At 55.9% G+C, this 68,944-nt stretch overlaps 3 protein-coding genes across 3 annotated transcripts; 1 reads left to right on the forward strand and 2 right to left on the reverse strand.

The window, feature by feature from the left end:
* Positions 1-20,346: 20,346 nt before the first annotated feature.
* Positions 20,347-33,961, reverse strand: TBC1D10C (TBC1 domain family member 10C). The gene is made up of 10 exons (XM_065403658.1): positions 33,764-33,961; positions 32,295-32,509; positions 25,975-26,074; positions 25,494-25,601; positions 24,168-24,274; positions 23,247-23,361; positions 22,758-22,823; positions 22,162-22,351; positions 21,369-21,523; positions 20,347-20,841 (listed from the first exon to the last, which is right to left on the reverse strand). The coding sequence occupies exons 1-10, from the start codon at positions 33,959-33,961 to the stop codon at positions 20,347-20,349; spliced, it is 1,749 nt and encodes a 582-aa protein (XP_065259730.1).
* Positions 33,962-34,459: 498 nt separating this feature from the next.
* PPP1CA (protein phosphatase 1 catalytic subunit alpha) lies at positions 34,460-42,258 on the forward strand. Its single transcript, XM_065404527.1, has 7 exons — positions 34,460-34,652; positions 36,386-36,517; positions 36,784-37,014; positions 37,596-37,700; positions 39,444-39,667; positions 40,291-40,425; positions 41,834-42,258. The coding sequence occupies exons 1-7, from the start codon at positions 34,598-34,600 to the stop codon at positions 41,942-41,944; spliced, it is 993 nt and encodes a 330-aa protein (XP_065260599.1). The 5' UTR covers positions 34,460-34,597; the 3' UTR covers positions 41,945-42,258.
* A 1,377-nt stretch (positions 42,259-43,635) lies between these two features.
* Positions 43,636-48,648, reverse strand: RAD9A (RAD9 checkpoint clamp component A). Its single transcript, XM_065403900.1, has 11 exons — positions 48,579-48,648; positions 48,249-48,319; positions 47,803-47,937; positions 47,173-47,287; positions 46,581-46,680; positions 45,515-45,624; positions 45,127-45,233; positions 44,964-45,028; positions 44,575-44,697; positions 44,088-44,307; positions 43,636-43,902 (listed from the first exon to the last, which is right to left on the reverse strand). Exons 1-11 carry the CDS (start codon positions 48,610-48,612, stop codon positions 43,798-43,800), a joined length of 1,185 nt encoding a protein of 394 aa, XP_065259972.1. The 5' UTR covers positions 48,613-48,648; the 3' UTR covers positions 43,636-43,797.
* Between the last annotated feature and the right edge of the window lie 20,296 nt (positions 48,649-68,944).

Here is a 68,944-nt window from a genome sequence, read left to right on the forward strand (position 1 = left end):
TTACATATCTTCCTAACAAGTCTTTAAAGTTCAGCCATGGGTCAGGTCAGTCTGTGAGTTAATTAACTCTTTCTGGACCTATGTCACCTTTCAATGAGATATTATATTATACTCATAAGGTCACAGGGGGATATGAAGTTGGTCTTTTGGTGACTTTAAGGTGCTATTTGTCTACCCCAAAACACTATCCTGGGGTCACTGGATAGACGGGTCGGATTGGCCCATGTCTCACTGAAGCCAAAGAGGCTGGGCTGAAAGGCCAGCCCCCGGCCAGGCATCTGATGGGGGCAGGAAGAGCTAAGAGGCTCTGGAGCCTTTGTCACCTCACTGCTCTGTGAACCCACCCAGGAGCAGCTGAGAGCCCCTGAGGGGAAGCAGCTGTCCCTGGCCCTTGCTGAGGCCTGGACAAGGGCTTCTGTTCGAAGAGAGGGAAGAGCATCTTCGCCAGCAGGCTGGCTAACCTTGTGAGGAGGGCTTTAAACTAGGTTCACAGGGGGGAAGGAGACCAAAGCCCTGAGGTAAGTGTGGAAATGGGATACCAGGAGGAAGCACAAGCAGGAGAGCGCAAGAGGGGAGTACTCCTGCCTCAGACTGAGAAAGCAGGATGATCAGCAAGTTATCTTAAGTGCCTATACGCAAATGCAAGAAGCCTGGGAAACAAGCAGGGAGAACTGGAAGTCCTGGCACAGTCAAGGAATTATGATGTGATTGGAATAACAGAGACTTGGTGGGATAACTCACATGACTGGAGTACTGACATGGATGTATATAAACTGTTCAGGAAGGACAGGCAGGGCAGAAAAGGTGGGGGAGTTGCACTGTATGTAAGAGAGCAGTATGACGGCTCAGAGCTCCAGTATGAAACTGCAGAAAAACCTGAGAGTTTTTGGATTAAGTTTAGAAGTGTGAGCAACAACGGTGATGTTGTAGTGGGAGTCTGTTATAGACCACCAGATCAGGGGGATGAGGTGGAAGAAGCTTTCTTTGGGCAACTAACAGAAGTTACTAGATCACAGGCCCTGGTTCTCATGGGAGACTTTAATCACCCTGATATCTGCTGGGAGAGCAATACAGCGGTGCACAGACAATCCAGGAAGTTTTTGGAAAACTCTTGTAGGGGACAATTTCCTGGTGCAAGTGCTGGAGGAACCAACTAGGGGCAGAGCTCTTCTTGACTTGCTGCTCACAAACCGTGAAGAATTAGTAGGGGAAGCAAAAGTGGATGGGAACCTGGGAGGTAGTGACCATGAGATGGTCAAGTTCAGGATCCTGACACAAGGAAGAAAGGAGAGCAGCAGAATACGGACCCTGGACTTCAGAAAAGCAGACTTTGACTCCCTCAGGGAACTGATGGGCAGGATCCCCTGGGAGAATAACATGAGGGGGAAAGGAGTCCAGGAGAGCTGGCTGTATTTTAAAGAATCCCTATTGAGGTTTCAGGATCAAACCATCCTGATGTGTAGAAAGAATAGTAAATATGGCAGGCGACCAGCTTGGCTTAGCAGTGAAATCCTTGCTGATCTTAAACACAAAAAAGAAGCTTACAAGAAGTGAAAGATTGGACAAATGACCAGGGAGGAGTATAAAAATATTGCTCAGGCATGCAAGAGTGAAATCAAGAAGGACAAATCACACTTGGAGTTGCAGCTAGCAAGGGATGTTAAGAGTAACAAGAAGGGTTTCTACAGGTATGTTAGCAACAAGAAGGTCAGGGAAAGTGTGGGCCCCTTACTGAATGGAGGAGGCAACCTAGTGACAGAGGATGTGGAAAAAGCTAATGTACTCAATCCTTTTTTTGCCTCTTTCTTCACAAACAAGGTCAGCTCCCAGACTACTGCACTGGGCAGCACAATATGGGGAGGAGGTGACCAGCCCTCTGTGAGAAAGAAGTGGTTCAGGACTAGTTAGAAAAACTCAATGAGTACAAGTCCATGGGACCGGATGCACTGCATCCGAGGGTGCTAAAGGAGTTGGCGGATGTGGGCAATCGGGGGAGGTCCCGGATGACTGGAAAAAGGCTAATGTAGTGCCCATCTTTAAAAAAGGGAAGAAGGAGGATCCAGGGAACTACAGGCCAGTCAGCCTCACCTCAGTCTGGAAAAATCATGGAGCAGGTCCTCAAGGAATCAATTTTGAAGCACTTAGAGGAGAGGAAAGTGATCAGGAACAGTCAGCATGGATTCACCAAGGGCAAGTCATGCCTGACTAACCTAATTGCCTTCTATGATGAGATAACTGGCTCTGTGGATGAGGGGAAAGCAGTGGGCGCGTTATTCTTTGACTTTAGAAAAGCTTTTGATATGGTCTGCCACAGTATTCTTGCCAGCAGGTTAAAGAAGTATAGGCTGGATGAATGGACTATAAGGTGGCTAGAAAGCTGGCTAGATCATTGGGCTCAACAGATAGTGATCAATGGCTCCATGTCTAGTTGGCAGCCAGTATCAAGCAGAGTGCCCCAAGGGTCGGTCCTGGGGCTGGTTTTGTTCAATATCTTCATTAATGATCTGGAGGATGGCGTGGACTGCACCCTCAGCAAGTTTGTAGATGACACTAAACTGGGAGGAGTGTTAGATACATGGAGGGTAGAAATAGGATACAGAGGGACCTAGACAAATTAGAGGATTGGGCCAAAAGAAACCTGATGAGGTTCAACAAGGACAAGTGCAGAGTCCTGCACTTAGGACGGAAGAATCCCATGCACTGCTACAGACTAGGGACCGAGTGATTAGGCAGCAGTTCTTCAGAAAAGGACCTAGGGGTTACAGTGGACGAGAAGCTGGATATGAGTCAACAGTGTGCCCTTGTTGCCAAGAAGGGTAATGGCATTTTGGGCTGTATAAGTAGGGGCATTGCCAGCAGATTGAAGGACATGATCATTCCCCTCTATTAGACATTGGTGAGGCCTCATCTGGAGCACTGTGTCCAGTTTTGGGCCCCACACTACAAGAAGGATGTGGAAAAATTGGAAAGAGTCCAGCGGAGGGCAACAATAATTATTAGGGGGCTGGAACACATGACTTATGAGGAGAGGCTGAGGGAATTGGGATTATTTAGTCTGCAGAAGAGAAGAATGAGGGGGGATTTGATAGCTGCTTTCAACTACCTGAAAGGGGGGTTCCAAAGAGGATGGATCTAGACTGTTCTCAGTGGTACCAGATGACAGAACAGGGAGTAATGGTCTCAAGTTGCAGTGGGGGAGGTTTAGGTTGGATATTAGGAAAAACTTTTTCACTAGGAGGGTGGTGAAGCACTGGAATGGGTTACCTAGGGAGGTGGTGGAATCTCCTTCCTTAGAAATTTTAAGGTCAGGCTTGAGAAAGTCCTGGCTGGGATGATTGAGTTGGGGATTGGTCCTGCTTTGATCAGGGGGTTGGACTAGATGACCTCCTGAGGTCCCTTCCAACCCTGATATTCTGTGATTCTATGATTCTCCCAGCATCTCCCATGTGATCCTCACCAAGGGAGTCAGAGTCACCCTGCACCACAGGTGGAGAAACTGAGGCAGAGAGCAGGGAAATGGGAGGGCCCAAGGCGATTCATAAGCAGTGGGCAGAATTGAACCCAGCTCACTAGCATCCTACACTAGGGCTGTAGCCCAAAGGCCCCCTTTGCCCCAGAGGCAGCTGCAGTGCCCCCTGGTGGTAGAGGAGGGCCAGGGTACAGGCTCGGGCTGCCATATATACTTAGGCGCTGAGGCCCCTAAGAGTCTCTCAAGCTGCCAGGCTCCAGCTCCCGTCTGGATCAGAGGCTGCTGGCTGCCCAGCAGGGGTCCCCACCAGGTCAGGGCTCAGGCAAGTGGGTGGAGAAGCCACTCAGGCCTGCTCTACAAATAGAGGCCCTAGAGCTCATCAATCTGCCCAGGCAAGGGTGCCCAGGCGAGTAGCTCCATACACAGCAGGTGGGGCTGGGGCAGCAGGACCCCATTGGCACTGCAAAGCTCACTAATCCTGCTACATGATGCGGCCAAGATGCCCGGGATGCCAGCAGCTAGCCAAGGGGGCGGGGGCACTCACTCCCTGTCACCAGCCAAAGGGGACTTGCTCAGCTGCTCAGTAACTGGCTCCTCCACAGCCCCCAAAAGCCAGATGGGAGCTATTCACCCAGCCCTGCAAAGAGGCCAGCAGTCAGGCCACAAGCGAAGGCCCCCCTTTCATTGGCTCTGTTCCCCCTCCACTACCAGCCTCCTGCTCTATCCACTAGACACCATGCCCCTCCCAAAACCCGGAGCAGAACCCAGGAGTTCTGGCTCCCAGCTCCAACCAATAGACCCCACTCTCCTCCCAGAGCTGCAGTAGAACCCAGGAGTCCTGACTCCTGGCTCCCCCTGCTCTAACCAGTACACCCCCCTCCCCTCTCCAGGAACAGAACCCAGGAGCCCTGGCTCCCAGCCTATCTGGTCTAACCACTAGATCGCTCTCTAGTAGTCCAGTGCCCAGAAGGTGCAGGGGCCACTGCAGGGAAAACAGGCAGGCAGTGAAAATGCTGGGACAATGCTGCCTCTCAGCAGCAGGGCAGGGGGTGGCTCTTTGGCATTGGAACGAGCTGCCCCCTACGTCCCATTTCTCCCACCCCACCCCATTGTGGGATGCAGATCTGGAGAGACGCGTGGGGATCTGGGGAGCCCGGCTGCCACAGGGCTGAGCATGGTCCACCCAGCTAGCGAGAGGGGCAGAGATGGGGGTGGGGGACCGGACTAGAGGTGCCCAGGGGTGGGGCCCCAGGCCTGCAGAATGGGCTGGGCTGGCAGCAGAGCAGGAGCCACCCCAGGGGATGGAAATTCCTTTGGAATCCTGCAGGCTTGGAAACAGCGTCATGGCAACCACCATTGCCAGGAGCAACAGCATCAGAAGCTGCCAGTGTAATGAGCTCCCCTGGCACTTCAGGGGGTGGGGGCAGCCACCCACTGGGCTGCTGCTGCTCCTAGGTGAAGGAGCCCTTGGGAGGCCCCCGGAGGCCCCCCATGTCCAAGCCCCCAGGGGGCCCTGTCCAGATCCCCCCAGCCACAGGCCAAAAGAGGCATCGCCGGACTGAATGCATTGGGGAGGGCAGCCTGGGCAATAACAGGGGAGCAGTGCCCTCTGCCCCACACAGACTGCCCTGCAGGACCCCTTGGGGTGGTGGCGAGTCGGCCAGTCTGACCCAGGCGGCACTGGGACTCTACTGAGGCTGCCCAACAACCCCCAGCCCCTTCTGTCCCATGCCAGGAGGGACCGTCTCTGCCTGATCTCCCTCTGTCCCACCCCACCCCGCGAGGGGCCATCTCTGCTCCTCTCGCACCTCTCCACCCCCTAGATCCACCTCCGCCCTGGCCTGCCCCACCCCATCCTTCAGCCCCTTGGCACCCCCCAAGACCCCTTCTGCCCCTCCCTCTCTCCGCCAGTCCCTCTCGGGCCTGCCCTGCCCCCCAGGACCGCTCAGCTCTGTCCTGGGGAAGGGCTGTCTCTGCCCCTCCTTTAATTTCACATAATCCATCTTCCATCCCTTTCCCTGGTGATTGTTTTCTCTGCTCAGGAACAAGACAGATGGGAGGGATGGAGCCCGGGAATGAGATTCCCACCCTCCCCGGGACTGAGCTGTGTGTCCCCATTTGTCCCATCAGGGCAGCCGGGGTCACCTCAGTCCCACACAGGGAACGTCCCCATAGCCTGTCTCAGTGCCATGGCCCCAGAGCCCTCACATCCTGAATGAGACCCTGTTCTAGTCCCACCATGGCCAGGCCTGGGGGTGACAGCCGGCCTGGGGGGTTAGGGCCTGGTGGGCCCCAGGAGTCTCACTCCCCCCTGGGGGGCCACATGGGACCCACTGCCTGGAACCACACCCAAGTCGCAGACTCCAAAGGCTGCCCACACCAGGCAGGACCATAAGGCTGCTGAGTACGTCCATGGGCGGGGGATGTCCCAGCAGCACACTCTCCACTCTCCCTGGTGCCTCCCTCCTCCCTGCAGGTCTGCGGCTCTGAGATAAATGAAGGGAGGGAGGTAACTCCCTTTTATGGACACCAGCCAGCCAGTAGCTATAAAATATCTCTTTGTAGCTGTTCTCTAATTGCTCTACCTGTAAAGGGTTAAAAAGTCTCACTACTATGCATAGGTAAAAGGAAGTGAGTGGGCACCTGGCCAAAAGAGCTAATGGGAAGACTAGAACTTTTTAAAATTGAAACAAAGACTCCGCTTTTGTCTGTCTGTTGTTGTTCTCCCGGGGAGAGGTGGACAGGGCAGAGCTATGCTGTAAGAAGCTTGGGGCCAGGTATGAAAAATCCTCAGTATCATACCTAAAAACTACTCATTTGAAACCCCAGATATGTAAGTAGATCAGGAAATGTCTAGGAAGATGCGATTAGGGTTATCTCTTTTTATTTCTTTATGGCTGAGGAGGTTGTGAAGGCTAGGACTATAACAGGGTTTAAAAGAGAACTGGATAAATTCATGGAGGTTAAGTCCATTCATGGCTATTAGCCAGGATGGGTAAGGAATGGTGTCCCTAGCCTTTGTTTGTCAGAGGGTGGAGATGGACGGTAGGAAAGAGATCACTTGATCATTACCTGTTAGGGTCACTCTCTCTGGGGCACTTGGCATTGGCCACTGTCGATAGACAGTATACTGGGCTGGATGAAACTTTGGTCTGACCCAGTACGGCCGTTCTTATGTTCTTACGTTCTTGTGGACTCCTTTGTGCTAATCCCAGGTGCTTTTGTTTTGCTTGTAACCTTTAAACTGGATCTCGAAAAAGCTATTCTTGGTGCTTAATCCTTGTAGTTGCTCTTTTAAAATCTTGCAATAGCCTGAGTTCCCAGATGTATTTTCTTTCTTTTTTTTATTAATAAAATTTACCTTTTTAAAGAAAATAATTAGATTTTTGTGTCTTAAGAGGTTTGTGCACATTGTTTAATTAGCTGGTGGCAACAGCTGCTTTCCTTTGTTTTTTCTTTCTCAGCTCTTCCCCGGAGGGGGCGGTGAAAGGGCTTGAGGGTACCCACAGGAAGGAATTCTTAAGGGCACCTTCCTGGGCTCTCAAAGGGGTTCTGCACTTGGGTGGTGGCAGCATCTACCCATCCAAGGTCAGAGAAAAGCTGTAACCTTGGGAGTTTAATACCAGCCTGGAGTGGCCAGTATTAAGTTTTAGAATCCTTGTGGGCCCCCACCTTCTGCACTTGAAGTGCCAAAGTGGGGAATTAGCCTTGACAGCCTCCCTGGCCCCGCTCCCAGCAGGCAGTGCAGCACAGGGGCACCTGAGGGCTGGCACACAAAGGCCCCTCTGTTGCCCCACTGCCCCGCGCTCCCTTTATCCTTTGTTCCCGGGAAACACTTGCAGTTTGTTCTGGCAGGTCCCTCCCACCACCGGCCTGAGCCCCTGGGTGCCAGCGCCTCGCCTGCTCCGAGTGTTTGTAAACAACAGGGTGGAGAGAAGCCAACCCTGCATGACACAAAATCCCCCCAGGCCCCAGTGAGCCCTCCTCCAGTATGAAAATCCCCCCAAGTATCAGTGAGCCCCCCATTATACAGATCTCCTCCGGGCCTCAGTGAGACCCTGCCCCGCATTATACAGATCCCCCAGGCTCCTGGGAGATCTCCCTTTCTACAGATTCCCCCAGGCCCCAGTCAGCCCCCCATTATACAGATCCCCCCAAGTACCAGTGAGCCCTCCATTACACAGATCTCCTCCAGGCAGCCCCCCAGTGGTAGAGACCATCCCCAGGCAGCAGAGGGTGTCTCTTTGAAGACGTTACCTCTTCCCCCAACCAGCCTGACAGTTCCCCATTGCTCAGCCCAGCAGCAACCAAATGGGCCCACTCCATTTTGCCTCCAGAGTCCCTTCCCTCAAATACCACCCCCACGCTTTGCAAGTGGGGCCTCCTAACCCTGAGGCCCTGGGCTCACCCCACTCCTCACATGGCCCTAAGCGGGTGGGGTCTTTGCTGGGACCCCATCTCCTCTGACTCCTGCCCCTGGGGCCAACACCCAAACCTTAGGCCAGATCCCCAGCTAGTGTGAACCAATATAGCTCCATGGGAATCAATGGGCCGGATCCCAGCTGGTGTGAATTGGCCAGTGCTCCACTGGAGTCTCAGAACCCACTCTGGGGGAATTGTATCAAAGCAGCTGATTCCAAATTAAGCTGAGATTTGGCATGCCTGAAAGGCAGAGTCTGTCCTGAGACTTTTACTCCCCCTCTCCCTGCAGTCTGGCAGCACAAAGGGGACCCTGTGCTAAGCTGTATGTTGGGGTGTGCTTACTACAATCATTGCACAAAGCTAATGGGTTTATCCAGCAGCTAAACCCCTTCCGGCTGTAACCCTGCCAAGAGCTTTGGGCATTGGGTTGCCTGACCTCCAGGATTGTCCTGAAGTCTCTAGGAATTAAAGATGAATCTTTAATTAAAGATTATATTATGTGATGAACCCTCCAGGGATACGTCCAACTAAAATTGGCAACCCTATTTGTGCAAGGGGAGTTATCCAAAGGAACCCAGTTTGTAACTGGCCATTTTCCCTTTGGCCATCTCCCTAACCCCGCTGCCAAGGGGAAAGCCAGGGGCTGTGGGAATTTTGAAGCCCTGTCCTAAGACGATGTAGATACTGAGGTTTCTAGCACTGCGTTAGAGGTCTCTGATTAACTGGGAACAGGGGCATTCCAGGCCTCTCCAGTAGATCCCAAGGACTCCAGAATAGTGTTTCCATTTGAAATAAAGCAGCCCAACATGCCTGAGTGACCCTACAATAACATACTAGCATGCACAGCCTCAGTGATTTCAACCGGCCCTACAATAACAAACCAGCTTGAGTGACCCTACAATAACAAACCAGCACACACAGCCCCAGTGACCATACATCAACAAACCAGAGCAGCCAACCCCAGAACCCCACTGATCCTCCAATAACAAATCAATGCCTCAAGTCCAGCCCCTCATTGTACCACTGTCACTATTGTTCCACTGTCACTGCATCCACACTGGGCAGGGGGGATTGTTCCACTGGACCTGCATCCACACTGGAAAGGGGGACCGTACCACTGTCACTGCATCCACACAGGGCTGGTGCAAGGATATTTTGTGCCCTAGGCGAAACTTCCACCTTGTGCCACTCCCCCTCCCACACACACACATTGGTTCATTGAGGGGCAAATCCCAACGAGCCTTTATAGACCTCAGGAGCCAGGCATGCCCAGGGGCTGCTCCCCAGACCAGGTTCCCCCCTCCCCACCCCCTGAACTCCCCTGGAGGGTGCACAGTCCCCCCTCCCCCCGTGAGCCCTCCCCACCCCACCCCGGCGGCCCCCGCCCCAAGTCCACTCACTGGCTTTGCCAGGCTTGGGCCACTGCAGCAGCTTAGCAGGGAGGAGCCGCCTTCCAGAGGCACCGGAGAGCCAGAGGGTCCCGCTTGCAGCGGCGGAGAGCCCCAGCCATGGAGGAGTCAGCGCGGCGCAGGGGGGCAGCAGCCCTGCAAAGGCGGTGGCAGCAGCGCTAGCGGGGAGAAGCCGCGCCCCCCGCCCCTCCTGTCCAGGCTGCGGCCCGGCGCCCCCCCCCTCCTACGGGCTCCTGCAGCAGATGCATGCGGGCAGAGGCCCCCATGCGCCCCCCGGCTCCCCCCTCACCGCGCTCGGGCTCTGCGGCTCCCGGGAGTGTGAGCTGCCACTGCCCCTCCCAGAGCAGGCTCAGGGCCCTGCACCCCGGCAGCGGCTCACATGCCCAGGAGCCGCAGAGCCCGAGCGCGGTGAGGGAGGAGCTGGGGGGTGCACGGGGGCCTCTGCTCGCATGCATCTGCTGCAGCCTGCAAGAGCCCCCGGGGGGGCACCAGGCCACAGCCTGGGCAGGAGGGGCGGGGGGTGAGGCTGCTCCCCACTAGCAGTGCTGCAGCCTTTGCAGGACTCCTGCCCCCCGTGCCGCGCCGGCTCCTCCATGGCTGGGGCTCGCCGCCCCTGCAAGCCGACACTCTGGCTCTCCAGTGCGTCCGGAAGGCAGTTCCTCCCTGCTGAGCCAGGGCACTGCTTTTTGGCGCCCCCAGGGCCATCCTTAGGATTTATGGGGCCCTATGCAGTATTATTAAACTGGTGCCCCTATGCCTGACGGCAGCCTGAGCTTGCAGCCCGGCGGGGGCGGAGGGACAAGGCAAAAAGAATAACAAGACGCCAGGCCTGCCTCACGGTGGCGGAGAGTCACAGTTCCCCGCAGAAACCCCTATACCCTCTCCCTCACACAGAATGGACATGCAGAAGGTACCTAATTAAAAGCACTATACTTGGGAATAAAAAATGTCAGTCACAGGTTTTTTGATATGCCCTGAAGTTTGTCAGACATTTATTTGCAAAAACTTTGTAGTAAGGGTGAGTCAGTTGTCTTGCTGAATACAACATTAAATATTATGAAATACATGATGCAGCTCTTCTCTGTTTTACATTTTCTTAATCAGTATTTCTAAGCTGATTTTATATTTTAAATGTACTCTGAAGCCTTCATAAAGTAATCATTCCAGATTACTACATATTTAACTCACTGAAACAGACATTATTTTAAATTAATCAGTCACAGAAGTTTAGTGTGTTCATAATGATGTTCATTGCTTTTAGAAAAAGGGAACACTAATTTACTGTGTGTGATCTCCATACCAATACACATGTTTATGAAATTTCACCAAATGTTTACAAAATATGTTTCCAAAGATTTTAGGCATAACAAAGGATTTTATATCTTACTAAGGTACTGATTTTGCTGGAGGGTTCTCTTAAAATTAGTTCATCAGATAGTCAAAAGTAAAGAAAGGGAAACTCTTTGTCCAGCTTTCTGGAAGCAAAGGGCTGTTGTCCCTTTAAGGGCTCTCTTCAATGGGGGGTGGGAGGGTAAAGGGAGAAATGGATGGACAGAAAGGACAGGAAGACTTTGGAAGTAAGTTTTTTTACTATAGTAATTAAAATGTGTATTTTAGATAAGGGTGGTCTTTTAAAGAATTTATTTAAAAAACCATATGTCTGAAGAGCCAAGCATTTAAGGCTAAAGATGATTGTGCATCTAAAAATCTATGCAACGATTTTTTAGAGATGTGATTTTATAATCTTCACCAACTCACTAATGAAATATTTTTAAAGCAAATTTTAAACTAAGGTCTTGTAGACTGACATGTCCTGAGTAAAAATTTTATTACAGTTAATGTTTAAAATGAAATATAGATGAGTTAAGAGGCAAGGTACTGTACAGTGATGCACAACTTCTTTTTGTCAGTACATTCAGAAACTGACAGTATATACCTGGGGGTTGGCAAATGCCTGTTTAATTGCTTCATTACCCCTTGAATGGCTCTTTAACAGTTTCAGTGTTGTGCTAATAGGTCTGGCAGGCTGGAGGCTTTTTCTCTTTTAACTACTAGATCTCCTTCCCAGGAAGACTCGGAGCCTGGCTGTAGGAAAGTTCAGAACAGGGATAGGAAAACCAGGCGGGCGGACACTAAGACCCAGTGGTGCCCCAAATTTTCAGGTGCCCTACCCAGCTGCCTATGCCTAAGGATGGCCCTGGGTGCCCCCAACCACTTGGTGCCCTAGGCAACCGCCTAGTTCGCCTAGTGGTTGCAGGGGCCTTGCATCCACAGTGGGCTGGGGGGGGGGGGGGGGGTTTGTACCACTTTAACTGGCCCAGGAGGGTTACAGCAGCTGGGTGCAGACAGGACCAGGGCTGTGATTTGAAAGTGACATGGCCAGATCCCTGCAGAAAGCCATGTGGCTGCTCTGATTTCAGTTGAACTGGGGTTATTACTGGGTCAGTGAGGAGTCAGGCTAAGCCACTCATGCTGCAGAATGGGAGCGCACAGGGTCCATACAGTGGTTTACTAAACCAGCTCAAATGTGTGAGCGGCCAGTGCTGCCCTGAGCCAAAGCAGAGCAGGGGCCTATGGTATGGCGGCAGGGCCTGGGGGAAGGAGAGCCACAGGAGCTCTAGGAATAGCACAGGCTGTAAAAGGCCCTGACTAGCGTGTCACTAGCCCGTAAATCATAGGACAGAGCCCCACCCCTAAAACACACACACAGAGTCAACTCTCACACCCAGGAGACACCACACACACACACACTCAAACAGTTCCCAACAGCCACCCTGACCCTTGCCACTTCTGCAATGGCTTTAACCTTTCCAGCCTCTTTCCCCTTGCCTGCCCCCCAGCCACCCTCCCCCAGGGCCGGCTTTAGGAAGTGCTGGGCCCAATTCGAACATTTTCGGCGGGGCCCCAGCAGGGATGACTAAAAAAAAAAAAAAAATGTAAAAAAAAGCCTTTCATTTCTTAGCAACCGGTTCCCTATAAAAAGTTCTGATTTAAGGGATGTGCCACAGTATGTATATTTTGTACCAATAGGGTTACCATACATCCGTATTTTCCTCCCGGACGGCGATTTAAGAACCAAAAAGCCTGACATGTCCGGAAAAATACGGATGTATGTTAACCCTACCTAAAGTTCTTTTTTAAAAAGATGGGCCTGAACTAGAAATGAGCTCCGTTTCACATGTGTGGGTCCCTGCCACTCCCTGGGAGGTGTGCACATGTGTGGGTCCCAGCTGCTCCCTGCCCCCCTCATTGAAGCAGGTGTGCAGGGTTACTGCCCTGGGAACTGCAGGGCACCAGTGGACATGGGGCTGGCTGGAGGCAGGGCAGGGGCTGACTGGAGGTAGGGTCTGGCTGCAGGCAGGGCAAGGGGTGCAGGGCTGGCTGGAGACAGGGGGGTGTGGGGTGGGCTGGCTGTCTTCAGGTAGGGCCACAGGGGGGTGCGGCATGGGTTGGCAGGGCTGGAGACAGAGGAGTGCGGGACTAGCTGGCTTCAGACAGTGGGGTGCGGTAGGGGTTGGCTGGAGACAGGGCAGGGGGTGTGGGGCTGGTGTGGGCAGGGCAGGTGGTGCGGTAGGGGCTGGCTGGAGACGGGCTGGCCGCGGGCAGGGAGTGCGGGGCTGGCTGGAGACAGGGGCTGGTGCGGGCAGGGCAGGGGTTGCGGGGCTGGAGGCAGGGCAGGGGGTGCGGGGCTGGCTGGAGACAGGGGCTGGCTGCGGGCAGGGCAGGGCAGGGTGTGTGGGGCTGGCTGCAGGCAGGGGCTGGTGCGGGCAGGGCAGGGGGTGCGGGGCTGGAGACAGGGCAGGGGGTGCGCAGCTGGCTGGAGATGGGCTGGCTGCGGGCAGGGGGTGCAGGGCTGGCTGCAGACAGGGGCTGGTGCAGGCAGGCCAGGGGGTGCGGGGCTGGTGTGGACGGGGTGCAGCAGGGGCTGGCTGCAGGCAGGGGGTGCAGGTACAGGGGGTACAGCCCACCCTGTACGGTGAGTGCCCCCTTCTCCTCCCTCCCCCACTGGGGTAGCAGCAGCAGCCCGGGGCTCAGGGGCTATTTAAAGGGCTCGGGGCTCCCCTGCTTCTACTGCCCAGGCCCTTTAAATAGCCGCGGGAGCCCTGGGGAAGCGGCGGGGCTCCGGGGGCTATTTAAAGGACCGGGGCGTCAGAGGCAGCTAGAGCCCCCTCGCTACCTCAGGGCTCCCGCGGCTATTTAAAGGGCCCGAGGCTTCCCTGCTTCTACCGCCCCGGCCCTTTAAATAGCCGTGGGAGCCCTGGGGAAGCGGTGGGGCTCCAGTGGCTATTTAAAGGGCCAGGGTGGTAGAGGCAGCCGGAGCCCCAGACTTTTTAAATAGCCCCGAGAGCCCCACAGCCCTACCCCAGGGCTCCAGCAGTGGGGCTCTGGTGGCAATTTAAAGGGCCTGGGGCTCCAGTCCCTGCTGGGAACCCCAGGACCTTTAAATTGCCCCCTGGGGAAGCTGGGCCACCCCGGTACAGCGCACCTGCCGGTACACCGTACTGGGGCTTGGGCACGGGGCCCTCTTAGGGGCGGGGCCCGATTCAGGGGAATTGGTTGAATTGGCCTAAAGCCGGCCCTGCCCCCCCGCATTCTGGCAATGCCTAGAGCAGCAGAGGGAATGTGTCCCTTTTGGAGGGCTCCCAGTGGCTGATTCCCCCCGCTACAAGTGTTTCTTCCTGCCTTCCAGCAGCTAATGCCTCCATCTCCCACAACGGTGCCCTGGTATGTTATTGTAGGGTCACTCAGGGGCTGCTCCTGCTGATTTGTGATGGCGGGGGTCTCCCATAAGTATCAGGGCTCCACCCTTTGGTGTATTATTGTAGGGTCTTTCAGGAGTGCCAGAGTGGTCTGCTCTGGTTTGTGATGTAGGGTCCAGGACAGCTGCTCTCTGATTGGCTAATGGCTCCTCACCTTTCAGGAGTCTAGAGGTCCCTTTGCTATAACTGACTCAGCCCCTTGATGACATGTGTTCGCCCAAGAGGCTTCTGGGTACTTATCCTGCCCTGCTGCAGAGTGTGGCATCAGCTCCCTTGAGGGACTCTCTCTCCTCCAGGGGGAGAGCTCGGACCTTTAACCAGGCACTCAGCTTCCAGGCCTGGAGCGACCATGGGCTAGGCCCAAGGAATTGTGGGACATTCCCGAAGGGGAATCATGAGAGTTTGGCTTCTCTTCCCACAATCCCCCAGGTGTTCTCCCACAAACACAGCCCCCCTCCCCACCCAAATGCCCTGCTGTTTGGAACTGCAGGATGTGTACCCAGAGGGCATTGCTGGTGGCCTGTGTTAGCCTGGAGAGGGGGCAGGACAGCTAACTCAGTGGCCATGTGTGACTGGCATGTGTAGAGCCAGGCCAGTGCCACGCCCACGAGTACAGAACAATCAGGGCTGTTTGATGAGCCCAAAGCATGTGGGGGTTGTGGGAACATCTCCTGATTCCCACACCCATCTTGCCCTTGTTCTCTGCCCCTGTATCTGATGCTGGCTCATGCCCCCTCGCCCCCACTGCCCACCACTGCTCCCAGACTCTCACTGGCTGGGTAAACATGAGGTAGAACCCATCACGCCCTCTTCCCCTTTCCTCCTTCCTCAATCGATGGGAGCCGTCAACACCCACCTTCCTGCTATGGGGCTGCCATCAGATCATATCTTCATCCATCACTGTCATTCTGCTCCCTCTTCCCCAGTCTATCTGTCCCCGGCACCCAGGCTTATGGGACAGATAAAAATCAGCGCTGATCTCATGCCAAGAGCTCCCAAAGCAGCAAAGCACTTGGGACAAAACGAGCCATTAGCACCTTAACAAGTTCACATGGGCCAAAGAGCCAGGTGTCCATGGAAATCAGACCCCAGAGACAATCAGTGGCAAAACAGGAGCATTAACCACTAGACACCACTCCCCTACCAGAGCTGGGAGTAGTAGCCAGTGGTCCTGGCTCCCAGCCCCCGTTACTCTGCTCACGAGATCCCACTTCCCTCTTAGAGCTGGGGTAGAACCCAGGAGTCCTACGCTGATGTTCCCTTCAGCACAGTGAAGGGTGTGTCTCCGGTTACCTGATCTCAGCGAGGGACCAGCCTGCCTGGTTGCCATGGAGACAAGCTGGAGCAGGTCTGATGGGACAGGCAGTGTCACTTGCAGTTGTGCCAGGCAGGTGTCAGCTGCGTCCCTGACACACTGTGTGTTGCCACCTGTAAGCCACTGGGTAGCTTTCCCCAGCCACCAGGGTACTGCTCAGCCAATGAGAGCTCACGAGATGACATCATGGTTGTCTCTGCTGTTCCACTGGGTCACTGTTATCACCCCATATCCTTGCTAGGGTCTTAAGATGGGAGGCGGGGAAATGTTCTGAGACCCTCTCTGAACGGGTCTCTAATGTGTGTATTTTACGGCTGTACCCAGAGGCCTCAGCCAAGATCAGGGCCTTGTCACGCTGGCTGCTGGTCAGGGTCACCGAGATGGAAGGCCCCATCATGCCAGATGCTGCACAGACACAGAGAAGGGACTGCAGAGGAGCCGCATGACAGAGGGAGGGACAGAAGAGCCTTGAGTGCGAAGAGAAGCAGGGATGGAGAAAGAGGCAGGACAGTCCAGTGGTTAGAGTGCTGGGAGACTGGGTTCAATTCCCAGCTCTTCTCGTGTAACACTGATCAAATCGTTTAGTGCCTCAGTCCCTCTGCCTCCATGGCAGGGCTCCAATTTCCCTCACACTAAGGCTTCTGTATGTCCCCCATTCTCCCCTCATGGCAGGGGCTCTATGTACACCCTTCTCCCCTCCACTCTGTACCAGGTTCTCCTATTATCCTCCAATGCCAGCAGCTCTGTGTGCCACCTCCCCCCATATCAGGGCCCCAAGTTTGCCCCATGCCAGGGGCTCTGTCTGCCCCCCTTCCCCAGCTTCTCCCCATGTAGGGACCCTGTGTATCCCCTTCTCCCCTCCCCCGTACCAGGGTCCCCCATTCCCCCCCATGCCAGGGTGATATGCACACCCCCACGTCCCCCCCATACCCTCCTTTTCTCCCAACTCTTTGGCAGGGGAACATTCACGGTGTCAACATGGGAGAGGGGGTGTCTTATGCTGGCAGGTATTAACTGGCACCATCAACCAGTTGTTTAACCAACAGACAATTGCAAAGATGTCAGAGGCCATGGTTAATCAGGCACCAGGGGCTCTGGGGGTGTCCCCCCCCCGCTCAGTTTTTAGCTCTCCCCCAGCTCACTAGAGCTCCACCCCTAGATGTCGCACATTCCCTGTGATGCTGGCAGGGATCAGATGCCGCCTCCCACGGTTACTGCCTTGCACCCAGAGCAATGCTGTGGTGCTGAGGCCTGGCTCTCCCCCTCAACCGCTGGGTGAACCCTGCACCCGGCAGCACCAGTGCTTTACCTGTTTCACCCCATGTGCCCAGTGCCTTTAACAATCCAATGGGCTCTGAGCTGGGGGTGAGAGCTCCTGGTGCTTGCCGGGGGGCAGAGGTGTAGGAGGGAGGGTGAGGGCTTGTGGGAGGGGGACAGACTATTCCAGGCTGGGAAGGGGCTTCCTGGTAGTTCCTGCTTTGCCCTTCTTATGGAAGTTCCTTGGCGGCTGGTGCCCATGGCCCTCCTCTCCTCAGTGACTGGGTCCTGTGTGCCCCCTACCCAGGTGCCAGTGCTCTGTCCCATCCCCCTACCCAGTGGCTGGCACCTTGTACTCCCCTACCCAAGAGCCAGTGCCCTGTCCCATCCCTCACCCCAGTGGTTGGAACCTGTGCCCCCCTACCCAGATGCCAGTGCCCTGTCCTATTCCCCTCCCCAGTGGCTGGCACCCTGTGCCCCCTACCCAGGTGCCAGTACACTGTCCCATCCCTTACCCCAGTGGCTGGAACCCTGTGCCCCCCCCCCCCAGGTGCCAGTGCCCTGTCCCATCCCTCACCCCAGTGGCTGGCACCCTGTGCCGCCCCTACCCAAGTGACAAAAGAGGGACAGCCCAGAGCCCGACTCAGCACAGCTGAGGTCCGCGCACTCCTCAGGATTTATGGGTTATGGGAACCTGACAGCAGGGCTGGCTCTCCAGCACTCAAGGGCAGTCAAAGCCAGAGAGAGAGGTCAGGACTTGGCTACACTTCCAGCGCTGCAGCAGCGCGGCTGTGCTTACCGAAGATGCTACCTACACTAATGGGAGAGCTTCTCGTCTTGGCATAATTAATCCACCTCCCTGAGAGGCGGTCGCTAAATCGGCCAGAGAAACCCTCTCGTCCACATAGCGCTGCCTGCACCAGGCGTTCGATCCGTACAACTGCATTACGTGGGGTGTCGATTTTCCACACCCTGACTGACGTAGCTATAATGACGTAAGTTTGTAGTGTAGAGCTCCCTGTATGTCTGTAGCGCCCGGCACAACGGGCCTTGATCTCAGCTGGGGCAGGGCCTGTCTCTCCCTGTGTGTCTGTAGCGCCTGGCACAACGGGCCTTGATCTCAGCTGGGGCAGGGCCTGTCTCTCCCTGTTTGTCTGTAGTGCCCGGCACAACGGGGCCCTGATCTCAGCTGGGGTAGGGCCTGTCTCTCGCTGTGTGTCTGTGCACAGGTGTGCTTCGACCCTGGCTCGCGGGGCTACCGTTGTGAGGCTACCTATCAGGGAGTTTGCCTTTAGCAGGACTCTCTACTTTTCCTTAATAAAGCTGGATTTATCGGAGATCTCTGGCCTGGGCTCATTCAGGGGAAGATCTTGCTTATTCCTCCTTGGTCTCTATGGAATTCCATAGGAGATGAAACCAGCCAGACATGGCATAGGGGGCCTATACAAGGACACCAGACTGGAGAATGAATCTCTTTCTGGAGGGTTCTGGATCCAGCCTATGGGATTCTATAGGAGGCAGAGAATTCTATAGGGTTATGCCCTAAGGGAGGGGGAGTGAGCCCTTGGCCTCTGAGCAGCTACCCAAGGGAGATCAGGACTCAGGGGCTTGTTCTATAAGGCATGGCTGATTCCAGGCCTGGGGGCAAACCAGGGATGAGACCAGAGTGGGGCCATGACACCAGGCAGGAGGCTTTCCCCTCTCTGTGCCTCAGTTTCCCAATCTTAGCCACCCGCTCACCTTGCCAGACCCTGCTGTGGGCTCTCCCTCTGCCCCATTGGCAGCCATGGGGCCCTGGGCCTGGCAGTAGCCCTCGTAGGGCTGCTATAACAGCCCCCCTGCCTGGCTCCACCCCAGCCCTGTGGGCAGCGCAGAGATGGAGGCAGCAGCATCCAAAGCTTCCCCTGCCCCATTGCCTGATCTCTCCCCTGGGCTGGCGTGGTGACCATAGGGCCCATTCCCTGCCTCCCATGGGTTCCTGGATGAGAGGTCACGGGCCCACAAGGAGCAATGCGGCCCCACATATCAGTGCCTCCACCATAGATCAACACAGCTGGGATGATAAAGTCTAATCTTATCGCCGGGGAGGGAGGTGGCAGGTTGCACCCTGAGTGTGTGTGTGTTGCGGGGGGAAGTGCCAGGAGTCCAGTGCCAGGTGCCCGAGGAGCAACCAAAATCCCCACAGCCTGGGCAAAGCACATGGGGAACATGGACCCATAGGACAGCCAGCTGCTCCAAGCCAGCAGGGGTGGGGAATGGGACATGGAGCCTTTCCCTTCTCGGGGGCACCGACTCCAATCTGGTCCCAGGCTCCAAAACAATCAGGGATCTCAGCTGGACTTGCCCAGGGTTTCTGTTCCTTTCCCCCTGGAGTGGGGTGCTTTCTCCCCCTTCCCCAGCACACAGCTCAGGCTCTGCAGGAGGCCACTGCTTCCAGTTCCCTGAGCCTCCCGCACCTGGCAGGGCCAGGGTCTAATCCCAGTGGAGAGTTAATGCCGTCTGGGGACGCAGGTGTTGAGGGCCAGCCTGCGGGCCCAGATTAGCATGGGGGAGGGCCGTGCAGGTGTTTGGCTGCCTGTCTATATATGGCAGTGTAATCTGACAAGGGGGCTAAGCTGGTTACTGGCTGCCCTTTGTGGAAAAATTACCGGCCCTGCTGTGACTGGATCATGCAGCCTTGGGCTGTTACCTAGCACTGACCCCACCAGGAGGCCAACCCATCTGGGCGGTGGGGAAGGTCCTTAGTCCCACCCCACATTGACCACCACCGGGGGTGGGGCGCCTTCACTGCTGGCCATCCAGGTTTCTAGCCCAGCTTGCTTCCAGGTAGAAAGCCACTGGGGGATCTTCCCGCCCAACCCACAGCATGACCCAGGCCAGAGCAGCCTCCTGCCATTCCTGCCCTGGGACATATTTCCTTCCCCCAGTGATTCCTGTTGTTTGCCAGGTGAGAGCTGCGTAGGCGGCTGGGGCTATTTCCTTCTCCCAAGGTGATCTCCTGAACAAACAGGCTCCTGATTCAACACTTGTGATCAGCCTTTGCCCCCAGGACAAACTTTTAATACCATCTACACAGACAAGCTGCCAAGCAGTGGCTCATCAGCCCCACGCCCCAGCCTGGCCACAGCTCGGGGAGCGGGGGGAGGGACCCCAGAAGGAAGTTTCATTTCCCTTTATGTTTTCAATCTGCCCCCCCCTTCCCGCTCTGATCATAGGCTGCAGTATTCACAGGGCGGCTGCTGTGGTACCCAGGGGCCTGGCTCTCAGGCAACGAGCTGTGTGCCCATGGCACCTGTGCACTGATTGCTCTGTCAGGTCTCCAAAGGAGGGGCAGGCCCAGAGCCAAAGGACGGGCAGTGCGTGTGAGTGAGCAAGGCCCAGGCAGGGGCCGGACTGTCTGTGTTGCTGACACCAGTGGCCAGATCGCAGTAGGCAGGTTCTCCACTCACTGGGCCCCAGTGTGAATACTGACAGGGGCTGTGGGAGAATCTGGCCTTGCTGATTGGCGCTACAGGATGCAGGGGGGTCTCAGCCCTCTGAGCCCAAGACCCCTTCCCTCTTCAACGCAATGCCCCACACTGTCTCCTCTCCATCCGTTGAGCAGGTAGGGGGTGGAGTCTCTCTTGGTGGGGCAGGCTCCACCCCTGCCATTCAAAACATGTCTCCAGCAAGGGGCGGAGTGTCTCTTGCTAGGGCAGGCCCCGCCCCACCCATTCAGAAATAGGTCTCCAGGTAGGGGGCAGAGTTTCTCTTGGCAGGGCCAGGCTCCTCCCCTTCCCCGCCCTCTTGTGCTAGGTTGAGCATGGGGCGCTGGGCCACGTGGAAAGTCTTGCCACGCGTGTCTGGTTTCTTCCTGCCTGGGGGCTTCTTCTTACGAGCCTGCTTCTCGGCTGCCTCCTCCTGCCGGCGCCGCTCCTGCTCCTGCCGGCGCTGCTCCTTCAGCCGCTCCCTCTCCAGCCGGCGCTGCTCCTTGGGGGGGGGTTGGGGGGGGTCCACCACAATCTCGGGGATGAGGAAGGCAGACGCTGGGTGCCTGCCCTTCCCGGGCTGCTGCGCATCCTCCAGCTGCTGGGCGTCGAAGATGGCTTTGGCGTTGGGCAGGCGCTGCTCCGGGCGGTACCCGAAATCAGGCCGGACCTTGCGCAGCTTGGCTAGCTGGGTCCGGCACTCGCGCTCCACATCGCGGTCCGAGACGGCCACGTTGTGAACCTGCAGGAGATGGGGGTGGAGGGACATCGTGGGGTCTGCGTCTTGTGGGGAGCCCCATGTGCAAAGGGATCCCACGTGCACAGGTGTGAGAGGCCTCAGGTTGGTGTGTGCAGGGAAGAGAAACAGCAGAGGGCACCATGACATCGGGGGGGAGGAGCCTGCAGCTGCCCAGCCCCGCCCTCCCCAGCAGGGAGCACGTTGCTGTAAGCCCCTCAGGGGGCTGAATTGGGGAAGGGGCAGGACAGGGCAAGGGGGGAGGTCAGAGCTGGGGAGGCATGGCCCTCAGGAGCTGAGTTGGGGAGGGGGGGCAGAAGAAGGGGGCAGGACAGAGCTAGGGAGACCTGTCTACGAGGGAATGAGTTGGGGAGGGGGCAGGAGAATGGGGGAGGAAGGAGCTGGGGAGGCCTGGCCCTGTGGGGGCTGAATAGGGGAGGGGGGCCTGGCCCTGCCGGGGGCTGTGCTGGAGGCTGGTGAAGGTTCCTATCTCTGCAGCAGAAGCCCAGCCTGGTCCCCACCCTGCGCCTCACCTCGGCCATGAACGTGTCCTCCTGCAGTAGGCGGGCTGGGATGCTGCGCAGCTTTTCCAGTGTTTCCACCACGCCCGTGCAGTCCCGCAGATTCTCCGAGGAGCCCAGCGCCAGGCGCACCAGCACCAGCCCCACCCGGAACAGCACCTTCACCCCTGCAGGGAGACAGCAGCTGTCAGACCCCAAGCCAGAGGTAGGGGGCACTGGCGCAGCCCTGAAACAGCCAGGAGACCGGGAGGGGGGGCCTGAAACAGCCAGGGGTACCTAGGAGGAAGCCATGAAACAGCCAAAGGCACCTGGGAGGGGGAGCCATTAAACTGTCAGGGGAGCTCTGTGTGAGTGGGAGAGGGACAGAGAGAGACAGAGAGAATGTGAAACAACCAGGGGGACCTACGCAGGGAGGCATGAACCAGTCAGGGGAGCTGTGTGTGGGGGACACCATGAAACAGCCAGGTGAGCTGGGGGGAGGAGCCTTGAAACAGTCAAAGGCCCCTGGGAGGGGGGCCAAAAGATGGCCGGGTGAGCCATGAAACAGCCAGGGGACCTGGGAGGGGAGGAATGAAGCCGCCAGCGGAGCTGGGGAAGGTGGAGCCATGAAACAGGCAGCAGGCTTGTGGGGAGCTGTGAAACCACCAAGACAACATGACCTGGCCCCACCCGTCCTAGTCCAGGGCAGCCAGGATGTCTCAGCCCTGGGGGAGCCATAAATCGTGCAGGACCATGCCCCCAGTATGGCCCTGGCTAGATGGCTGGCAGCTGGTGGAGCTCTGGGCTGAGCCAGTGCATCACGCACCCTCGCTGAGGAAGGCATCCCAGATGCGCAGCACGGTGGGGAAGGGCAGGGTGCGGCTGTAGAGGCACAGGAACCACTCGGTGACGTAGAGCAGCGGCCCCACACTGTGCTTCTGCAGGTGCTTGTAGGCCTTGGGGCAGACGCGCCGCAGCAGTGCCACGAAGACCTCGCCATCCAGCAGCACTGCCTCCTGCGGGGGCAACCGAGAGCCCATCAGATCTGCCCGCTGCACAGCCCCACCCTGCTGCCAAGCACGCAGGCTCCAGCCCCACAGCCCTCTCCTACTCCCCTGCTGGAGAAGGCTGGGCTGGGCAGTCCAGGCTCCTCCCCCTCCTTGGTGTCCCAGCGTCCCCTGATGGGGAGGGCAGGGCTGGGCAGTCCAGGCTCCTCCCCCTCCCTGGTGTCCCAGCGTCCCCTGATGGGGAGGGCACAGCTGGGCAGTCCAGGCTCCTCCCCCTCTCTGGTGTCCCAGTACCCCCTGATGGGGAGGGCATGGCGAGGCAGCTGCAGGCTCTTCCCCCTGCCTTGCTGACTCCACGTTGCATCTCATAAGGGTCCATTCCCATCCTGGGGGAGGGGTGCAGGGGGGTTCTCACCATCTCAGGGCTGTAGTAACCGGGCAGGTAGCGCTCACTGATCTGCACCAGGCACCAGAAGGCTTGCTGTAGAGGAGGGGGAGACATTAGCCAGGGGGGATGTCGGGGTCCCCGGAGCACACGGAGAGGGGGAATGAATAGAGGAGGGGCACAGGGTTTATGCGAGGGGGAAGGTGTGTATCTTGTGTGGGGAGGAGGGGAACTGGCTGCCCTGGCATGCAAAGGGGCCTGAGGGTGGTGGTTAATGAGGGCTGGGAGTAGGGTTGGTGACCCATGGGGGGCGGGAGGGTGGCCCATGCGGGGATGGGAGCTGGCTGCTCCATGGGGGAGGGCAGTGGGGGCCAGTGCCCATGAGTGGACGGGGTTATATCACAGGGCAGCAGAACAGCAGTGGGGGAGGGGCAGGGCGGTGAGGCGGGGTCAGTGCAGTTGGGGGGGGTGCCCCATGGGGGAGGACATGGTTCCCAGTAGCTGCTGGGCATGACTCACCTCAGCAGGCATGTGCATGAGCAGCACTGCAGCCACAGGGCCCTGGGCCTGGCAGTAGCCCTCGCGGGGCCGATACACGGTGTAGGCCTTCAGGAGCTGCATGAGCCCTCGCTGCCTGCACGGATGAGGCTGGGTGTTAGAGTTCGGCTGGGACATGGGGCACACGGTGCAGAGCTCCCTTCCCATACAGGACCAGAACACTGGGCCCAACTAGCCCAGTATCATCCCCTGCCCCCACCCATACCCCACCCCGTGTCGGATCAGACCTTTGGGAAGAGAACCCAGGTGTCCTGAGTCCATGAGGCTACATATATACAGAATTCTCTAAATAGATACCTAGCGGGGAGTCTATTGGGTGGATGGGTGGAGAGAGGGAGGAGGAGTAGGATAGGGATGGAGGGAAGGATAGGTGTGGATGGGGATGGAGGGAGGGAGGGATAGATAGAAGGAAGGAGGAGTGTGGATGGGGATTGATAGATGGGTCACACACTCCCCCCCTCCGAGGGGTTTGGAGGTAACTCTGCTGCCCAGCTGGGCACTCCCCAGGGGGCATCGTTCAGTTGCAGGTTGCCCGGTGTGGGGGGATGACTCTGGCTCACATGCCTGAGTGGTGCCCCGGCTGGCGTGACTCAATGCCATGGACCCCAGCTGCGTTTCCCCTGCCCCTTGGACAATCCCTGCTCTCTAACTGGAACCGCTGGGAGCTGGTGTCAGTGGGAAGACAGCGCCACTCAGTGGCGAGTACCTGGAATGGGAATCACAGGCCCACTACGGCAGCGCTGCCCAGCTGTGAGGAATGTCCTGGGCTGGGGGCAGGACACAGCACCCCACTCCGGCTGCAGGGACAACTCAGGCATCAGCCCCAGCAGGGCTTCCCCTCTGCTCCCCCAGCACTTGGCTGTGCCCCCGCCGCTCCCTTACCCATGTCCCTCAGGCGACAGGAACATCTCGTGGAAGGGGAACTGGCGGTGGATGTCCTTCTCAATGGTCTCCAACCACTGCGGGTCGCCAGGTGACTGTTCCAGTTCCTACGGTGACACGGCAACAGGTGACCATGGTGACAGGAAGTGGGCCACACCACCCCATCCCGGGGCAGAGGCTCAGGGTTAGCGGCAAGAGATCAGGGCCTGGGGTGGGTGTTAGCGGCTCCCTGCACAGTGGTTGTGTTTGCAGGTGTAGTGTGGGCCAGGAGGGGTGCCAGAGCATGCTGGACTCAGTCCAACTGGATGCAGGTCCTTTGGCTCTGGCTGAGACTAACCCAGAGCAATGGAAGCCCAAATGACTATCACCTATCAGCAAGGGCTCCCAGCAGGCTGAGCACGTGAACTCAGTTGCGGTCTCTCACCTGGGACTGAGGGACAAAGGGACAGGGACAGAGAAAGGAAACTGCACGGTTCTCACAGCAGTAGCATGGCTCACGGAGCCCTGGTGCGGGTCAGGACGGATGATGTCTTAATCTTTGTCCCTCTGTTCCTACTCTCAGGACTCCCCGCGCCATGTGCCAGCAGGCTAACGAAACCTGCTCTGGTTGGAAAAGCTGCCTTGTGTAACTGCAAACACTGGCTGGGGTGCCCGGAGTCCTGGAGAGGGTGAATGTCTCTGACCAGGCGTCTGGCTCAGTTGGGACTCGCGGGGCAGAGCTCACGGCACAAAGCAAGAGGGCTGGAGTCCAGCGGCTCCTTCTCAGAGGCATTGAGGCCTTGTGGCTGGCGCTCAGGAGACTGGTACACTGAAGGGTACCAGTCCACCACAGCACTGTTTATAAGCTGGGTCATAGCACAGATCCAGTGGATCCATGCCTCGAGACGTCCTATTCTGCCACTGATGATGACTCACCCTGGGGCCAGATCCTGTTCTCCTGCCAATCACCCCATGGCAGTCAGCAGGGTTAGGGAGAACAAGATTAGGCCCTTTCACCCTGTATATTAACCCCCTGTCCTCTGGCCCTGGGGAGCTGAGAGCTCCCTCCTGCCACTGCAGCAATGCAGGTGCCTGCTGCAAGAGCTAAAGGAGCGCTTCTCTAGCAGCAGTGGTAGCTGGGATGTTATCCTCTCTGCACGCTAGCCAATACAGGGTAGCCTTGTGCATATCCAGCGCCTAGAGCCAGGCGTGCAAAAGTGTGGGAGGCAGCTGGCTCAGAGCTTGGGGGCATCGGCATGGATGCAGGCGGGGCAGAGTGGGTGGGTGGGGGGCAGAGGATGCCGAGGGAGAGTGGGAGCCGCGAGGGAGGCAGGAGGAGCTGGTTACCTTGTACTTGCCATGGTTGCGGTCCATGCTGGCCTGCCCTCCGCACAGCAGGGGCCAGCAGCGGGCGCGCATGGACGAGGGGATCCCTTTACGGCACAGTACCTTCACCTGGAGCCAGAGAACTGCATCAACCACAGCACAACCCCCCACAGGGCAGGGCCAGGGAGAGGGGGCCCAGCATGGTGCCACACTAGACAGAGCCAGGGCCCTGGGACACGGGCTTCAGGGGCAGGGAGACCCTAGCTCCAGGGGGCTCAGCTGTGTGGCATTACACTGTCAGGAGATGTAATGGGGGAAACCCTGGCAACAGCTGATTCCTTGGGGGAGTGGAGCACACTGGGGTGCCCTCTGGGGAGACTGGTTGCTCCCTGGGAGGATTAGCAGGGCCCTTTGGGGTGCCCCATGGGAGGGCTGAGTGCCCCATTGGGCAATCGGCATGGCCCCATAGAGGGGTTGGGACTTCTCTGTGGCTCCTCCTCACCTTCTTGTACCTCCTGGCCATGGCCTTCTCCCAGTGCGATGTCATCTCCAGCCATCTGGCTTCCCGGTGCCGGATGAGCTCTACTGGGGGCTGGCCCAGGCTGGATGAGGGGAAGAGAATGGGTATCAGGCCAAAGGCCATCTCCTCCTCGCTCTGTGCCTCCATTCCTCCCATCTCTTTGTCCCTCTGGTGCACCCCTTCTACCTCTCTTTCATTCCCTCTTTCCTCCTCCTTGGGCCCCCTCTCCTCCCTCATTCAGTAGCCACACGAAGCTCCCCTCCTGGGGCACTACTCTGGGAAGAGAGCACAGCCTCCTCATTGCCCATCCCGTCTGCTCCTTCCCCTCCAGGTACTGCTGACTCAGCTCCCTGTACCCCTGCCCTACCTTGGGGCTGGGCAGGGGGAGGCAGCACCTGGGAATGTGAAAACTAAACACTGGGCAAATCAGGATGTTCCAACATGACCTTAACTCTGACCCCTCTCCTGCCTAACCCCAGCTACAGGCTGGTGGCACCCTCACCCTGCCAACTCTACCCCGAGAAGAGCCATAGACCTCCCCCCGGCATCACCCTCACATTCTGCATGCTGAGGAAGCATTGGCTTAACCGTCTGTTATTGTTTAGAGACCCAGAGCATTGCTTTTCACCCTCCATGTGCTCCAGAGACACCCCACAATTCCCACCCTCCCATCAGAAGCACAGATCTGGATGTATTCCCTCTGCCATGGAGACCATGAGTTTGAGTAACGACCAAGTAAGCAAGGAATAATGTTTAACAACTAACGCGTGAGTAATGTCTGAGTAAATACTTAGTAATCCCCAAGTAACAAGTGAATAAACACTGAGATTAGCAAGTAATCGCTGAGTAGCGTCTGAGTAAATATCAAGTAATGCTTGGGTAATGACTACATAAACCCAAGTAGCGGCAAAGGAGTGATCAAGTAACAAATGAGTAAACCATGAGTAATGGCCAGGTAAACACCAAATAGTGACTCAATGAACACTTAGTAACAATTTAGTAAACCCTGACTACCGAGTAATGACTAAATGACCACCACACAATGCCTTCATAACCACTGAGTAAACCCTGAATAATGACTGAGTAAATACTGACTAAATACTGAGCAATGGCTAAGCAAACACCAGGTGGCATTTGAATAATAAGCAACTAAACATGAAGTCATGGCTGAGTAATTGACCTAGCAAATACCAAGAGCTCAACTCCCTGTTGCCCTAGGGCAGTGGTTCTCAAATTTTGTACTGGTGACCCCTTTCACCTAGCAAGCCTCTGAGTGCGACCCCCTTAAATATATAAAAAAGTGTTTTTAATTTATAACACCATTATAAATGCTGGAGGCAAAGTGGGGTTTGAGGTGGAGGCTGACAGCTCGAGAACCCCCTTTTAATAACCTCACGACCCCCTGAGGGGTCCCAACCCCCAGTTTGAGAACCCCTGCCCTAGGGAGTCTTTATGCAGAGGCCCCTAGGTCCAGGTGCAAAGTTGGCTCTGCCAGTTCATGTGCCACCTTGCAGCAGCCCCAGGTCGACGGGGTGTCCTAGGGGCAGAGCGGGGACACACTGGGGGGAGGTGCTGCACTGTCTCTGACTGTTCTGTGCAAAGCTCCATCGGTCCACCGCAGCAGAGGCACTAGTTGAGGCAGCCCCAAGGGTTGTTGTAGCCTGTGAGGAGGGCAGAACTGGCGCCTGCCACAAACTGCCTGCCCTCCATCTGGGCCTATGTAACAACTGAGTAATGAGTGGGTAAACATGGAGGCCTGGTCTACATATAAAACTTAGGTCAACCTAGCTACCTCACTCAGGACTGTGAAAAACATCATGCCCTGTGCAACATAACCCCGACTGCAGACACAGCTAGGTTGATGGAAGAATTCTTATATTGGCCTAGCTACTGCCTCTCAAGGGGGGTGGATTTACTACAGCAACGGAAAAATGCCTTCCCTCACCATAGCAAGTGTCTACACTATAGTGGTGCTGCTGTAGCGGTGCTGCTGTAGTGCTTCTTGTGTAGACATATGCTGAGTAATGAGTGAGTAAACATTGAGTAACGAGCGAGTAAACACTGAGGAAAAAGTAAATATTGAGTAATGAACATGCAAAAGCAAAGTAACGAGTGAGTAAACAACATGGAGTAACGAGTGAGTAAACACTAAGAACATAAGAGCGGCCATACTGGCTCAGACCAATGATCCCTCTAGTCCAGTATTCTGTCTTCTGGCCAATGCCAGGTATTTCAGAGGGAATGAACAGAACAGGGCAATTATTGAGTGATCCATCCCATGTCGTCCACTCCCAGCATCTGGCAGTCAGAGATTTAGGGACACCCAGAGCATGGGGTTGTGTCCCTGACCATCTTGGCTAATAGTCATTGATGGACCTATTCTCCATGAACGTATCTAATTCTTTCTTGAAACCAACTATACTTTTCGCCATCACAACATCCCTTGGCAACGAGTTCCACAGGCTGACTGTGTGTTGTGTGAAGAAATACTTCCTTTTGTTTGTTTTAAACCTGCTGCCTGTTAATTTCATCGGGTGACCCCAGGTTCTTGTGTTATGTGAAGGGGTAAATAACACTTCCTTATTCGCTTTCTCCACACCACTACCATAGCCCCCCTTAGTCATCTCTTTTTCAAGCTGAACGGTCCCAGTCTTTTTAATCTCTCCACATGTAAAAGCTGTTCCATACCCCTAATCATTTTTGTTGTAATGAGTAATGAGCACCTAAACACTGGGTAATGAGTGTGTAAACACTGACTATTAAGTGTGTAAACACTGAGTAAAGAGCGAGTCAACACTGAGTAACGAGTAAGTAAACACTGAGTAATATGTGAGTAAACATTGAGTAATGAAAGAGTAAACATTGAGTAATGTCCACATAAACACGGCATAATGAGCGAGTAAACATTGAGTAATGTCCACATATAAAGTAATGAGCATGTAAACACTGAGTAATGAGCGAGCAAATACTGAATAAAGAGGGAGTAATACTAGCAGTGTTTTAACCTACAAAGCTTCCCTCTCATACTCTTTTATCAGGAGATGGGTGTGGGCAGCGAGGGGTCTGCTGGGCAGGGGAATTGCCTTTGGGGGCAGGTTGGCAGCCCCATTACAAGTGATCTTCCCAGCAGCACAGAGCAGATCCACAGGGCGAGGCTGTAGGAATGGATCCCAGGGAAAACGGGGGTGGGGCGGAACAGGGCTGTTCTCTCTTCTCTCCTGGGCCCGTTCACACCCTGAACCGCTCGGCGGGGTGAGGTGGGGGAGGCTGGGGCGCTGACGTCCCTGACCACACACCGCTGCAAGCACGGTGTGCACATCGCCATGGAGACGGGGACAGGATGTGGCCGAGCTGTGAGCTGCTGAAACAGGAAGTGTTAGTTCATGTGGGTGGAGGGGTGCAGGGTGCTCCCCTCCCTTGGCCCAGCACCAACAGTGCTCAGAGCCCTTCCCAGAGGGGTGAGGGGCTCTGGCTCTTCTCTGGGGCTGATGTGGGCCCAGGGCCAGCTCTAGGTTTTTTGCCGCCCCAAGCAAAAAAATTTTTGGCTACCCCCCACCCCAGCCCTGGGCTCCCCCTGCACCCCCCAGCTGCCCCAGCCCTGGACTCTACCCCCCTACCCGCACCCCTGCTGCCCCAATCCTGGGCTCTCCACCCCACCCGCACCCCCTGCCGCCCCAACCCTGGGCTCTCCCCCCACACCCCACCCGTCGGGGCTCCCGCCTCCAGGACCGGCCGGGACCCGGGAGGGCAGAGCCGGGGGACCACCCCGGCAGGGGGCTAAGGAGCCGGGGCAGGGCAGCCCCAGATGGAGTGGAGCCCCGGAGAGCGGGACACGGGCCCCGCACGGCAGCGCCCCACCCTCTATGGCTCCGCTGCTGCTGCTGCTTCTGGCCTCCCTGCCGCAGTCCCTGGGCGGCTCGGGCTGCTTCACCCAGCCCTTGCTGCGGCACTGGGGGACGGCCGCCCTGTGGCACCTGCAGGCGGCTCCATGTGTGGCCCCCAGCCCGAGTGTCCCGCGCTCGGAGCCCGCCCGGCCATAAGGTGCGGGCGCTGCTCCCCAACGCGAACCGCAGCGGCCCCAGGGCGCCCCCCGCTGCTGCTGCCAGGGCCGGCTCTAGGCTTTGGCCGCCCCAAGCGCAAAAAAAAAAAAAAAAAAAAAGGGTGGCCGGAATGCCGCCCCTGAAAATGTGCCGCCCCAAGCACCTGCTTGGTTTGCTGGTGCCTGGAGCCGGCCCTGTGTGGGCCTCACACCCCTCATTACCACACGTCCCCCCCAGAACCCCAAGAAAGACTAGGGCCATGGACAAGTGTGAGCAGCCCAGAAGGAAATCATAGCTTCTGAGCTCATGTCCTCTGCAGGATCACGGCATGATAATGGGGCAGAGCTCCCCAGCTTCCCCCAGGGCTGGGGCATTCTCCAGGACTCGGTGCCTAGCAGTCCTGAGGGGACATCCCTAAAGACCCGCTCTAGCTCATGACAAGTTCTGGGATCAGTGCAGGAGTCACCTCAGGGCTCCGCAGGAGATCAGACTAGACCAGTGGTTTTCAATCTGTGGTCCACAGACCCCTGTGGGGCCTGCAGATCATGTCTTAAGATTTCCAAAGGGGCCTGCACTTCCATTTGAAATTTTTTGGGGTCTGTAAATGAAAAAAGGTTCAAAACCACTGGACTAGATGATCAGAACAGCCCCTTCTGGCCTTCCAGCCAGGGATTCAGGAGCCTTCCCATGCCTCCATGCATTACATTGACAGCATAGTTTGCATTTAATTTCCTACGGTTTTTGTAATGAACAGTGAGGAAGGGGAGGGAAAATCCCCTCCAAAGACAGAGCTTCCATCTCTGGTGTTCCCAAGCTCTGCTCCTTTGCAGATGCACCTTGCAGATTTCAGAACTGGGATCTGTTTGGTTAGACCCTACCTAAACATGTCCCCCCTCCAAGGGAGGACCCTGGATCCCTGACTGAGCCAGTAGTTAGAAAACCCCACCCTGTCATCTGCCTTCAGCACACTGTGCATTTAAACAACAACAACCACACAGACCTTAGCCTTGCCATGCTGGACAATCACCACTAAACCCCTTGGCACTAGCTAAGCTTAGCCCTCACATTTGTTATCACCATCAGCTAGCCCAGTGTCCAGGGAGACACCCCAATAAGCCAGGTCCCAGGGAAGCAGGAGAGGATGTTATAGTAACGTAGCATCTTTCATCCTGCAGCACTTTGCAGTCAATGCTGGCTGTGTGAGCTGGGGCAGGTCACCTGCCCTGCTTGGTGCCTCAGTTTCCCCATCTGTTCAATGGGGAGTAGGACACCGACCCCGCATCCCTCCCATCCAATAGGGGATGGGATGGCAGGTGCTGTGGAAGAGCTAGGTGTTATTGTGATCGTAGACATAGACAGTTATGGGGCTGCAGCTGCCTCTAGGGAGGAGGGCACACAGGACGCTGTGCTGCAGGGAGCGTGGCGGCAGCGTGGCACACTGACACCAGGGTGGCATGGGCTCTTCCGAACCCCGCCCCGAAAGCTCCAGCAACCTCAGCTGACCCAGCCATGAGGCTGATGGCCTGAGCCGGCCCTCCCTGGATACAGCTTTGGGGCTGTACACCCACTCGCGATTCCCCAGCTGGGGGAAGGTACAGAGAGTGAACCGGGGTTCCCAAGGGCCGTTGTGCCTCCCCAGCAGGGGGCCTGCCCTCACTAGCATCTTGGCTGTAGAGACCCTAGAGGGCACGCATGATATTCCCTGGGTCGGGGGATCCCCTACATCAGGCTGTTAGGGAGATGGGGCTGGTGCACAGGGCCCTGATGCAAGAGTCCCAAACAGTCCTCGCCCCCAGCGCCTGAGACTCGCCTTCCCCAAACTCTGCCTCTTCCCTGCTTCTGCCCCACCCCTGGGGGGCAGCAGGACTAGGAGAGAGGTGGGGGGCAAGGCCACAACCACAAGCTGCTCTACTTGGGTGTGGGCTGATTCCCCAGTCCCCAGGCCAGGGGCTCAGCTCCTCTGTGTATGTCCATTCTATGGGCCTGAGCACCCCATATCCTCAGCTTACAGAGCGGGGAGATGCTGGATCCAGGCTCAGAGCCCAGGGGATTGCCCTGCGGGACTGAGGATGCGGGTATCAGCCCAGCACCCACAGTGGCTCCAGGGAGCAAGAGATCAGGACGAGGAATGGGAGCCAGGCATCCGGGTCAGCCATGCAGGGTGCTCACCCCTAGGGGACACAGAAATGCCCTTTGCAGCACCCCCACTCCCTCTACAATGCCCCCTTTGAGTACTCCCATGCCCAGGCCTGCCCCACTTACCCATCCTGGGCGCCACTGGCCCCAAGGAAGCCATAGCGGTCGGTCTGGCGATAAGGGGCGGCCCCGTTCAGCTCAGAGTCGGAGCCCAGCGAGCTGGAGTCGTCATGGCGCCCCAGGGCTGAATCGAAGGCATCGGACAGCTCCTCCAGGGTACTGAGGCTGGAGGAGTCGGCGGAGGACATGGGGCCGGACGCCATGCCCACGAGCCCAGCACCCTGCAGGGGGAGGGAGGGAGGGCAGGGAGAGGGGCCCTCAGTGAGTGCCCAGCATGGCCAGCCCAGAACCGAACACCCCAGGAGACAACCCCAGAGTCTGACCCAGGGCCGCCCAGAGGATTCAGGGGACCTGGGGCAAAGCAATTTCAGGGGCCCCTTCTATAAAAAAAGTTGCAATACTATAGAATACTATATTCTCGTGGGGGCCCCTGTGGGGCTCAGGCCTGGGGCAAATTGCCCCACTTGCCCCCCCCCCCGGGCGGCCCTGGTCTGACCTGCCCAGGGCCCCGCATCCCAATCTCCCCTAGGGCCTGTCCCCCTCCCCGCTCCCCGGCCTCTCATCCCCTCCCTCCTAGAGTCTGCCCAGCCCAGGGCCCCTAACCCCCATCACCCCAGGGTCTTCCCCGCCCAGGGCAGCACAACCTCATCCCCCCAGGGTCTGCCCCGCCCAAGGCCCCACAACCTCATCTCCCCTGGGTCTGACCTGCCCAGGGCCCCTAACCCCCATCGCCCCAGGGTCTTCCCTGCCCAGGGCCGCACAACCTCATCCCCCCAGGGTCTACCCAGCCCAGGGCCCCACAACCTCATCCCCCCAGGGTCTACCCAGCCCAGGGTCCCTCACCTCCATTTCCCCCCAGGGTCTGCCTCTACCAAAGCTCTGCACTCCATCCCCCACAGGGTCTGCCAGCCCAGTGGGGGGATGGAGTGCAGAGCTTTGGTAGAGGCAACCCCATCCCCGCCCAGGGCCTGCCCAGCCAGGGCCCCAAACCCCCATTCCCTCTAGTCTGCCCAGCCCAAGGCCGCTCACCCCCATCCCCCCAGGGTCTGCAGAGCCCATGGCCCCTCACCCTCATCTTCCCCAGGATCTGCCCCACCCAAAACCCCACACTCACATCCCCTCAGGATCTGCACCGCCCACTGCCCCACATCTCCATTCCCCAGGGTCTGCCCCGCTCAGGGCTCCTCCCCCCCATCTTTGCTTCCAGTCCAGGGCCCCACACCTCCATTCCCCTGCCCTGGGCCCCAGCTCCTCCAGCCCCATGTGTACTAGGGGGAGGAATCCATGGGGGCCTGGTTTCTGGACAGGGAGCGTGAGTAACACCCTCACCCAGAGCCCCCACTCCAATTCTCCTGTGTCTATCCTGGGGATCCCTTTGTGCAGCCCTTGTCTCCAAGCACGGCTCAGGGGGGTTCCTAGAGAATCTCCCCACATTGCCCCCAAGGAGCCCTCCCCGTTCCCTTGGTCCCACTCACTTTCAATGTGCCCAATCCCCTTAGCTCGTGCTCTGTGCTGGGGCCATTCCCAATGGAGCAGTGCCCAAGTGGCACGGCCGTGCATCCGTCCCTTGCCAACACCTCAGTCCAGCGCGCTCCCCACAGGCGCTGCAAACTTATTTCCTCTTTGCTGTCATTTCCTTTTGCACCTGACAGGGCTGAGGCAGCAGGCAGCATGCGGGCGGGGGGAGGGGAGCCTGAGGCCACGGGGAGTGTGTTTGGGGGCAGCGCTGCCACCCCGCTCCCTGCAGCGCCCCCTCCTGGGAGCGGCTGCGACTGGACTAGCCGGGAGCTCCCCCACAGCCAGCGCCCCCGCCCCGCCCCCTGCAGCGCCCCCTGCTGGGAGAGGCTGCGACTGGAATAGCCGGGAGCTCCCCCACAGCCAGCGCCCCCGCCCCGCCCCCTGCAGCGCCCCCTGCTGGGAGAGGCTGCGACTGGAATAGCCGGGAGCTCCCCCACAGCCAGCGCCCCCGCCCCGCCCCCTGCAGCGCCCCCTGCTGGGAGAGGCTGCGACTGGAATAGCCGGGAGCTCCCCCACAGCCAGCGCCCCCCGCCCCGCCCCCTGCAGCGCCCCCTGCTGGCAGAGGCCGCGCTGCGGAGCCGCGCCCCTTCCTCGGGGCTCTAGGCGGGTGGCTGCCAATAATCCCTCCACTCCTCTAGGGGGCCTGCGCTCCCGACCCGCCTCCTCGCTGAAAGCGGCAATCAGTCAGAGCCAGGCTCTCGGTCCGGACCTCGCGGAGCCAAGCAGGCGGGCGGGGGACGAGTGCAGCGTGAGGAACCAGGAGTCCGGGTCTCCCCCCCCGCAGAGCCGCCATGTCGGAGGGCGAGAAACTCAACTTGGACTCCATCATCGGGCGGCTGCTGGAAGGTTCGGGGGGCCTGGGGCCGGGAGAGGCCCTAGCATGGGGGGCCGGGACGGGAGGGGCCCGAGGACAGCGATTGAGGGCGTGGGGCGGTGCTGGGGGTTTGCCCTGTTGGCTCCTACCCCCCCCCCCCCCCAGGCTGGGCTGTGGCGGGGCCAGCCGCGGAGGGGCCGGGAGCACTGGGCGCTGTGGCTGGAAGGGCCCGGGCCGGGCGCTCCGTGAAGTTCCGTGTTGACTTTCTGGGTTCCTTTGTTTTCGCTCGGGTCTCCCTGCCTGCAGCACGCTCCTGGGCGGGGGTCGGGGCTGGCCCTACGCGGAGGGGGGGACCCGGGCTCCGGTAGCGGCCCGGCCGCTTGCTGCCTGCCCTACGCCGGCTGGGCCCATGGCTTGTACATTTCATGGCAATCCCGGGTGGGACGCGCTGTTCCTAGGCCCCAGGGAGGAACTAGGGTCTCTCCAATTCCCGGGGGCGTGGTGGGGACTTGATCTCAATTGGAGGGGGAGACCCGGGAGTCGGGGGCGTTTGTGGAGGGAGACAGACCTGAGGGCGGGGCGGTCGTCCTAGTGCGAACTCTGCTCTCCCAGTGCTGCTAACAAAAGGGAGGGGAAAATTAACTGTTACTTCCCTGCACCCTTATAATACTAGGGGTATTTGGGAGGCGACCCTAGCTACGCTTTCTGGGTGGTAGTTGACCCCTGGGGCTGGACCCTGGACCGGAGCAGTTGCTGAGCGGCAGATTATCTGGTCTCACATCCCAGTGCATCACAAAGGGAAAGCAAAAGCATCAGTCCTGTGTACCATATGGGAAAACTGAGGCACAGAGGAAGGGAGTGGTCCAAGATTACAGAACAGTTCAGAGCTGGGAAAAGAACCCAGGTACCGGGCCTAACAGTCCAGTATCAGTTGCTAGGCCACGCTGCTTCTTAAAGCATGTGTATTCTGCAGCCTGCAATGTTGAAAAGGACTCGTGTGTGACCAGGAGCCGGGGGGGTGGGGAATGGGATACAGGATCCACCGGCTCTGATCCTGCCCCAGGGTGGGGGAACTGGCTGGCTGAGAGGGGTGAGGGAATGGGACGCGGGGCCTTTCCTCTGTAGGAGGTGCCAGCTCTCCTCTGGCCAAGTGTCTGAAGATCCCATCTGGGTTCTGGCCAAGGGTCCTGTGTGAGATGCCCGTGGTGGGTCTGGGTCCAGCCTCACTGCGCCTCCTGAGCCAGCTGCACAGAGCAGGTGAGGACTTAGGCCTTGGCTACACTGGCGCTGTACAGCGCTGCAACTTGCTGCGCTCAGGGGTGTGAAAACACCCCCCCCCGAGCGCAGCGAGTGCAGCGCTGTACAGCGCCAGTGTAATCAGCGCCTGCAGTGCTGCACGCTCGCTCGCAGCGCTGCAAACTATTCCCCTCGGAGAGGTGGAGTTCTCGCAGCGCTGGCGGCGCGACTACACTCGCGCTGCAGCGCTGTGAATCCCCAAGTGTAGCCAAGGCCTTAGGCTGGGCCAGGGCTGCTTGGTGCCTCCTCCCCCTTTGCTGGTCTTGAGTCACCTGTTAACCTGCCCTTGTGGGTGGTGGTGGTGGTGGTACACAGGCCGCCCAGAAAAGCCTCAGGCAGTTCAGCCCTGTAGCCCCTTGGAGCATTCCAGCTGGAGCTGGGGCCTTGCCCTGAGCTGTGGGTGGGTCTGTGAGCAGTGCGGGGGCTATGACCAAGGCCCAGCAGAGATGCCCACTGTTCTGTGTTGCAGTGCAAGGCTCCCGACCCGGCAAGAATGTGCAGTTGACGGAGAGTGAGATCAGGGGCCTCTGCCTCAAGTCGCGGGAGATCTTCCTGAGCCAGCCCATCCTGCTGGAGCTGGAGGCACCGCTGAAGATCTGCGGTGAGTGAGGTCGGGGGGTTGGAACCTTCCTCCCAGTGGCCATGGGGGAGAGGTTGGGGGGATTCGCTGCACCCCTTGTTCACTCTGGGGGGGTTCGCTGGCTCAGGCTGGGTGGGGAGGCCAGGGTGGATCTGTGGTCCCCGTGCTGGCCCTTTCTGGAGGTGGGAGGGATCCCTGGGTCTGTGGGGGGAGGACCCTGGCTCTGTGTGGGAGGTGGGTTAGGCTTGGCTGTGGTAGCTGCTGTACTCACCTCCCGCTCTCCCCAGGTGACATCCATGGGCAGTACTATGACCTTCTGCGGCTCTTCGAGTACGGGGGCTTCCCACCTGAGAGCAACTACCTCTTCCTGGGCGACTATGTGGACCGGGGGAAGCAGTCGCTGGAGACCATCTGCCTCCTGCTGGCCTACAAGATTAAGTACCCTGAGAACTTCTTCCTGCTGCGCGGCAATCACGAGTGTGCCAGCATCAACCGCATCTACGGCTTCTATGATGAGTGTGAGTGTGCCCCCGCCCGGCCCCTCGAGTCCCCCCAGCCCTGCTCCCCTCACCCTTATCATGAGTGCACCAGCATCAACCACATCTATGGCTTCTACGATGAGAGTGAGTGTGGTCCTGCCTGAACGCCCACCGCCCGGCCCCCCGAATCTCCCCCTACCCTGCTCCTCACCCCTACCACGAATGCGCCAGCATCAACTGCATCTATGGCTTCTATGATGAGTGTGCCCACATTGCTCTGCCCCGTACTCTCCATATCCTCCACTGCCCCACATCTATACTCTGTTGTACCCCCTCTGCTCTTACCATCATATCCCCTACACCCCCAACCATGAGTGCGCCAGCGTCCATGGCAGAGGGCAGCCTCTGCCCCATATCCCATGTGCCCCGTAGCTAACCCTGGAGTCAGACTGGCGCCCCCTACAGAGGAAGGCCCTGTGTGCTGTCGCTGCACAGTTCACTTGGCTCCCTGTATGGCCTGGGTCTCTCCCAGCAGGCCAGGGTCCAGCCTTGGAGGCGGGCCCCTCTCCCGTGTCTCCCTCAGTGGCTGGGCCCCCATCCCCCCCCATTGTGTCCCACAGGCAAGAGGCGCTACAACATCAAGCTGTGGAAGACGTTCACCGACTGCTTCAACTGCCTGCCCATCGCCGCTATTGTGGACGAGAAGATCTTCTGCGGCCATGGAGGTTTGGGAGGGGCCGCAGGGTGTGGTGGCCAGTGCTCCGTGACTCTGTCCCCAGGAAGGAGGGAGACAGCATAGTGGGGTGTTTCAGGAATTCCAATGTGGGCTTCGTCCAGTAGAGGGCGCTGCTGGGGAAGGCGGAGGGTGCTAGGCACCATGGGGCTGTGGGCACTTGATCAGGACAGGGTGTTGTCATGCGGATCGGATGGGAGGGTGCTGGGGCAAGGCTAATGGATGCTGGGAAGGCTGTGGAGGGCACATCTGGGGTGGGGTGCTGCAAGGCAGATATTGGTGGGGGCAGGGAGTTGCTATAGGGGCTGTGTCTGGTGGGATTTACCAAAAAATCCCCAGGTTTTACAAAAAGTATTATTCATTTTTTTTTTCAGATTTTCACCCTACTTTTGTATCATTCAAATATATAAAAAAAACTTGTTTGATTAGGAAAATACAAAGCATTGCATGAGCTGTATGTATCACGATAATACATTAGTCTGTGTGTATATGCAAAGCTGCCTGTTGAACTAAGGCTATGTATTGGTCTACAACAGGGATGGGAGCTTCCGGGGAGGTACCTACAGGGGAGGCTGCAGGGGAGGGCAGCGCGTGGAGCCCTCTGCCCCCCTGATGGCTCCCTCCCCCTACCCCACCCCGGGGCTGCTGGGACGTGGTGCCAGCCGCTTCCGGGAGCGGTGCGGCACGGGGCCAGGGCAGGCAGGGAGCCTGCCTGAGCCTCACTGTGCACCGCTGCCACCCCAGAGCTGCTCCAGTTAAATGGCGCCGGGATGGAGCCCGCACCCCAACCCCTTGCCCTGAGCTCCCTTGTACATCCTGTGCCCCAACCCCCTGCCACACCCCCTCCTGCACCCCAACCCCCTGACCTGAGCCCGCTCCCACATTCTGCACCCCCTCCTGCACCCCAACCCCCTGCCTGAGCCCCAACCGCCTGTCCCAGCCCTACATTCATGGCCCTGCCTGCAATTTCCCCACCCAGATGTGGCCCTCGGGCCAAAAAGTTTGCCCACCCCTGGTCTAGAAGATACACACAAGAAACAAACAGGCAGCACGCAAGCTCTGAAGTGTGTGCACATCTGAACATACTGATGAATCTCATGCTCACCACGTATACATTTCAAGCTGTTAGCATATAACGGTTTAAAGATCCGAGACACTAAAATGGGAAGAAAATGAAAATCTGTATCAGAATACATTTCAGAACACAAGGAAGTATTCAAGTTTTCAAAAGCAAAAACAGGAGAAAAGGACGAAGTTGAGTGTATGCGCTGCAAATCGTGTGGCCCAATTATTAAAAATAAATATTTATAGGCTAATAGTTCTAAGTCTACACCAGTAAACTGTTTATTTAAATGAAAAGCTTTATTTGGGGATTAGAGATATATTGTTTTCTTAGAACTCAAAACACAATGCCACCTCTGAGTTTGTTTTAGTTCTGCAGCAAACCACATTGATGAATGGAATTCACAGCATTAATCTACTGAATACTTCCCCCCCCGTCCTTCCGTCCACCAAAATAAACCCGATATTTACCCAGAAAAATTATTTTTGCACTGATTTTCACCTGATTTTGTTGTTGTGGTAATAAACACTGATAAATTCCTGGTGAAAATTAAATAAAATAAAAACTGAAAACGAAGGGCCCTATTAATATGCTACCACAGTGGGTGGGGCTTCTGTGAGGGGCGGAGTCTAACAGACTGATTCCCTCTCTCCCCCCCCCCCTCCCCCCCAGGACTCTCACCAGACCTGCAGTCGATGGAGCAGATCCGCAGGATCATGCGCCCCACGGACGTGCCGGATCAGGGCCTGCTGTGCGACCTCCTCTGGTCCGACCCCGACAAGGATGTCCAGGGCTGGGGCGAGAATGATCGCGGCGTCTCCTTCACCTTCGGCTCTGAGGTGGTCGCCAAGTTCCTGCACAAACACGACCTGGACCTTATCTGTCGGGCACATCAGGTACCAGCCTGGAGGGAGCCCAGCACTAGTGTGCTGTCAGGTGGGATTGAGGGGCATCAGAAGGGCTGGGATAGCTGGGGGTCGTCATGGAAGAGCATCGTCAGAGCGGATGGGGGGCGCTGGGGGTCTGGATGGAGGGCATCGTCAGAGCTGTGTGGGGTGCTCTGCTGGCGGGGGTTCCCCTGGCTGAGGTACAGGAACCTGCCGGCTGGGGATGGTTTGCATTGTTTGGATCAGTCTGTTCCCGCACCCCAACGCCCTGAGCCCCCTGCCGCACCCCTCCTGTACCCCAACCCCATGCTGCACCCCTCCCACACTCTGCACCCCCTCCTGTACCCCAACGCCCTGCCGCACCCCTCCCACACTCTGCACCCCCTCCTCTACCCCAACCCCTTGCCCTGAGCCCCCTGCCGCACCCTGTACCCCTCCTGTGCCCCAACACCCTGCCCCGAGCCCCTTCCTGCACACCGCACCCCCTCCCGCACCCCTGCGTCCCATGTGGGTGACAGAGAGGGGTTAGTCTGTGGTACCAGGCTGTGCCTGTTTGGGGATGGCAGTGTCAGGCAGAGCTGGGGGCATGGAGTGGGTAGGGCTGGACTCTACCTCCTGTCTCCCTGCCCCAGGTGGTGGAGGATGGTTATGAGTTTTTTGCCAAGCGCCAGCTGGTGACACTCTTCTCAGCCCCCAACTACTGCGGCGAGTTTGACAACGCGGGCGCCATGATGAGTGTGGATGAGACGCTCATGTGCTCCTTCCAGGTGAGCCTGGGGCAGGGCAGTGCTGTGTCCACCCTGCTGGGGCAGAGGGCGTGCGGAGCCAGCACCATGGGGCAGCCATGGCCCTGCAGCCTGATCTCCCTGCCAGGGGGAGCGGGGATGGAGGGGTAGGAGCTAGGAGGGGTGTCAGACCTCAGATGGGATAATGGCGAGTGGGGGAGGAAACCTCCTGCAGAGGACAACCCCCCCTTCCAGTAACAGTCAAGATGGGGAAGGGTCTGGGCCTTAGAGGAGCTGTGGGGATCCCAAGTCTGGGCTCTGTGGGGCCGAAGGAGTGTGTGTGGGGGTGTCCCCATGGCAGCCATTTCTTCAGCCAGGGGGCGGGGCTCTGATTTCAAGAGCAGTAGATCCCTTGGGCCAGTGGTCCCCAACCTTTTTGTGGCCAGTAGCACATTCATGTTTTCAGAAGTGTGGCGGGCGCCAACAATTTTTCAAGGCTTATTTTGTATTTGTACATTAAATATGAAAAACATCACTTTTAATATTACATAATATATGAATCCAGAGAGAAGCCGCGAGGATAGAGAACACTGGCGCCTGCAGCCCAGGAGTTCTTTGTCCCCGGCAGGCGCGGGGCCGCGGCTTCTCTCCGGCTTAAGCCGCGGCCCCGTGCCTGCCGGGGACCGGGGCCGGCTCCAGGCACCAGCCCAGCAAGCAAGTGCTTGGGGCGGCCAACGGAGAGGGGTGGCACGTCGGGCTCTTCGGTGGCAATTCGACGGCGGGTCCCTCACTCCCTCTCGGAGCGAAGGACGAGCCACCGAATTGCTGCCGAAGACTGAAGCGGCAGCAGTAGAGCTGATTGCGATCGCGGCCTCTTTTTTTCCCCCCCTGCTTGGGGCAGCAAAAACCCTGGAGCCGGCCCTGCCAAGAACACCGGTGCCTGCAGCCCCGGAGTTCTCTGTCCCCGGCAGGCGCGGGGCCGCAGCTTCTCTCCCCTGCTGGGCACTAGGCGGGCCCCGCGCCTGCCAGGGACAGAGAACATCTGCAGCCCCGGAGTTCTCTGTCCCCAGCAGGCGTGGGGCCGTGGCTCCTCTCCGGCTTAAGCCGCAGCCCCGCGCCTGCCAGGGACTGAGAACACCGGCCTGCAGCCCCGGAGTTCTCTGTCCCCAGCAGGTGTGGGCCCCGCGCCTGCTGGGAAGAGCAAACACCGCACCCGCAGCCTGAGTTCTCTGTCCCCGTCAGGCACGGGGCCGCGGCGTCTCTCCCCTGCTGGGCACTAGGTGGGCGCACACATGCCATGGCGCTCGTGGGCACCGTGTTGGGGACCACTGCCCTGGGCTGTGGGGGCTGGCATGGGCCTTGGCCCAGTACGTGGGCCAGCTCTTGTGGGGGCAGGTCACAGCAGGCTGGGGCCCCCTTCCCCACATCCAACCTGCCTCTCCTCCTGCAGATCCTGAAACCGGCTGACAAGAACAAGGGCAAGTACGGGCAGTTCAGCGGCCTGAACCCTGGCGGCCGCCCTGTCACACCCCCACGCAACTCGGCCAAGGCCAAGAAGTAACCGGCTGCTCCCCCTGCCCTACCCCATGGACTGGGGCCCCCCCTCACTGCCCTGTCCCTGGCTCTCTGCACAGAGGGGCTCTGCTGTCCAGTGCCAGCCCTGCCTGGGGCAGAGCTGAATTATTATTTTTAAACTCCTGGAGTTTGATACCAAAAATCCTGCTCTGGGGAGAGGGGGCCAGGGAGGGCTCTTGATTTTGGGGGAGTGGGTTTAATCTTTTTGGATCAAGTCTATTTTGTCAGTTGAGCCCCCCACCCCTCCCCCCTAATGCTGAGAATATTTCTTGTTGAATAAATATTTACCAGAAATTCTTACCCTGCTGCCTCCCTGTCCCTCTGTTCCCAGCCTGTGGCGGGGGGGGGGGGGGGGGGGGGGGGGGGGGGGGGGGGGCGGCAGCGGTTCTCTGAGGGGCTATGCAAGGAATACCCTGTCCTGCCCCATGTTGAGGCTCTAATACCCCTGGGAGTGGAGAATGGTATTTCCCCTCAGCCCCTGCCTGCTGCAGCCAATGCCACAGGGGATTCCTGCCTGACCTGTGAGCGGGGGCATGGCCCTGGGCACGTGCCTTCCAGCCCCCAGCATCTCCTGACCCCCCTGGGGCAAAGTGCTGATGTGCAGCCACTTCTGGGGAGAGCTGTACTGCCCCTACACCATGGGTGGGGGCTGTTATGGTGGGGCCCTGAACTATGCTGTGATCTACCTTCCTGCTATGATGGAGGAGAGCAGGGGGCCACAGCCCCTGCAGGGACCTTGATGGCTCCAGGAGCCAAGGGGCCCCTGCCAGGAAGGGGGCGTTGAGGGTGTCTGAGGCAGCTGAGCCCAGACTGCCCCCTCATTAAGGTGGGAGGAGGAGATGGCAATGTGGGGGTCACTGTAGCAGAGGATCTCAGGGGGTGAACTCAGCTGCTGGGGAGGGGGTATCACAGCTATTACAATGGGGGTGGGGGTTGCTGCAGGGGGAAAGCATAGGTCTGCTCTTCCTGCCTCCAGTGTGGCTGGGAAGCAGCAGAGCTGATACCAGCCAGGAGCAGGACCCAGCCCCCCACTCTGCCTAGATTATGCCCCCCCCCCCAGCAGAGGGGGATAGTCTGGCAGCTTCCCTCAGTTGAAGTAGGCACCCTGAGCACTGGCAGCTGCAGATTTCCTGGCTTCTAGCCAAGGTAAGGGTGGGGGGGGGATGGGGTGGGGGACTGGTTACTGGGCCCCAGGGCTGGGTGGGATTGTGCTCCTGAGGCAGTAAGAGGGTTACCGTGTGCCCCAGCCGCTCAGCTTGCAGCCGTTACTAGCCCAGCTCCATAGCCAGCCCCCTCACAGCCAACAACAGGGCTCCGGCAGCTCCCAGGAATTCGCCCTGAGCGAGGACAGTCCATACAGAGCAAGCTAGGGAGATAGATACATCCCCTGCCCCAGCCTCAAACTCACCAGCCCTGCAAGAAGGACTGAGGCAAGCAGCAGGGAGCCCAGCTAGCTTGGCTACAGTAAGAGGCACTTGGGGAATGGAATAGCCTGCCTCCCACTCCTGGCCCAGCCTCTGCAAGGTGCAGGAGGGAAAGGATCCTGCCTGCAGGTCCCGTCCCCCCCAAACTGGCTGGGGGTGTTGTTCTGCCCAGGGAGAGGGGGGAGCTGAGCTTCCCCTCCAGCCCCAGCAGCAGCTCTGCACGCAGCAGACTTGTTATAAAAGCTTTATTTACAGGGCCATGTCTATTCACAGTGGCTTGGAAGCAGCAGCCCTGCCCTGTCTTCCTGCCCTGCTCCAGCAGAGGTGATGGGGTTGTAAAGTCCAGCTTCTCCACGCAGGCTCCTTGCTTTTTGGGGGGGAGGGGGCTTGGAGCCAGGCTGCAGAAGGTGATCTCTCAGGACTCTCCCTCGCTGTCCTCGACCAGCACATCCTGGCTGGGCCCTGGATGGGTCCCAGCCTGAGACTGGGTCAGCACCGACCCAAAGAACAAGGAACGGAACTGAAAGAAATGCAGCAGGATGTGGGAGGAGGGGGGGGGGGGGGGAGAACTCCCCAGCTTCTCCTTCCACCCACATGGTCCCATTCCCCCCAGGCTTCAATACAGCCCCTGCCATCCACACAACTCCCCTCCACAAAACAGCCCTGACACGCGCGCGCCCCCCCCCCCAAGTCACCACCACATACCTTTTTCTGTGGGGGTGTCCCTGGCACAGCCCCCTCCAGGTCGCTCTCCATGGTGCTGCTCTCTGACTCCAGGGCAGCGCCCGGATGGGGGCATCTCTGGGGAAAGGTGGGGCTGGAGGGCAGCCCTGGCCCCTCCTCACATGTGGTCTCCATGGCAATCATGTAGGAATCAATGTCATCACCCATGAAGTCATCATCAAGGGTAGCCGTGGGAAAGGCACTGTGGAAAGAAGGGAGCAGGGCTGGGGCCAGAGTCAAACCCTGCCTCTGGAGATAGGGTCCTTACCCCTCCCCGCTGTGGCCAGCCCAGTATCTCAGCTCTCCCACCCTTAGGCTTCCCCACAGAAGCTGCTGCTGCCTGAGTCTGCAGACAGCCTGCAACAGCAGCCCTACGAGGAAGGTGGCAGCCAGCCAGTCCAATGGGGCTGTTCACTCTGAACTCTGACAACTGTGAGTGCCACTGTCGAACTCTCAGGGCTCTGCTTACCCATTGGCTGGCCGGGCCTGCAAGGTTGTGGAGCGGACTTGTGAGCTGCTGTTGGGGTCTGACAGGGTGGCTAGAACCAGGTGCACTTCCAGCAGGGGGTCCGACAGAGTGAAGATAGCCGGCCTGCAGGGATATCACAGGAGAATGAGACAGATGGGGAGGGGAGGTCCAGGACTCTACAGGGACAGCACAGGGTGTGTACAGAGAGAGAGTGAGTTGCAGCAGAGGGCTGGGGAGTCCACATGGGACCCCAACCAATCCAGAGGGTCAGAGACAGGGCCAGGGAGTGAGAGTGGCAATGAGCACGTGATCTCATCTGGGGAGAGCCAGCTCAGGGCACTGAGGTAGAGGGAGCATCCCCACCCCACAAGGGACTGGCCTGGACATACCTGCCAGGGGAGTCGAAGTGGATGTTGAGGGGCAGGTTGGAGGACTCGGCGAAGCTCAGGAGACCCTAGGGACAGACAGACAGGGTCAGTGAGGCAGCCCCACCCTCTGGGGCTAGAGCAGAAGAGCTGGGGGGGGGGGGGGGGGTTGGCTCTGCTCGCTCACCCGGAACTCCTTGAGGCAGAAGGTGACATGGGACTGCTGCTGCACCTGGACGTCCTGGAACTCGTCCTCGGAGAGGCACAGCTCGGTCACCATTGTCCTGCTCGGCTCTGGAGACAGAGAGGGAGCTCAGCATCAACTCCCCGGTGTCCCCACACTGCCAAGACCCCCCCCCCCCCCCCCCCCGGACCCACTGGCCACTCTCTATAAACTGCTGCCAAAACCTCCCACCCCAGAGATGCCAGCCAGCCCAGACCCCAGGGCTTGTGGAGTGGGACATGGGGCCCTTCCCCTCTAGGGGATGCCAGCTTCAATCTAGCCCCCTGGCAGGGGGACTGGGCCATGCTGTGTCTCTTTTGGATGAGGCCCATGGAAGGCGGAGCTGGCTCACCTGTCTCCTCATCCAGGTAATTGCGGAAGCTCACCTTCCCAGCAGGGCTGACCCCCAGCGTCACCTCGGCCAGCGTCACCGGGAAATGGACCACAGCGTCCACCAGCACCCTGCCACCAGAGGTGAGCGAGCTGTGAGCCCCACCCTACAGACACAGCTGCATCCTCCCACCCCCTCCGTGCCGACCTAGCGCCCCAGAGAGCCAGCTGTGCCCCCCGATCCTCCCACCCTTCCATGCCAACCTAGCGCCCCAGAGAGCCAGCTGTGCCCCCCAATCCTTCCACCCCTTCCGTGCCAACCTAGCGCCCCAGAGAGCCAGTTGTAGCCCCTGATCCTCCTACCCCCTCCGTGCCAACCTAGCACCCCAGAGAGCCAGCTGTGCCCCCCGATCCTCCCACCCTTCCATGCCGACCTAGCACCCCAGAGAGCCAGCTGTGCCCCCTGATCCTCCCACCTCCTGTGCCAACCTAGCACCCCAGAGAGACAGCTTCTGCCCCACTGATCTTCCCACCCCCTCCATGTCAAATTAATACCCAAGGGAGCCAGCATATAACCTCAATCCCTCTGCGCTTCCCTCATCTATACCTGTGGTTCTCAACCAAGGGTCTACAGCACCCCAGGGGGCCACAAACTGGTTTCAGGGATCTGTGGGGCCCTGCAACTGAAGCCTGGAACCCCAGGTCCCTTTCCCCCACGGGGTTGAAGCCAGAAGCGAAGCTGCAGGACTGAAGCCTGGCGCGCCAAGCCCCGGCACCCCATGAGGCAGAAACCCCCAGTCCCACAGGGCTAAAGCCCCGAATCCCTCCCCCTGCCCAGTGGCTGAAGCCCAGAGTCCCAAGGTCCCCCACGCACTGCAGGTGAAGCCCCTGAGCCCCAGCCCCACAGGGCTAATGTCCCTCCCACCCAGAAGAAGCCCCTGCTCCGGCAGCTGAAGCCTGGAGGCCTCCCCACTGGGCCTGGAGTTTTTATAGCATGCGGGGAGGCCTCAGAAAGAAAAAGGCTGAGAACTCCTCAGCTATACTTCATGCTTTGCTTCCTCTCCCCCCACTCGGCAAAGCCCACTCACCGGGCAGGGGCGCGCAGCATGTTGGCGCACAGCTCCTTGTCGAAAACAGCCTGTAGCAATTCGCACTCTTGGAATGACAGGTTGTGGGTCTTGGTGACTCCTGCCAAGGGCATCAGGACAGCAGCTCAGGGCCAGGGCCACCTTTGCCCCCGCATCAGGAGCATCACCAGCCCAGGACCCACCCCTGCAGATCCTCCCCAGTACACCTCACCAGCCTTGCCCTATGTTCAATAGGGAACCAGGCTGGGGGCCTGACCCTTGGAAACTGCCTCCCACCCCCAAAGCTTCACTCACCCCTCGGCCCCACCCACCTGCATGCCCCCTTCCGCTTCCCAGTACCATTCACTGCAGGGTCCCCTTTGCCCACCTGGCTCCCAGCTCTGCCCCAGCCCTCCATCCCAACTCACTCCATCCAGGCCCCCTGCTACCTTCGCTGGACCCCTGAGGTGCCCCCTGCCATTGGAGGGCTCCCTAATCTCCCTCCCCCACGCCGCTAATGGGGCTCCCTGGATGCCCTTTCTTGCCTCAGCAGGGCCACCCAGATCCCCGCCTCCCGCCCCACTAGGGGGCTTCCCAGCAGCAGTGCACTCACCGTACTTGCAGTGCAGCTGCACGACCAGCCGGCTGGCCCGGGGGTTCAGGGAAATCAGACACTTCTCCACCATCTTCTCTAGGGAGGGCAGTGAGCGGAACACGCCCAGGAAGGACTGGGGGGGCACAGACACCACCTTGTCACCACCTGCACCTCCCGCCACACAGCTGGGGAAATGGCTCCCAGCTCCCCTGCTGTAACCATGAGACACCTATTCCCCTCCCAGAGCCAGGGAGGGAACCCAGGAGTCCTGCAGATTCACACCAAGATTCTTTCCCATGGAACAGGGTGGTCCCAAGCCCTGATCCCTTTTGATCCCTCCCTCTCCCCCCCGCTCCGCCACACCTTGTGCCAGCTACACTCACTGTCCAGGGCAAAGAAAGCCACAAGCTCCTGCCCCCTGCAGGGGAGCCCCTGGGACACAGGGACTGGGCACACAGGCTGCTAGGAGACAGCACAGACCAGGGGTGCAGCCAGGGACACAGCCCTGAGCCCAACTCTCCCCCCCCCCCCTTCCCCCTCTGCCCCACACCATAGAGCCATGGCCCTCTGCTGGGCTTCCCATATCCCAGATATCCCTGGGCCATCCCTCTGAGGCCCACCCTTGACGCCCCAGCACAGCAACCTCACCTTCATGAGGACCTTGCAGCGGAAAGTCTCCCCATCAGGGTCCGGGCTCCCCTCCTCGTAAAGCTGGAAGAAGAGCGGGGCGAACAGGAAGCAGGTGTAGGCTGAGCGGGAAGAGTTCACAGCACGCAGGGAGAGCTGTGGAGAGGAGAGCCAGCCCCGTCACCGACCAGCCCCCCGCGGGAGAGCTAGCCCCGTCACGGGCCAGCCCCCCCCCCCCATCTCCCCACGGGAGAGCCAGCCCCGTCACGGGCCAGTCCCCCCCTCTCCCCACGGAGAGCCAGCCCCGTCACCAACCAGGGGGTGACCCAACTTGCTCCTCTTGGAGCTCAGTGATAACTCCGAAACCCTGATTGCCCCCCCCGCCGCTGACAACCCCCTTCAGTTCTCCCCTTCCCCTCAGATCAGAAGGGTGCCCCCCACCAGTTAAAACAACGCCCCCCCCTTACCCCATCCTCTGTGGGCTCTACGTAGAGCTCGTCTCCGATGCGGGACAGAGAGTGCACGGCCTTCCCTAGGACTGGGGGGAAGGAGAGAGACAGTGACCCAGGGCCAGACCCATCCCACCCCCACTCCCCTCAACTCCTGCTCTCTGAGGCAGGAAAAACAGCCATTTGGAGCCAGCGCCCCCTAGAGGCAAAAGGTCCCATGACCCATTCCCCACCCTGCTGAGCCCAGTCCCTCTGCCCTGGGGCCAGATGGGAGTCAATGACCCTTAGGGGGAAAGGCCTCACGTCCTGTTCCCCACTCCCATGCCCAGCTGGTAGCCCTGCACGCACCTTTGATATTGCCCCCGGTAACAAGGCACCTCATGGCCACAGAGTGATGCAGCTGGGCTCTCCTCACTCTGGGTGTGTGTGTGTGTGTGTGTGTGTGTGTGTGTGTGTGTGTGTGTGTGTGTGTGTGTGTGTGTGTGTGTGTGTGTGTGTGTGTGTGTGTGTGTGTGTGTGTGTGTCAAACCCCAACCCTGGTCAGAGCACCGTGAACCCCGAGATAATCCAGCCCTGTGGTGGGGAGAGTCTGTGCCTCCGGTGCTGCACTGGGTCCTCTGCCAGGGGCTAATCAGTACAACATGCTGGGAAGAAATGGGAGAAAGACCACACCCTAAATAATCAACTCAACACATCTCCAACTCCTTTCCCCTGAGGATCCCAAGCACTTCCCCTGTATGCACAGGGATCCCTCACCCAGCACTAACATGCAGCCACTGCTGGGGTGGGACTGGGCAGCTGTTGAACAGACACATAGGAGTGCTTAGCAGGAAGTGAAGGAGAAACCCTGTCAGACTGAAGCTCCAAGAAGAATCAAGGGAAGTAGATTCACTTTCTTAGTCCCCTGCTGGAGCTCCTAATCTTGCCCCTGAACTGGCCATACTGAACTGGGATGCCTGCAGTTGGGATGGGAGACAGGTGATGAGGGTCCCAGCCCACCCCTCTTTGTTAGCATGGAGCCTGCAGCCCTACTGTCAGTTTCTGCTACTCTCCATCTGTATCCCCATCCAAACCACTCGGCAGGGCCTATTGATCCTGCCAGCACGAGGGCAGCCCCCCGGCCAAGGAAACAGAAGCTGAAAGGGCAGATGCTGTTGTCAGTGCAGGTGTGCCGCTGCACGGGCATCAACAGACTCTGCAGCGCCCAGTCCTTCCCACCACACACTGCCCCCCCTTGGTACCTGTCCCTGCCCCCCACACTGTCCTATCCCGCTCCTACATGCTGCTCCTCTGCCCCGCCCACCCCACCTCCAGCACCCTGTCCTGCCCACCCACATACCACCAGACCTCCTCACCATCTCCAACACCCTGCCTTCTCCCACCTCACCTCCAGCACCCTTTCCTGTCACACCCCCACACCATCCCATCTCCCATATCCCATGCTGCTCCCCTCCCTACCCATCCGGTCCCCATACCAAACACTATCCATCTGCACTCAGTCATACCCCACCCCTCCCCGCCCCGCATCACGCCATTCCCCTGCCTTCACCCTGCCCTGCCAAATCCTATCCCAAGCCACCCCATGCATGGGACATCATGCCTGCCCTCCCCACCTCTCTTAGCCCCGTCCATCCATCGTAGCCCCGCCTCATCACACCTGTCCCCGGGGAGCGCTGCCCGTCCCTGCTCGGTGCTGCCCGGTCCCCAGCACAGAGCGGGGCGTCCCAGCCCCCCACTCGCCAGGCGGCTCCCGAACACGGGGCGCCGGGGCTGCTAGAGAGACAGCGCCTCTTCCTGATGGTCTCGCCCAGCACCCCCGCCACTCACCCCCAATGGCCGCGCCCGGCTCCACTCCTTACCCTGCTTCTGGGGCAACCCACCTCCCCCCCGGCTGTCTTCCCATTGGCCGAGCCCGGCCTCGGCCCCGCCTCTTAGCCCGTCCTATTGGCTCACGGGTCATGTGGAGGGGGAATTCTTCTCTTCACGTGACAAAGTCTCCAGAGAGGAGTCGCGCTGGCCAGGTTAGCGAGCACGTGAGCTCCTTGGGCGGAGCCTTGTTCTGTCTGTCCCCCGTCACCCAGGCCGCTTCGTCGGGTGGGCTCGTCCCCTCCTGCCATTGGAGGAGCCGAATGACGCTGATTGGCTGGGACGGCAGAGGGACAGAACTATCAGACAATGGGGCCTCGAATGTAGGCGGTAGAGTGCCGGGGACTGCCCGGAGCCTCATAGAATATCAGGGTTGGAAGGGACCTCAGGAGGTCATCTAGTCCAACCCCTGCTTAAAGCAGGACCAATCCCTAACCTAGGCTCCCTCCCCTACTCCCCAGAGTGCCCCTCAGAACCCCCTCCCCCAGCTCAGGTCCAGTCCTGCCCCTCCCACTCCGAAGCCCGGAAACACACCCCACTAGGCTCAGGCTCCTTTCCGTGCCCCATCTCAGAGATATCCTACCCCCTGAGGCCTAGGCTGTCTCTCTGGTCTCCACTCAAACACACACCTTCCCCCCACCCCCAGAGTCTCCTCCCCTGAGCCCCAACTCTTTCCCTCCCCCGGGCTGCCATTATTCTCCTCTTGGAGACTTTTGGCTCAGGTTCCCTCCCCAGGTCCCAAACTTGCTACCCCAGGTTTGCTGGAAGCTGTGGTCTTCATGGGCAACCACAGTCTGCCTCTTTGTGGCACATGATCCAGGTGGCAGCTCATCTGGCATCTCATCTGGGCACAAGCTGCTCGTGCAGAGGATGAGGACAAGAAGCAAAGGGGCCAGGAGGAGCCTTTGCAAGGGCTTTCCTAGCCCCTTCCCAGCTTGGGATCTTCTGTCAGGGGCTGAAGCTCCATCCTTGTGCCCCAGCTGAGCAGGACCTCGCAGCCTCCCAATCACAGCACAGGGGAACGATGACTCACTGCGCAGCTCTGTTCTGGTGAGTGACTGTCAAACCGACCTTGTGGGGCCCTGTACTCATCATCTCAATGATACAAATGCCTCAAACTCCCCAGGAGCTGGGAGCCATGCTAAGGCCTTCCCTGCCTTGTAGCATCACCAGCAAGAATGATTCGGCAGGCTATATCCTGACTTCTGTGCAGTCCCCACCCAAACTGTCCTGTGACGTTTGGGTCACACCCTCAGGTGAGCAATGTGCAGCCACATTCCCCTCCCCCTCCTCACCTTTTAGTCCTGCCCACACAGCCCTAACCCCATTGCCTTAATTAGATTGCCCAAATGTAACCAAGAGCACTTGGCTCATCTAACCGTCCTACTGGTGATGTATGAGCCAGACTAGCCTCTGGTTCCCTCTCCTGCCACTGGGCTGAATCTATGGGGCTAACAGGAAGTTTTGTTTCCCTGAGAAACGGGAGCTCTGACTGTTACCTCCAACGGGCGTTCTGTGCAGCACAAAGAGACTGTTATGCCAGAGGTACTTCTTGCTGCTAACTGCAACTGGTAATGGAGCTGACCTCTGTCCCCTCCTTTCTGTGATGCCAGGCTTCTGGGGCCCTGGTAGTCCCATACCCCCTCTCAGCAGCTCTACGTGAAGGTTCCTTTTAGCTGAGCAGCCCCTCAGGTTTCAGCGTTTCCAGACTCTGGGAGTGCTTCTGTAGGGTTGGGAGATTGACTCCTGGATGGTGGAGATGTCTAGTTTGCTATATTAGAGTTTTGCCTTGCTGTCCATCACTGTCGTCGTATCTGAGCACCTTTCACACAAAAGATCAATAGCAATAAGGAAGTCCCCAGTGACAGGTAGCCTAAGTAGGGAGTTAGGTAGCGGGCAGGCCCCATTGGTACCCTCACAGGTGGGGACATCAAAGCAGGCATTCCATAACAGATCAGTGGATTCCCTATGCTTCTGGAACCCATCCTGGCCCCCTGTGTAGCAGCAAAGATATGGGAATTACACACCTTGAGGGACTGGCCCACGGTTTGAGGGGGCTAAAGAGATGGGAACTAATGATGTTGGGTAAAGGGCCATGGTGTAGAGAGTCTGTACAGAAAGGAAAAATAAATAAAATGCTCCAAAAATAATGGGCAGCAAGCCCAGGATCACGTGTTCCTGGGAGGGAGCCTTGAGGGAGTCCAAGGGATCTAGTTTGATAGGGAATTCTAACAAAAAAATACCTGATGTGGGACCTGTCTGTTGTCAGGCTTGGTAACTGCAACAGTCCCTCATTACTATCCTCCTAGCATCCATCATGTTCACTTGTTGTGTTGGCTTTTAATAATGATTGGAGCTCTTTGGAGTAGGGACCATCCTTTATTCTGTGTTTGTGATGTCTGTGCATTCTCATGAAATGGAGCCCTGATCCTGATTTAAGCAAGAGAACCACAGGGTTAACCCCCTCCAGAGCCAGAGGAGAGATGCTGAGATTATCTTAATTTAAGACAACCTAGCGGCCTTATGCTTAATACTACTTCGCTTGCAATAAATCCCACAGCCCCTTGAGGCATAAACATGTGTCTGAGGCATTGCCCCTCCTTTCTCTCCCATCTCCTTTCCTTTCTTTTCCCCATCTCTCTCTGGTTAATATGTTTAGGGTGTGTTGCTTAGTTTGGGGTGGAGGGGGGGGGGAATGGAGGGGATGACAGGTTGAGGTGAGAACCCCGAAGTCCAGAGCCCTCTCTGAATCCCCTAGAACAGGTACAGCCAGGGAAGCTGGAGGGCCAAGTCCCCACCGTCCCTGAATTCCTTGGCTTCTCTGCTGGGAGCCCATTAGGTGGTACCCATTAGGATTGTGGATGTTGGGGACTGGGTTCAGACCCACCAAACGTGTTACATATGGGATTTCTGTGCCCACCATAGAATGGGCTCTGGGTGCAGTCCTGCAGAGAGGTGAAGAACCAGAACTGCATCCCTGTGCCCCTGCAGTGGGATCTGGGTTTAGCCTTCAGAAGGAGGAGGAGAACTGGAACTGGACATTAGTGGCCCCTGGAAGAGGCTCTTGGCACAGCCTCTTTTCCTCCCAAGAGGAGGAGAAGAACCAGATTTGGTGTTTAGAGTGTCCGTTCCAGCTCTTGAACAGCAACCGGGCTCCTATGGAGTGAGCATCCCCATGAGGATCTCTGGCCTCGGGGCTCAGAGTTTTATGGAGCTGTGGATAGGACACAGCTGGCTGGGATCGTGATGCACACACCTCTGCAGTGTCCAAAGCCATGTGTACCCCTCCCCTCCTCTCTCCTTGACCTCCCAGATCCTGCACTGACTAGACACAGGGGAGGCTAACACTAGGCGAGGAGTGGGGGGGCTTGAGTCTGTGGAGCCCTTAAGTTAGGTCCGGGAGAGTCTATAACCCCCTCTGGGGGAGACTCCCACACCCACACAAGGTCAGTCTCATCATAGTATGGCCCTCCCAACCAACCAACCCACTCACACAGGGTCAGCTCTCCCAAGCGCCACCATCAACTGCTCCCCCACTCCTCATTCACACAGGGTCAGTCCTGCCTATTCCCCAGCACAGCCCTCCCCTGCCCTGCAATTACACAGGGTCAGCACCCCCTGCTCCCCAGCACTTCTCCCCTATCCCACATTCATGCAGGGTCAGCACCCCCTGCTCCTCAGCACTGCTCCCCCACCTCTCACACAGGGTCAGCTCCTGCTGCTCCACAGCACTGATCCCCCCCACATTCAGCTCCCCCCAAGCACCATTGACCATACTCTCACAGGACAGCCCCTGTACTACTGCTCCCCAGTACTGCGTCTCCACACTCAAACAAGGTCACCCCTCACTCTCCAGTACTGCTCCCCCACCCCACCCTCTCACAGACTCAGCCATCACTGCCCACTCCCCCATACACACTCACTCAGGGTCAAGTCACATACACTCCAGAACCACTGGCTCCCTGCAGAGACTGTCCTGACCAACACAGCAGCCAGTCCATATAGATCTTTACTTATTTTCTGTAGGCTTTGTTTTGAGAGACAGACACAGCTGGTCTTTCGGTTCTGGCAAACTATTGCATTTCGTGTTTTGCCCAGCAGGGGGTGACAGGTGCTTATCACTGCACTGAGAAATGGGGAAGCCAAGTGTCTGCTCTGTGTGTGGAGAAATCCCCTGGCTGGCTCCCAGCAGTCACCTGGAATCCCCTTGGAAGTGGGAGGGGACAGAGCTGCAGGCTGGGCCCCTGAGATCCCAGCCCCAGGTTCTCACTTTGGGGGGGGGGGTGTGCATTTTAGAGGCTTTGGGAGGATTTAAAGTAGGAAATTGAAGGGTCACCAGAGTTCCAAATCTCCCCTCTGCAGAGGTTCCAGTGTCCTGCTCTCTGGTCTCAGGGGTAGGGGATCTGTAGACTGCTGTCCCACATGTCCCTACGTGTCTCACTGTGAGGCCGTTCTTCTTTCTCTGATTCCCATCTCCAAGGGGACCTATGGACTCAACTTTCACTCCTGCAGGGGTGGGATAACGCCATGGAAGGAGCTCTGGGGTATTCAACTATCACCCAAAGCAGAGAGGAAAGAGGGGCTGATGAGAAGGCAGAAGAGATGGGTAGGTGGCATGGGGAATTGATGAGAAGGAAGGAGAGATGGGCACAGTCTAGACAGGAGAGTGGGGGGGTCAGTGGGAAGGGGAGGGAAGGTGGAGTGAGCAGGGATGGGAACGAGTCCAATGGAAAGGTCAGCAAGTGGGAGGCTTGGCTGGCTGGTGGCGCCGCTGGAGGGCGAATGTGCAACTCATGCTCTGCAGAAAGTGAGGTCAGCCTCCCACGATGCTTCCTGTGACGTCACCCAGGAGCGGGGCGCCTGGGGGGTGGGCAAGAGGAGCTCAGCTCGCCTGCCAAGGGGATAGGAGAGCTTGGCAGCCTGCCAGGGCATGCGTTACCCACTGAGCCAAGCTGGCCAGGTGGAGCCCTTGGCTCTGTGAGTATCCCCTCCCACGCAGAGGACGTCCCAGCCCAGTGCCATGGAGACGACCAATGTCCTAAACAATGCGGCCGCCAAGCAGAGGAGGCAGGCTAGACTGGGAGCAGGCTGCTCAGACACACATCCTCTGGGGACTGCCTGTTGTCACATGGCTCTCATCCCTGATTCTGTGAGCCCCATCACCATGGCTGGACTGAGCCACTCCATGGAGGGCCTGTAGACATTCCATCTGCATTAAGAGCAGCTCATGGCTGGCCTAGAACCCACAGGCAGGGCCTGATATAGCCATTGCACTCCTGGTTCTTGTGCTGTCTCTCTCTAAAACAACCATCAGCATGGCATATAAGCGCCATCTTCATGGCTGGTCTGGAACTCATGGGCAGGGCCTGAGGCCATCCCTGAGCCATTGAACTTACTGTATAGTGTTTTGGGTACAAATTGTCTCCCAAAGTGCTTCACAATTGAAGAATCTACCTGTGATGTTCCCAAGTGAGGAGAGAGTCAGGAAGAGTGATCAAGGGAGGCTTCTACACAAGTTCCATTGTAATGCCTCCTGAGGGGGAATTGTAAGGAGCCCAGGGCAGCAGGGGGAATCTGCTGCTGCACCGGTATGAGGGGAGTGCTGTCTGCCAGGTGGGAGGGAACAACAGGGAATGAGCTTTACAGACTCCAAGTTAGCCGAGCAGCTCCAAGGGCTCTCTGTGGAGAAAACCCAGTGAGAAGTGACACGAAGGTTCTAAGCCCAGCTTCCTGCCTCTGATCTGGTGGAAGGGAAGGGAGCAGCCTTGAAACCTGCCACCAGCAGTGCTACCCAACAGTCTCTCCCAGACAGAGTCTGAAGCAGCCAGGGCCATGGGGCATCCAAGTATCACCCACGTGAGCCACATACCAGGGACGCTCTACCCTATTCTTAGATACAATCTGCCCAAGAGCCCTCTGGGATACACAAAGAGCCCGGAAGATGGGCGGGGCTTTGGAGGGGTGACCCTCCCATCAGCTCTTGTCTGCAGGGCAGCTCCAGACCACCAGCTCCAAGGCTGCTGAGAGGCCTAGTATGACAGATGGGGCCAGCTGGCCCCCATCTCAAACCTGTTGCTCATCCCAGACCCTGCCAAGCAAAGCCTCAGTGCCAATAGCCATGTCCTGGCTGGAACCTGCCCAGACCCAGCTTTCCTTGTTAACACCCCCAAAATGGGGAGTATCCAGACAGCGCCTGGGACCGCTTGGGGAGGAGTGGGAAGCTCTCTCCCTGGGTGAGGAAGCGCTTTCCTCTCCCCTCCTCTCTAACAGCCCCACCACTGCTCCAGGCAGCCGCACAGACAAGGGTCAGGATGACACTTGATTGGGCTCAGGGAACCGAGCCCCCCCATGGCTACCCCATCAGCCACCACTTCCCACCCAGCCAAGGGGAGGCAGTTTATTGTGAGCCCCAGCTTCTCCAGCCCAGAGCCCTTTCCCTGCAAAACACAGCAGCATCAGCCCCATGTGGTGCCGAGGAAGCCTGGGGAGGACCCCTTTTAGGGTACAGCTACACTGTAACTGGGAGCGTGCTTTCCAGCGCGGGTAGACAGTCACGCACTAGCTCTGCTCGAGCTATTACACTAAATATAGTAGTGTGGCCACACATTCATGGGTGGTAGCTCGGGCTAGCCACCTGAGTACAAACCCACCCGATCCCCTGGGTACATTCTCAGGGGTGGCTAGCCTGAGCAGCCGCCTGTGCTGCCATGGCCACGCTAGTATTTTCAGCGGACTAGCTCGAGCAGAGCTAGAACATCTATCTGCCCGCACTGGCAAGCACGCTCCCAGTTGCAGAGTATCTATACTCTTAGTCTCCTGCCTAGCTCTTGCACCCAAGGCACCAAGACTGCAGTCAGCTACCTGACCTTTGGCTCAGGTGTTTCAGCTCCCTAAGATTACGACTGCACCATGGTGACCTCTGGACACAGGAGACTTAAGTGCTTCTTTCCCCAGCTGTTAGCTGTAGGGGGCTTCCCTACCAGCCTGCTGGAAGGGGAGGCCAAATACTCTGCAGCACCACTAAGAAGGCCAGGCAGAAATATACCGTTGGGGGGACTGTCCCATATTGACATGCACAAGGAACTACACTGGACTGGTTGAGCATCCATGGTGCTTAAATAGTGAAGATGGGAGCATCCAGAGGAGATGGTCCCCAAGGTGGGGGGAATGTATGGGGTGGGATGGGGTCCCTGATGCAGTGAAGGTTGGGGTATAAAGGAAACAGCCAGGCAGGGGTAGGGGTTGAGAGAGCTTCCCCCACAGTGCTGCCCCTCACCTAGAGACTTGGGACTGAGCCTCTTCCCCCTCCCCCCCCCACTTGAATATAAACTGGGACATCCTTACAGCAGGTTATACTAGCCAGAGCAAAGTGAGAGGGGCTGAGGGTGACCCCACTTCCCAAGCTCTGGTACTGTGATACCACATCTCCCAGGGAGGGACTTTTCCCTATGTTGAGTGAAGGAGGGGAAGAGGCTCCAGGAAGGACAAAGTTACTATCAGTATCAGTAGCTTTATTGGGATGAGAAGATATTTTATTAAGCTAATCCAGTGAGCTTCTCTTGCTCTGTCTCAGGGCTGCAATCGTGGCAGGGTCTGTTTGACTGGAACTGGGAAGCAGTTCCTTTTGGTAAAAGCAAAAAGACCCCAATTCAGTCAGTCTGTGCCTGAGGAAGGGATTGCTTCTAGCTTTCAACATTTGTTCTTCAGCCCTTGCTCTGTTTGTCTCTCTGTCCCTTCATCTGAATGACAGAAAATGAGAAATAAAGGGATTCTCCCCCCCCCCCCCCCAGTCTGTCCCACATTCAGAGATCTTGTTCTAGGTTACTGGGGATTCCACCACCTCCCCGGGTATTACAGGGGTATAGAGTGTGACTCAGTCCTGAAGAAAAGCGTGGAATTGGGGAACCTTACAAAGAGGCACCTACTCTTTTCTTTTCTTTTCTTTTCTTTTCTTTTCTTTTTCTTTTTCTTTTTCTTTTTCTTCCCACTCCCCTCCCTCTGTCTCTTGTTACCTGTGGCTGGCAGGCATGAATGCTGAAAGCTAGTGTTGTGCAATGTCCCTCTGTGGAAGGGTAAACCCCCAGTTTTCCAAAGCCAAGAAAAGAATTTCCTTGTCTCTAATTGCTCAGCAATATCAGTGGGTCTCCAAAGCTTTCCTGGTGGCATATCGCACTGCCCCATTCCCGCCTGCCAGCTCTGAGCAGTTTTTTTTTTAAAAAGCATTCCCTTGGATTGAGAATGAAACAAACACAATTTGAGACGGGCATTCTGGGCTCACATTTTGCCTGTTAATGTTGCAAAGGAAACAATCCCCCATTTTAACCAGCCTGTAACCTACATTTCCCTACAGTCAGATATTGTGTATCTAATAAAAACATGGGGTGGAATAAGGATATTGGGGGTGTATGTGTACATATTACAAACTTAGAATGGTGTTTATCTAAAAAGAAATACAGAAGTGTAGATAAATATGTCAGTATTTGTGTTGTAGATATTAATATCATTGTATGTATTGCCATATAGGCTCATTTAAATCTGTTTGTGTATTTGTTACATAAATCAATATACACACATGTATATAAATGATTATACATAACAAGTTGTAAATGATAGCAGAACTGCTGTTTTCAGAAATGGCAGAAAACTTAAGTTATTCACACTCTTATGGTGAGTACCACCAAAGAGAAAAAATAGTTGAAGAACTTTGAAACAAAAATGTTGCGATATTGGGAGCGTTTAAAACCCTGGTTGTATTTTAAATTAATTTTTAGGAGCTTCAGGCACTGTTTAAAAATCTAAGACAAGTTGTGTCCGTAAGTGCCTTTGTTTTACACAAAGCATTAAGAGAAAACTTGCAAAAATGAATGCATTTCTCTCTTTCCCCCCTCCCCCACAGTTAAAAGGATTGTAATAGTTTTTTTTCTTTTCCACAAAGTATAAATACTAGTAAAGTTTTAACAACAACAGCAACAAGTATGGTTCACAAATGAAAATAATTTTGAATCCATTGATTGTATTTTGTTCTACAGAACAAAAAGCTCTCCCTGCTTTTCTTGTTTGAAAAAAAAATGTAAATATTTACTAATGTGAATAAACAGGGTTTGGGATTTTTTGTCTGTTTTTTATTTTTGCTTTTTTTGCTTTTCCCATATCCCCAACAAACCAAGTTTAATAACATTTGATAGTTTATTTTAAATGCAAAGTGTATTTCCAAAGTTCTCATCTAGTTTAGAGAGACACCAAGAGCAAAGCTTGTCCCATAAATGAGGCTAATTAAAAACAAACTCTTTTTTAGCTGTTGCACTATGCAAAAAAGAAATATTCTTGTTTGTAAATCTTTTAAGAAAAAAAGTCACACATCTACATTAAACCAGACTTCTAAAACCAAACAAAACTGAGTTTTTACACAGATGTTGAAGCTTGTTGTCATTCACTAGAGCAGTTGTTTAGAGAGGGAAAACTCACTGAATTTGGACACCAGTGCCACACAATACTGCAATGAGTTTTGTATGTATTTTGCAAACTGGTGAATGGGAATTTTGCCAGAGGAAGTACTGCAGGATTGGTCCCATATCATTATGTAGTTCTTGTGCACACACAAATATATGTGTAGATGCAAAACAAGGGAGAAACAGAATGATGACTATAAATGTCTGTGAACCTATTAGACTTTTAAATGCATTTCAATTTACATTGTGTGTGTATATATATAAGGTGTGTGTTACATAAGTATTTATTGTACATAAAATATTCCTGGAGGAAGGGATGACATCTTTTTGGACATTGGTCACCTGTTTTAGGGAGGAAATATTTATTCTGCTGCATTTAGATTTAGCAAAATATTTTTAATTATTAAATATTTCAAATTTTGAAAGCAGACACATTTATTTTGAAAAATACCACCAAGCAGATGGGAAAACTGCCTCTGCATCTAACTTTGTAAAAAGTTGGAGCCTAGTGCTGAGTCACAATATGCAGTTGAAAGGTCTTGTGTTGAAATGGGGCTATGATGCCTTTTGCTGATTAATGAATCACAGATCTAACCCCCCCCCCCCCACCCACACACACAAAGGGAGAAAGAAAGAATGAATGAAAAATAGAAAATGTGTGAACTTTAGTGAGGGGGGAGGGGGGAAACTCAGAATTCAACCTCCCAGAAACCCCACAACTCTCCTTTCATCAAAATATTTGCACTCACCCCCATCCATCCCATTCTGGTGTCTGTCGCCTGGTGAAATGCTTAGCAGGGTTAGTCACCTGCTGATGACTAAACCACTGCACGCGGCTTCCTTTCTCTCTTGTTTAGAGAAAACAATTAAAAAAAAAATCAACAATCAACTGTATTTGGTTTCCCATGAAAGGTCAGCAGAAAGGGGAGAAAAAAATGAATGAACCAGTATAACTTTTCCAAGTCCCGCATCTGGCATTTGGGCTGGGGCAAGGGCAGAGGGCTGCCTTTGGGCTTGTAGGGTTTTTTCTTATGGGCAAAACTTTAAAAAAAAAATATTCTGGAATGTGAGGAAGAGAGAGAAAGAGGAGAGAGGGGCTGAACATTATAGAAAGGAGAGGAGAGACTGAGACAGCTTCTGTCCAATATCTATCTATCTATCTATCTATCTATCTATCTATCTATCTATCTATCTATCTATCTATCTATCTATCTATCTATCTATCTATCTATCTATCTATCTCCTTCCTTTTCCCCTTCTTTCTGTTGTCTATGTATATTTCTCTCTGTCTCTTTCCTTCTTTCTTTCCATCTGTCTGTATCTTTCCTTCTTTCTCTCTCTCTCTCCATCTTTCTCTGACTGTGCCCTTCTCTCTCACTCACCGCCCCCCCCCCATCTCTCTGACACTCAGACGTTTCTGACACAGGGTGGCACCGCATGCTTACCTCACCCCCTCCTACTAAAACTTTCTTTTGTAGAAAAGAGAATAACCAATCTGCCTCTACCTCTCCTCCTCTCCCCCCTTTGTACCCCCCCCCCCCCCAGGGACTGGTGTTTCAGCTTGTGGTTAAAGCTTTACACGTCAGGAAAAAAAAAAGAGGGCTAAAGAATATCCTCATAAAAAAAAAAAAAAAAGAAAGAAAACCACACACCAACCCAAACCAAACCCTAAATGAGTGGGATTGGCAAATGGGATTATTAATCCTGGCCAAAAATAAAGGACCGCAGACTCTGTGCAGCCCCCTTGGAGAAAGGAAGCACTAAATCACAAACCTACCTTGAAGGGCTGCAAGTCCTGAGTGTAGCTTTGGCTTTACCAAATGGATTTCAGAGCAGGTAGGGAGACCTCTGCACCTTTCCCAACCTCCCCTTCTCCAAAGGGAAGCCAGCCCTCCCCCTCCTCCTTGCCTGCTGCGTCCCATCTCCCCTCCCCACCCAGCGCGCCCTCCACCCACAACTCTTTGGGAAACACTCTTTAATTTTTCGCAATCTCTTTCCACTCAATGCCACTAACAAAAGCTTTGCAACATCCAAAGATCTGGGGTGTGTGTGAAAGGGGTGGCATTCCCCCCTACCCTCTAAGATATATTTTTAAAATGTCTCTTTTTTCCTCCTCCTCTTGCTTTCAGAAAAGCACGTCGCCCTTTAGTTCCATAGCTCCCTACCTTTGCCCAAAGCTGAAGAGCCAAGTGGGGGAGGAGGGGAAAAAGAGAAAAATGAATGGAGCCTGCTCTTGTGTACAATTGCATCAAATACATTCTTGAAAGCAACCTGGTTCTGCTTAACACTTGAATTTAAAAAAAAAAAAAAAAAAAAAAAAAGGCAAGCAGCTTGGAGAGAGGGTGTATGCAATTTTTTTTATTCTTGCATTCCTGGACACCAATCAAAAGAGCAAATCAAGGGAGGTGGAAAGGGGGAGAGAGCGAGAGAGCATGTTTAAAACTTTGCGCACACACACACACCAAAAAAAATATCCGAGACAGCTTTTTCCACCTAACACCCAAGCAAACACAAACCAAAACAAATAGGGAAGAGGAAAAAGAGAGGGAGAGAGAGAGAGAGTCAGGGCAGAACGATCAGGGAGAAAGTGAGGCTTCGCCATTCGCTTGGGGCTTTGGGTTTAGAGTAATAACTAATCAAAAAGTTTGTTTTCTATTGAACAAATTCTGCAGCCTTCCTTCCCCCACCCCAACCCCACAATCTGAGTCTACTATGCTATATGTTTCTGGGGAGATTTCAGGTAAGACCGAAGCGTCTCTACTATTTTGGCAGGGGATGGGGGTGTAGGGGCGGGGGTCTTGCTGTGCGTGTCGTGTTTTTCTTTTCTGAACCGCTGCTGATTCTAATTTGATTTGATTAAAACGTCTGTCTGGCTTTGTGATTGATTTAAGACTTTCCCCCCTTTTTTTTCTTTGCTTTCTCTCGTTCTCTCTTTTCCATGCATGTTTGTGATTACTGTGGGGGAAATGCCGCTTAGCACGGAGAATTAAAATCCAGGACTGACAGAGAGAAGAGGAAAATGAAAGTCACCAGGACTTAGAGCAGAAAGATTTTTTTTCTTCCTATGGCTTGATTTAAGCACTTACACCAAAAAAAGAGAAAGGGTTTAGTTGCTAAAATAGACTGCATTTTTTAATGGATATTGAAGCTAGGTTTCAGGGACACTGAGGAAATACCCTTCTTTGGAAGGCATGCACTCCCCCTTCAAAATTCTCCAGAGCTTTTCTTGGTTGTGAATGACTTTTTTTTTGTTTGTTAATCTTTGGAGTTTTAACATTTGAAACCTAGTTAGAAAAGACCCTTTGTGGGGGAGCAAAAAATGTTTTCAAGGAAAGGAACAGCCCCAGAGCATGGAGGGTGTAATTTGTATAAGCAGTAGGGGTTTTGTGTTTTGCAGACTACACTGCAAGCTTTCTGGGAAAGAGGTTGCCATTAAAATAAAATAAAATTGTAAAAACAACCCTTAAAAGGTCAAAATCTTGACTTTCCTGGACTCACTCTTTTGACAATTATGCTGTTAGGTTTGGTGCACAGGATGAGGTGAGATTCTCCTCCTTTGGATAGAGTCAGTTATTTGAAAAACAAAAAAATTTGTGTTCATTTTTTGTTCCAGACTGGAGGTGCTGGAGTGAGTCAGGAAGGGCATAGAGGGGAAAGTGAGGGAGAAGGGCCAGAAAGTGTGAGGACAGAAAGGTTCGGTAAGTCTATCTCTGTATGGACAGACAGAGACAGAATGAAACCCCAGGGCAGGATTTGCCCTTCAGATCTCTGAGGACTAGAAATCTGAATTCTCCATGCACAATCCCCAGAAACATGCTGTCTGTCTGTCTGATCTGGAGCTGGCAAGGGCTGTTTCTTGGCCAAGAGTGCGGAACAACGAAAATCTCTGAGCGGATTAAGGAGGGACAGACAAGCTGAGAAATGGAAGAAGAACAATGTACAGAGGAAGGGGAGATGGAGAAGGGCAAGTGTCTAGCAAAATCCAACCTGGTCCCCATCCCATTCTGTCTCCCCAAGTACATGATGCTGGGGGAAGTTGGATTTTCTGTCTTTGGGGAGAAGAGAAGGGAATGAGTCCTAGAATGAGCTGTGAAGCTCAGAGCTTCAAAGCCCCTCAGCTTTGTCACTCATCAGAAACACTTGGATCCTGACAGGAACCGATGTACCCAGCTCCTATTTGGCAGGCACTGCGAGGGCACAGCCCCTGCGCACATCTGGGCTGCATTAGCCACAAACCAAAAAAAAGCCTCCAAAGGGAAATGCAAAGGGCTCTCCTTGTGGGACTGGCTTTGGGGAGGATTTATTCCCTGCTAAGTGGCACATTTTTTCATAAATTAAAACCCTTCCCCACTGTACCTGCACCTACACTCACAAGGCAATTTTTCTCTCATACACACATGCACACACAGAGAGAGCTGCAGACACACACACTGGCGCACACATGTACATACACCGGCACACACACACACACATGCAAACTCCCCTACACACATCCTCTATATACACACACAGGAAAACTCTTTGACATACTCTTTGGTCCTGCTAGTGAAGGCAGGGGGCTGGACTCGATGACCTTTCAAGGGCCCTTCCAGTTCTAGGAGATAGGATATCTCCATTTATTTATTTATTTATTTATTTATTTATTTATGTATACACGCACACACAGAGGTGCATGCACTGGCAAACTCTCTTACTCACACATACACCTATGCCAATATAAACACAGGCAAACAGATGGAAACACACCAACTCCAATCCGCATGCGAAGCGGGATCTGCAACAGCACAAACAGAAACTACAGTTTGCATCTGCAGTTATTCAGCACCCATGCAAGTGCTAGTGTAGGCAGGGCTCTGACATTTTAGCACTATGTCACCAAGGTCTGTGTGTGTGCATGCCGTGCGCACGCATGCAGGTGCATGGCTTCAGGACACTGACCTGGAGAAGCTGGAGCCCTGACCACACTAGTGCTTGCTCCCTTGCTATCCCCAGGGCAGCTGCACTGAGGTTGACAACCAGACACTAAGTTTGCTCAAGGAGGAACCTACCCATCCCAGGCCTGACCTGATCTCACTGAAATCAACAGCAAGACTGGTCTGCAAACTGGCCATGGGTGAGTGAGTAGAGGCACACGGCAGGGACAGAGCCAGCCCAATGAACCATCAGAGAGAAAAAAAGGACATTGTGTGAAGGGTCTAACTAGGGGAAATGCTTGGGAAATGGCTTAGAGAGCGCAGGTCCTGATCACTGTTAGAGTCTGGGTTCCAGCTGCACGGGCAGGTGGGCTAATCCAGACAGGCACATCTTATATGTCTGCACAACATGCTTGCCTGAGCACACATGCTGACATGCTCTCACTCGCATGCTCATGCACGTACAACACACTCGCATGAGCATACACACTGACATGCTGCCACTTGCAAGCTCAGGCCTGCACACACACTCGCATAAGCACACATGCTGATATGCCCATGCCCACATATACCTGCTTGCAATACGCACATGGTCCCAACTCACAATGCACATGCTTGTGCTCACATGCTCACATTTGCATGCTCATTCATGCGCACATGCTGACATACTCCCACTCATGCATGTGCATACATGCTGACATGCTCCCCCTTGCATTCTTATCCATGCACACACGCTGGCATGTTCCCACTCATACACTTATGTATGTACACACACGCTCACATGACCACACGGGCTGACGTCTCCCCACTCATGCATGTGCACACACTAACATGAGCACACACGGTCACATTTGCATGCTCATGCATGTGCACATGTACTCACATGAGTGCAGATGCTTGCATGCATTCACACACAAGCACATACACACACCTGAATGTCCAGACACACTCCCCTGCTCATGGATGTACATCTTCACATGTGCATACTCGCATGCTCACACAAGCACACATTGACATACACTCACATGTTTATGCACACACACACAGAGGCAAATATTTCCTGTACTTACTGTCTGAAACACTTGGCTTAGCTTTGCCGCTAGCAGCATGGAGATTAGGGGATACTAGGGTTATGTCTACACTGCAGGGTGTACCTGGGACTGGGTTTGCCAAGCCCACTTGTGTTTGTCCACACCGCAGAGCTGCACTCGCCCCATTCCTGGGTAGCCATGTCCACATTGGCACGGCAGTTACACATGTTTGGCACTAGGATTTCCGGGATATATCACAGGGTTCTTTGTGCCTCATTAACTCAAGCCACTTTAGGAATTGGTTTGTGGTGTATTGTGAGCTTCTCTTCACATATAGGAGGATCCTGTCTTCACTGCAGAGTTAACTCAAGTCCCATCCACACACAAAACTGCTTCACTGAGTTTGGTGGTGCTTTCAGCTTAAGCGGCCTGACCAGTCAGGGAGTATAGGTTACACTCGAGTTAGTCCAACTTGTCAGCTGCTAACATGACCACTCTGTGCAACTGGGATGTTATTTTGCTACCTAGCTGTTCTCACTTGAACTAGGCTAAATCAAGAGGAGTTCACTCCAGAGGAGATAACTGTGGTTAATTCTGCAGTGAAGACATAGCCAGGTTAGTTTACTGCTGGCAGAGGAGGTATGGGGGACACAATGGTTTCTGTGGTTGGCTTGTTTGCTAAATTCCTCTGCATGGTTTTCTCCCCTTCTCTCTCATCCTCAGGCTGGCATATGAAGCAGGGAATATGCCCTAATGTTTGAGTCAGAACAGCTGGGTTGTGTTCTATTTATTCACTGTGCCCTAGAGCAGGTCTCCTCCCCTCTCTGGGTCTCAGTGTCACCCTGTGAAGATAGTGAACTTGGCACAGGGCAGCTGGGAGGCTTTGGCCCTGTGTGTGAGCAATTTGAGTTCCTCAGGTGCTAGGTATGGGTAGAGAGTTGGTGAGTCTTAGCTGGGGAAGTCTGGTAGCCTTTCTCAGGAGGATCCCATTGATTCATGGCATGGGGGCATAATCTGAGCTGGCCTGGTTGCTCGGCTCCCTTTCCCTTGGTATCATCACTGTCTTTTCCCCTCCACTCTGACCTTTGCAGGGGAATCTACCGCAGCGCTGTCTGGGTTCAGGCCTGGCCCATATGTTTCAGGGCCATCAAGGGATGCTGCAGGCACTGGCCTGGGATCTGCCCAAGGGGCAGGTTAAACATGAGCAGCTTGGATTGAGCATGGGCCATGCTGAGGAAGGGAATGAGGGCAAAGTCTCTGAATGTTGGGGTGCAGGCTGCAGAGGAAGAGAAATATTGCCAGCAATGGTTTATTATCGTAGTGTAGGCAAGGCATATGAATGTGTGCATGTGCATCTGTGACTCAGTGTGTGGGTGTGTGTGTCTCAATCAGCTTGTGTGTGTGTCTCTCTGCCACTTGTATGTGTCTCAATCACAGTTTGTGTGTGTTTGTGTCTGTGTCTCTCAGTGTGTGTGTGGGGAGTGGGGGGAGAGAGAGCGAGAGCTGGGAAGTGCCTTTCCCCAGGCTCACGGGTCTGGATGGAATTAGGGGCCTGCGCACCCATGTTAAACAAGTTTGTTTCCATCATGCTCCTGGCTGGAGCCGGTGATGGGAAATCCAGGCCCAGCTAATTACAGGCCTCGCTGGAGTCTCCCGTGCTCTGATATATTTATAAACATATAGAGGAGACAGGATGTAAACAATCAGTGCGAGCGGGCTCCAAATGTATCGACGGGCGTGTGTGCGAGACGGGGGGGGGGGGGGGGGGGACATGAGGCACAGGGGAGAAGAGGGAAAGGAGGGGCATGGAGTAACCTCACACTCAGACACTAATTCACACCCACACATTCATTCACTCAGTCTTGCACACTCGCTCACACATGCACAGAGGAATGTACTGTATATGACGATAGGAACTAGAAAATGCAAAAAACCCCAAACCAAACCAAAAAACCCAACCCAACCCTCACTACACCCAATCTGAACCTACAAAGGCCAGACATATGAGAGATGAATTTGGCCCCTGCAGATGCACAGATTCTACCAGAATCTCTCCCTGCATGATCATGCAATACTGGGCAATTGCAACTAGAACATGTTGGGGGAGGGATAGCTCAGTGGTTTGAGCATTGGCCTGCTAAACCCAGGGTTGTGAGTTCAATCCTTGAGGGGGGCCATTTAGGGATCGGGGGCAAAAATCTGTCTGGGGATTGGTCCTGCTTTGAGCCAAGGGGGTTGGACTAGATGACTTCCTGAGGTCCCTTCCAACCCTGATATTCTATGATTCTAACTGTGCCACTACCTTCAGTCCTGATCTGAGGAACCCTCTGCTATCCCAGCCCTGGGCTCCCTACACACACAACTCTGCCGATGCCTCTGTATTTCAACTACCCCCCCCCCCCCCCATGCTATCCTATCCCTGGACTTCTAACCACCTCCCCCAAGCTGTGTTGGTGCCCATCAGTTCCAAAACCGTAGCCCCCAGCTAATCTAGTCTTGGGCTCTCCATACACACAGCTCTGCCAATACTCCTCAATCCCAGCATACAGCCAGGAAATTAAGAGCTATTGTGATATTTGCAGGGATTCCCCCAGGGAGGCCTCATGGCCATGAGGGGTGGACAGGGGATTCCCTACAAAGAGTGTCATAGCTACAGGAGGCAGAGGGATATCTGTGGGGATTCCCTCTGTGTGTGTGTGTGTGTGGTGTTGGTGGACAGCGGAGTGGTGTGACCTGTGTGAAGGTTCCAAAGAGTTAATTCTCCTGTCACATGACAGGGTCAGTAGCCAGTTACTGCAGTGGTGGCTGTTACATTTGGCTGTGAGTCCATGTTTTGTTTGTTGAAAATTAAATAAAATGTCAGCCAAAATAACAATCACAGAGACATTTAGCCCATTTATAACATTCCACATAGAAACACCTGGCCTGGAGGTCAGGGGAGATAGCTCAACCCCAGACAGATGAGAAGACTACTCAGCCTTCTGTCAGTAAATGCGTTCTCTGAGCCTACATGGCTTCTAATTACAAGCCTGTAAGCCTGACTTCAGTACCGGGCAAACTGTTTGAAACTATAATAAAGAACAATATTGTCAGACATATAGATGAACATAATTTGTTGAGGAAGAGTCAACATTGTTTTAGTAAAGGGAAATCATGCCTCACCAAACTACTAGAATTCTTTGAGGGGGTCAACAAGCATGTGGACCAAGGAGATCCAGTGGATATAGTGTACTTAGATTTTTCAGAAAGCCTTTGACAAGGTCCCTCACCAAAGGCTCTTACACAAAGTAAGCTGCCACGGGATAAGAGGGAAGGTGCTCTCATGGATTGGTAACTGGTTAAAAGATAGGAAACAAAGGGTAGATATAAATGGTCAGTTTTCAGAATGGATGGTGGTAAATAGTGGTGTCCCCCAGGGGTCTGTTCTGGGACCAGTCCTATTCAACATATTCATA

Source organism: Emys orbicularis, chromosome 4 (genome assembly GCF_028017835.1).
Source record: "Emys orbicularis isolate rEmyOrb1 chromosome 4, rEmyOrb1.hap1, whole genome shotgun sequence".
NCBI lineage: Eukaryota > Metazoa > Chordata > Testudines > Emydidae > Emys > Emys orbicularis.

What these genes read in the sequence shown, in the direction of transcription:
- TBC1D10C (XM_065403658.1), bottom strand. Translation starts at nt 33,961, where the DNA reads ATGCTGCCTGCTGCCTCAGCCCTGTCAGGTGCAAAAGGAAATGACAGC. An exon ending in GCCAGTGGCGCCCAGGATGG is followed by an intron (nt 26,075 to 32,294) that starts GTAAGTGGGGCA and finishes CCCCTCATCCAG; the next exon opens with CCTGGGCCAGCCCCCAGTAG. An exon ending in GTTACTACAGCCCTGAGATG is followed by an intron (nt 22,352 to 22,757) that starts GTGAGAACCCCC and finishes TTGCCCCCGCAG; the next exon opens with GAGGCAGTGCTGCTGGATGG.
- PPP1CA (XM_065404527.1), top strand. Translation starts at nt 34,598, where the DNA reads ATGTCGGAGGGCGAGAAACTCAACTTGGACTCCATCATCGGGCGGCTG. An exon ending in CTACGGCTTCTATGATGAGT is followed by an intron (nt 37,015 to 37,595) that starts GTGAGTGTGCCC and finishes TGTGTCCCACAG; the next exon opens with GCAAGAGGCGCTACAACATC. An exon ending in GATCTTCTGCGGCCATGGAG is followed by an intron (nt 37,701 to 39,443) that starts GTTTGGGAGGGG and finishes CCTCCCCCCCAG; the next exon opens with GACTCTCACCAGACCTGCAG.
- RAD9A (XM_065403900.1), bottom strand. Translation starts at nt 48,612, where the DNA reads ATGAGGTGCCTTGTTACCGGGGGCAATATCAAAG. An exon ending in TCTGCCTCAAGGAGTTCCGG is followed by an intron (nt 45,029 to 45,126) that starts GTGAGCGAGCAG and finishes GTCTGTCCCTAG; the next exon opens with GGTCTCCTGAGCTTCGCCGA. An exon ending in GGACACCCCCACAGAAAAAG is followed by an intron (nt 43,903 to 44,087) that starts GTATGTGGTGGT and finishes CATTTCTTTCAG; the next exon opens with TTCCGTTCCTTGTTCTTTGG.